At 39.0% G+C, this 72,089-nt stretch overlaps 1 protein-coding gene and 1 long non-coding RNA gene across 2 annotated transcripts in view; one reads left to right on the top strand and one right to left on the bottom strand.

Moving 5' to 3' along the window:
• LOC110208257 (uncharacterized) overlaps window positions 1-9,928 on the top strand; it is a 15,429-nt gene extending 5,501 nt beyond the window's left edge. The window contains exon 2 of the long non-coding RNA XR_002324442.2: window positions 9,636-9,928. This is a non-coding gene — a long non-coding RNA (uncharacterized LOC110208257). The remainder of the gene's footprint in view (window positions 1-9,635) is intronic.
• Window positions 9,929-23,530: 13,602 nt separating this feature from the next.
• RBP2 (retinol binding protein 2) lies at window positions 23,531-50,295 on the bottom strand. Its single transcript, XM_020986154.1, has 4 exons — window positions 50,223-50,295; window positions 35,319-35,497; window positions 28,178-28,279; window positions 23,531-23,750 (listed from the first exon to the last, which is right to left on the bottom strand). The coding sequence occupies exons 1-4, from the start codon at window positions 50,293-50,295 to the stop codon at window positions 23,700-23,702; spliced, it is 405 nt and encodes a 134-aa protein (XP_020841813.1). The 3' UTR covers window positions 23,531-23,699.
• Between the last annotated feature and the right edge of the window lie 21,794 nt (window positions 50,296-72,089).

Consider the following 72,089-nt stretch of genomic DNA (forward strand, 5'->3'; position numbering starts at 1 on the left):
CCAGCCCTTGCCAAGTCCCCAGACCCCATCTCCTCTGTGCACTTTCTAATTGGGGGTATCTGCTCAGCACGACCAAAGACCCTATGGCCCTCCCCACATGCGCCCTTCGGTAGAGGCAAGGACCCCTCCAGCACTTTGTTCTCTAGGACAGTTGAGGGGTGGGGTTGTAGATGAGGTGCAGGAAATAGGGTTGGTGGCTGAAAGCCTAGAAGTTTCCTTGGGGATGGAGATGGGAGCTGAGTGTCTATCAGTTTGTCCGGATCTTGCCATCTCAACACCTCTTCCAACCCCCTCCCCAATCTCAGTCACTCAGTCCTTGCCTCAGTATCTCTCCCTCCTCTCCTCCCAAACCCCGAAGACTGAACACTGCCCCCAGCCAACCACCTCCCCACCCATCCTTTGGGCAAGAAGCTTGATCTCTGAAGCATCTCTGAAGCATTTCTGACTCATCCACACCTTTAGGGTTTGGGTTATTTTAGGGAAATGACAAAGACACCAGGTCTTCCTGTGATGGGACTAGAGGTGGGGGCCTTCTTGGGATTCACCAGCAATAACAGGGAGGTTCAGCGTCCTCATCTCCCCCCATCCCAGAGCTGACCTGGGGGGAGCTGGTAAATCTTGTGCCCTCCCAACCCCACCCCTCCAAATCAATGGGCCCCCACAACTCCAAGCCCTGGCTGCCCTACCCCAACTAGGACTGTTCTTGAACAACCAAATTTAATTCTTTGGAGCCTTGAGACACCCCAGGAGCATGCATGATAGCCAGACTGACCCTCAAGGGTACAGATGGACAGCCTAGCCCCCTGGAAAAGAGCCAAGGAACAGATCAGGGGTGGGCTGGGAAAGCTAAGCCCAGGGGTGAGGGGCAGAGGGAGGCTGCACAGCCTTCAAAGGTAGCAGCACCCTCAGCCTTTGAGAAGAAGCAGGTCTTAAAAGAATACAACCCTTGTCTATCTGTTTATCCAACTGTGCAGGACTTTTGGGATTTTCACAAAGAAATAAAAAAGAGAAAGGCCAAAAAAAAAAAAGGAAAGTGTCTGAATTCCTTCCTCACCTCCCCAGCCTCTTTTCACAGAGTATCTCCAGCAGCGTGCTTCCCACATAGCAAGCTGAGAGCCTAGGGTTCTCAGAAACAGTCCCATGCTGAGGACTCTAGCCTTCCCAGCCTTCCACCTTCCATTGCAAGAGAACTGTCAAGGTGTTGGCTCTATTAATCAAGTGCTTGACTGGTCTAGTGACTTTTGTTGCTTGAGGGTTTTAGCATCTAGCAAGTAGCTGGCTCTGGGTTGTACATTTGCTTCCCTCCTCTTTGCAGGTGATTTGGCCTCTTCTCAGTTCCTAATGCCTATTCAAATCTGAATACCACAAAAGAGAATAAATTCTCAGCTTCACATTCCTCAGAGGGGTGGTTAGCATGCAGTTTGTACCTCCTGATCCTCTTTAATGGTGTCAGCCTGAGGAATCAGGCTCATTTCAGTCATTTAGTTCTCCACCTTCCCTAGTCCTGGTGCTCATGAGCTGAAATATATAATTCTCTGTCCAAGTTTCAGAATGCCTACATCCCCTGCTTTTAGTCTCTCCTTTAAAGTGAGTCTCATTATGAGACAGTTCTTAATTCCTGGGGGAATTTCTGGAAGAAATGGGCTTCTGCCCTTTCAAATGCCAAAGGGGTCTGCACTTTCTGAAATACATTAATGAGGACGGAAAATAACCTGAGGACCTCTGTCCCCTGCTCCCTCCTGCCATCATTCTAATGGAATATTCATAGAATTGAAAGTTTGGAGCCTTATTGGGCCTGATCCTGGAACCACTGGCCTTGGCTTTTGAGGGATTGAGAATAATAGTGGTACTGAAAGACTGGGGAAGGGCAAACATCCCAGTGTCCAAAAAAAGGGAAGAAGATGGATTTTGCAAGTAAAGGCCACTGAGCCTCCTATAGACACAGACAAAATTAAGGCACATATATTGAACCAATGGCCTGGGGGTCCTTGGGAATGGACTTGATGATCTATAGAAGCCAGCTTGGACTCACACACACACACACACACACACACACACACACACACACACACAAAGCTATGCCAGGATAACCCCATTTTATTTTTTTGAGACAGTTACTAGATCAAGAAAATCTTATAGTATATCTAGATGTCAGTCAGGTATTTCACAAAGTTCTCCCTCTCCCCCCTCCCCAATATTCTTATAGAAAAGATGGAGAGATATGGACTGGGTGATGCTACAGGTGAACTCATAACCACTTGAATAACCATACCCAGAGGATTTTGATTAATGGATCTACGTCATTCGTGGAGGAGGCCATGCCTGGTGTTACTCAGAACTCTGTCTTTAGAATTCCTCTTATATTTGTAGGCAGTATAAAACTGGGAGGGAGAATTCACACTATAGATGACACAACCAAGGATCAGAGAGTTCTAAACTGCCTGGAACAACTGGTCAAAAGAAGATGAAATTGGATAGGAATAAATGTTCTAGAGGTGGCTGGGTGGCACAGTGAATAGAGTTTGGCTCTCCTCTTCCTGACTCTTCTTCCTGAGTTCAAATCTAGCCTCATACACTTAGTAAATAGCTGTGTGACACTGGGCAAGTCATTTAACCCTGTTTGCCTAAGTTTCCTCATCTGTAAAATGAACTGGAGAACGTAATGGCAAACCACTCCAATATGTTTGCCAAGAAAACCCCAAATGGGGTAACAGAGAGTCAGACATGTTTGCAAAACAACTAAATAACAACAAAAAATGTTCTAGATCTTTGAAATCCCACAAGTAAAGGATGGAAAAGCTGTATCTTGACAGCAGTTTATGGGGGAATAGTCTTTATGATTTTATATGACTAAAAACAGTAGGAATCAACAATGCGATGGGATGCCGCAAATGCTAATTGTAGCTTATGTTTTATAAATAGAAGCATAGCATCCAGAATAGGTGAGGTGGCAGGGCTGTGCTGGAGGCAGCTGATGCCAGCAAACTGGCTCTTTAAGAGCTGATCATTAAATTTTCAGTGTGAGCATTTAAACTTCAGAAATCAGCATAATGCAACAAGTCAGGGCTTGGTTTATTATTTTGGTGCTTGGTTAGACTTAAGAAAGTGATGGAGAAAGTGTTAATGATGCAGATTCAACTTTGAAGTCTGTACATTATCCCACTCCCCAGAGACAGTTGTTAAATATTTCCCAGTGCACCCCTGGGTAATGATAGTTACTGTAGCTGGTACTGCTTGGATCATACCAGGGCTATTACATTCAGGACGCTACATTTTAAGGAACAAATGGGCAATGTTGAGTGTTTCCGAAGAGGGTGACTGGGAGGGTGAAGGGACATATAATCATTTTCTCCGAGAAAGGGCTGAAGCTATTGAGGATGCTTAACCTATTGAGGATGCTTAACCTGAGGAAGAAAAGAATTAGAGGAAACATGATACTTGATTTCAAATATTTGAAAAAGAGAGATTTAGAGTTATTTCTTGTGGCCTCACAGGGCCTAAGGGCAAGGGGTAGAAATTATAAGGAGATGAGTTTGAACCAATAATAAGGAAGACTTTCTTAATAATTAGATCCATCCTAGCTCTGAAGGGCTATCTCACCAGGTACTCACCCTATCATGGGTATTGTAGAAGGGATTCATGCTTCGGATAAGGTTGACCTCTGTGGTTTCTTTTAGCTCTATTCTAAATGCAGCTCTGCTATTGGGCAATCTCTTGACCTCTTTAGATGTTAGTTCCCTCACCTATCAACCAAGGATGCCATTTTCTTCCCTTTCTACATCACTGTATTGTTAACTCTTCTATCTGGCATATTGAGCCTTTCATAATCTGGCTGTGACCAATCTTACCAGACTGACTTCACATTACTCTCTTTCTTAAACTCTTGGTTTCAGCCTGATACACATGTTGTTCTCTATACATCACATTTCTTCTCTCGCCTGCATGCCTTTGCACCTGCTATCCCCCATGCCTGGAGTGTTCTCCCTATACACTCTTTGGAATTCCTCATTTCCTTCGAGGTTCAGCTTAGATGCCGCCTCTTCTTCCAAAAAAATTAAAGTCTGGACACCTAGTAGCTATGGTCATTTACTATCTGTGTGTCCTGGGCACCACTATTTAACCTCAGTATTATTATTTTTTTTTATCAAGCTTTGTTTATCCAAAGACCAACTGTCTTCTTTGATTTTTGCTTTCCCATTTGAATATAATATCACATGAGAATCCTGAAGGCAGCATAAGGTGGGACTTGGACAACCTGACCCTGAAAGAGTGGTCACTCAGTCTAGCTGGAATTAGCCTGGTCCCTAGAGTCAATTCTTTGAATTCCCAGTCACTGCTGGCCTAACCAGTTGTTTGAAACAGTGTGTATTTAAGAAGAGGCAGCTGATTTCTAATCAATGCTGCATAGTCTTCAGAACCTTGCCCTGATTAGAGAAAACAGCACCATTGTTTCTAATTACCCTGGCATTTCTGAAAAGGCCATTCTCTGTTAAAGCTGCAGGAGCTTTTGAAATGGCTTCAAGCTAGCACTGACTGAGTCACATGGCCCACACATTGACTTTCAATGTTCCTAGTGGAATTTGAAGTTGGAAGTACATTAACATTCACAAAAGGGCCATAACATCGATGGCATAGGGAGCCAAGGGAGAGGGCACTTTTGGGGGGCATCATCTCAAATATCAGTGGTGGGAAACTTCCACCTGTAATAAAACACCTCAATCACAAAATGCTAAGCTTTTGTTTTTGTTTTTCATGAGGAAGCATGTTGGGTTTAACAGTGGCATCCTATCTAAGAGAGCTAACCTGATGGATCATCTGTCAGGAAATGTGTAATGGGAACCCAATGGAAAACACACCCAACAGAAAGAAGCTGGAAACAAAGCATGTGTGTGACAATTGAGGAATGGCTAAACAGATTATGGCATGGCACACGGATGCAATGGAATAGTATTGTTCCATAGGGCATGACTTCTAGGAAGAAGCCAATGAACCACAGAAGATTTGTATCAAGTGACACAGAGTAAAGAAATCAGAGCCAAAAGAACAAGCTACACGATGGTGACAATAATATAAATAATGTCAGCCCTGAGAGGCAACAGAATTCAGGGCAAGTACAACAATTAATGGGGACAATGTTTCTATCTGTTAACAAGTAGTAAACTAGAAAGCGGAATGTGTAATGTGATTTCACCTGCAGTCAGGTGGTTTTCCTTAGCTGCCTTAAAGGAATATACTTTTGGGGGGTGGAGAAGGGAGAAAAGGAATAAGCATTTATTAAGCACTTCCTATGTCCCAGGTACTGGGCACATTCTTTACAAATATTATCTCAGTTGACCCTTACCACCAACCTGGGAGGTAGGTGCTATTATTGTCCCCTTTTTAGAGTGAGGGAACTGAAGCAAATAGAGTTTAAGAGACTTACCCAAGGTCATATAACTAGAATCAGAGGCAGATTTGAATTCAGGTCTTCCTGATTTAGGGCAGCTAGGTGGATAGAGCACGTGGCTTGGACTCAGGAAGAATCATCTTCATGAGCTCAAATCTAGCTTCAGACAGTTAACCAGTTGTGTGATATTGGACAAGTCTCTTAATCTTGCCTTACCTCAGTTCCTTACCTGTAAAATGAGCTGGAGAAGGATACGGCAAACCACTCCAATATGTTTGCCAAGAAAATCCCAAAATGGGTCCACGAAGAGTCAGACATGACAAAACGACCGAACAGCAACGAACTCCTCGATCCAGGCCTAGCATGCTATCGGGTATACCATCTAGCTGCCTCGTCTTTAAATGTCTGTTGAGAAGGGTCTGTTGTGTCTGAAACATCTTTTAAAAAAGAAATACATCCAACAATTGTTCTGATAAGGAAGAAATAAAAACTTAGTGTTATCCTCAGGTGTAAAGGGAAGAAATCCCAGATTTAGTCTAAATTGAAATAATGAAATATTCAGTGGGTATAAGGAGAGATTATTTTAAAACGTACCTCGATTCCCTGAGAGTTTCTTTCCATACCAAGGAAAATCTTGAGATTTTCAGTACTTGTCTAATAGTAGATGCTTAGGAATGATAAGCAAGGCTATAAGTAATGTAGGGTGACTGAAGTTTTGTCCTAGAGCACTAAATGAAAATGTATTAACAATATTTGCAGTTACTTAACGTCGTGGAATGAGCTTCTCCCTTACTCTACCTTACCTACACCACCGCTCTTCCGTCAGTGGCTTGAATTGATATCCTGGTCTATGTCTTCCCACTATAGGACATCATTGTATTCCCAGTGTTTTCCATATTGTTTTCCTGCTACAAAAATGTCAGGTTATGACTTGGTTCATAAGGTTTGTCTCATTCTCTTCATCAAACATTCCCCAAATATTTTACTCTAATTTCTCTAGGCTTAAATGTCCTTTAACACTTAGAGACTGTGCTCTCCATTCTGGGATTTAATTATATATACTGGCTGAATATACTGATTATATTCTGGTTAATTATTTACTGGCTAATGAGGAAGTAGATTCGTTGAAGACCCCTACTCTATTCCAATCAGTATCAATCAGTTTAATATGATTCTAAGTTCTGTACATTTGACCTCAGGGCTATGAGCTGCAGATGTAAGATCACTTGCATATTCATGGGAAGTTGGCTGGAGACTCTCCACCCTTGTTTTTCCTTGTGATGATGACCAAACCCAGTGTGGTGGAGGTGATTCAACTACATGGAAAGTCCCCCAAAATTATTTCTGTACCTTCAGTCCATTCCCTCTTGTCCAACATGAGCAGATGCCCATCTTGTAACCATCTTATGATCACCTAGTCAGTGGAGATATTCCTTTCTTTGTCCTATCATGACTCTGCTGATATACTGTTTTGCTCATTTTAGTCTATGCATCATATGTCAACCAGTGGAATTATTCTTTATCTGATATAGCTATTCTTGAATGTTTACATATCTAACCTTATAAAAATAGGGCATCTCAGATCATGAGGAAGATCTGAAGTCCACTTCATCATAGGGGACCATGGACCCTTTAAAGAAGTGCCAGTAGCTCAGAGCTCTACTTCAGTTTCTCTTATTGTAGGTTGGATAATTTTTATCCCCACACTTGTATTATTCTGAAAAGCTTTCATGCATGTAAGTTTTATCTCCTCAATCAGAGAGTAAGCTTCTTGATGACAAGGATGTCATCTTCTCTTGTATGTCCTATAACACCTAGTATAGAGCTAGGGCTAAGCACGTAGTTGGGTCTCAGTCCTTAAACCATAAAAGGTTAGAGTTGGAAGGAACTTTAGAAATCATTTAGTTAAACCCCCTCATTTTACAGAATAGAAACTGAAGACCAAGAGGGGTGTGAATTAGTTAAGGTCACATTTTTGTTCTTTGTCCAGAGTCATATAGCTACTAGTAAGTGTCTAAGGCCGGATTTGAACTCAGGTCTTCCTGACTCCAGGGCCAGCACTCCATTCACTGTGCCTCTTAGCTGCCCACAAGGTCACATAGCTAGTGTCAGTACCAAAACACAGGACTTGTGCCCTTTCCTCTACACCATACTACCATCTGATCTCTTCTATGCATAGTATTTTATAGTGTTTAACATTATTTAACTGTATAAATGTATGAAAATTATATTTCCTCAATTAGATGAGTGGCTAGGTAATACATTTGATAGACTGCTAAGCTTGATATCAGGAAGACCTGAATTCAACTGTGGCCTTTGACACTAGCTATACGACCTTGGGTAAGTCACTTAAGCTCTGTTTGTTTCAGTTTCCTCAACTATAAAAAAAGGGGTAATAATAGCACCTACCTAACAGTTTTATTGTCAGGGTCAAATGAAATAATATTTATAAAGAACTTAGCATAGAACCTGGCACATAGTAAGAAAGGGCTTAAATAAATGCTTATTCCTTTCCTCCCTTTCCCACCCCTAAAAAAAAGGGCATTACCTTTAAAACAACTAAGCAAAATAGCCTGATTAAAATTTTTTTTAAAATTTCCTGACTCTTTGTATAATGTGCTATTGGCATGGCCTCCAGCAAACTAATCATCAGAGCATTGTGCCAATGCGGCATTGGGTATTTGGAGCAGTAATCATGCAACATCTCTATCTTCCTAATTAATTTCAACAGTATCACTGAATGAATACCAAATGGTAAGATTAGATCCCCAGAAAAGGTGTCCTGGGCTCAGTTATAGCCTCTGTTAAAGTCCTGTGGGCCTCAATGCATGCAAAGTTTGAATGATGAGCAATTTTCATATGGAGCAAAGCTATAATGAGGAAAGAAGAAGCAGTGTTTCTTAAAGAAGGACATTTAACTGTTAGGCAATTCCTGTTAGAAAGAGACACTAAACAACAAATATTTGAGCACATTTTACTTTTATGGGTAAATTCATTCCATTTATGTTCCCAGTTATGAATGTGCATTTCCTCTATCCTGTCCTCTTATACTTTTCCCCTTCTCTTTCCCCTTCTCTCTTTATTTATAATGAAGAAGAAATTGTGACAGAAGAGTTTGCTTGACCTGACCCTTGTGATCTGTAAATGACATGATCTGTATCTTCTCTTTTCCCCTTATCCTATCCCCAATCACAGATTTTTGCTATTTATTTTTAATTCTCTCTTTTTACTTCACCTTCTAACATTAGAATTTATTTTGCTTATGACTACTGCCTCAATGATTTTGTTTTCTTTCTTAAATCCCACTGTCATCTGTCCCTATCCTATACTATTTCCTATTTGCATGCCATGCTGTATGTGTATTTTTATGTATATATTCTACCTTTCTTTTTACAGTTCAGATGACAATGAGATTCATGGGATATCAACTCCCCAACCCCTTTCTCTCTGTATTATGGTTCATCGCATGCACCCCTATTTGTAAGATAATGCATTTCACCTCCTTTCTCCTCCTTCACTCTCCAGTATAGTCCTCTAACCAGGCATGTGTTACAGCCAGATCTAACTTGCTTGTGAGAATCCATGGCTAAATTTTCAGTGTGAGCATTTACACTTCAGAAATCAGCAATTGCTACAAATCAAGGTTTGATTTATGGTTTTACTGATTGTCTAGATTTAAGAAAGTATTAATAATGAAGATTAACCTTAAAACTGTGTGTGCATACATTGTCCCATCCCTCCAGTGTAGCCATTAAACATTTCCCAGCACACCTCTGTGTTGCTCTATAAACATTGCTTGAGTTCAGCAGGAGTGCAATAGAAGGCTTAGGGAATGAAGTCATCACTAGACTGGAGGCTAATTATAATAAGAAGTGGCATTTACTGTAAGGTTCTCAATGTGCTTTACATTCCTTATCTCATTTGTGCCTCACTACTCCATCACCTCTAACAATCTTTTTTTCCTTCTGCTCTCAATACCATCAACAGAACAAAAGCACTCTCAGTCCTGAGAATGGTACCAGATAGAGAACTGGAATGGCCAGAGAAAGTTTCACAGAGATGAAATTTGATCTAAATTTTAAAAGATGATCAGAAATTATATAGGCAGAGAGGAAGAAATAGTGAATTTTGGATTTGGAGAACCAGCTGTCATCGTTTATCCTTCATTTTCAAAGAGGACCAGTGATGTCTTAAGTTGGTTAAGCAATGCAGAGCTGCTCAATGTTGTTGGCCTCTGTTTTTCTTTCAGTCATCAAAGTCTGGTGGAAGGACAAAAATCAAGGAGACTGGTGGTGACCCAGGATACAGTGGATGACCTTGAAGACTTTGGTGTCTGACCAGGCTCTAAGTGCTCTACAATACCTGCCTCAGCCACCTTCATGGCCATTGGGAAAAAAGTCTTCTAATTCACCCATTCTGCCAAAGGGAAGTCTTCACATGCTTGGGGTAGACACCTCCCCCACCCCAAATCACTGATGGGTTTGAAGTTCATTGGTTACCCCTGTGTGGGCTGCCACTCAAATTAAAGAACACATAGAGGTATCCAAGGAGAAACAGAAAGTTAATTTATTATTATTATTTCAAACCTTGAGATTTGGGTGTCCCTCCCCCCCAGAATTCTCTGATGAAAGGAGACACAGACAGAAGCAAAGGACCTGATTAAATAGCCCTGATGGGCAAATTCCCCCCTCACACCAACTGGCCAATATTTGGCTCACATTCTCAATGTACCATAGAAATTGAAAACAAAGCAATGCACACAACAAACATATCTATATTTCTTAGTTTGCTGAAGTAAAACCAAAGAAGCAATTAAAGATGTGCAGTCAAGCTAGACACTGTACTGTGTAGCCAGGTCACCATGACCGAAATATAGCAACAAGTGCATCAACAAAATACAGGGGGGCGGGGCTTCTTCAGCAGTTTCAGGCTTGGCAAACTTTAACTACTTAACAATCTCATGGGGGGGTATTTGGGGTTGAATTCCCATAAATCAGGTGATTTCTAGTAAACCAAAACTTAGGCCTGTCAGGCTGCTATGCCTTCCTTGAGTCTAATACAATTTGTATTTATTCTAAGAAGTTTTCACAGGACCCCTCATCTCACTCAGCTTTATCCGAAACCTTAATTACACTGAGGAGTCTTCACTGGGACATCCCATTCACCCCCCAACCTGGTTTAGCCCATTTGCCAAGATAGTTTACTAGAATGTGGCCACTGTACATGCTACAGTTTCTTGGAGCCACAGGTGAGAACTGGATGACAAGTGGACACCAAAGGTGAATAAGCAGCCCTGAAAAAGGCTTGGCAAGCCCTAACATCAGATGCACTAGTCCTCCCTGAACACCCATATACCCCAGAGAGAACTAGAGAACCAGTATGCACAAGGGCATAGAAGTGAAAATGTATAGGGCATATTTCTGCAAGACTCTAACTAGGGTGGGGTGACTGGGAGTGATAGGGTTGGGATCTGGGCCCCAGAAAGTAAAAACCCTGGACTTTTCACATGGCCAAAACTCTGGCATTTGCCTGAGGCTATAATCCCATCAACTGGCTTTTCATTGTGGCTACACCCAATCTCCCTTCCTTTGTTTTACCTCCCTATGTATGCCCGCCCCCCCCCCAGCCATTTCCCACCCTTAATCCTAGCTAGGCTCCATTCTCTCTTCCTGAAGAGGCCCAGGTCCCAGGAGTTCTGTTCACCCCAGTTTACTGGCCACTCCTGGGTCCCTCCCACCGGCTTTCTGTGTATAAGGTTCATCTTGTCTCCATCAAGATGCTTAGATTCTTAAAATCTAGCCACTGCTCAGATTCTTAAAACCTAGCCACTGCTGGGATTCTTAAAATCTAGCCACTGCTGGGATTCTTATAATCTAGCCACTGCTTACTCATGTTCAGACTCTTTAAGAGTCTGCCCAATATGGCAGATGTTCTAATAAACCTTGTATTTGGCTGAGAGAAGGCATGGGTCGAATTCTTTCAGGTAGGACCTGTGTATTGTGATATTGGGGTCCCAGCACTGGTGAACCCCTAACCTGCATTTGGAGTATGCCCCAAGGCAGAAATTTAAAGGGTGCTGACAATACTCACCATCTTTCAGTGGTATATGAAGAGGTTTAGGGGTTTTGGGGTGCTGCAAAATCCCCAAGATCGCGGTACCGGGCCCTGCTGAATGAATTCAACTCAAATCTTCTTCAGCCAGAGGAAAAGTTTATTAGCGATAAATCACATTGGCCAGGTGACTCCCGTAAAGACAGTGGGCATGAGGGATTCTCAGCCTTTTGAGTGTGAGATTCTCAGCCGGGTGACACCCATAATGATGAGCGGGCATGAGAGGTTCTCAGTCTTGTGGGCCTGAGATTCTCAGCATCTGAATGAGGGCCAAGGTGGATCTTAAATACTAAAGTAACTTTGGGTGGCCAGAGAAGGGGGTTGGGAAAAGGGTCTAGGTAAGAATTCTAATTGGGGAGGTCAGAGAGATTGAATAGACAATGGGAATAGCTAATGGAGGGAACAGGAAGGCAGAAGTTTGAAAGGCATCTGCACAAAATCAAGGTGGGGCTAGGACTTTCAAAAGGAGATAAAGGAAGGTCTTTCTGGGGCCTATAGACCAGAGTCTTTCAAAGGGAGATGAGGGGAGTCGATTAGGAAATTTGACGGTTTAAGGGTTTTTCTGGGTCCTGTAGACAAACAGGAGCCAGATTCTATTCTGGGCAAGGGTTGAAGGTGCATCTGAATAAGATCTAAAGGTAAGCTAGGGCTTTCAAGGGAGATGAGGGTCTGGGGCCTGTGAGTCAGATTCCCTTTGGGGCAAAGGGTGGAAGATCTTGGCTTGGGCCCGGGCCCCTATCAGTATAGACATAAAGTTTACACAAATTAGCAAGAATAATTTAAATACCAAATTGAAGGTTAGGAAGAATGTTCCTTCCCAGCCCCCACAACATCCCTTCTTCAAACCTGCTATAGCCTTCACAGTGATGACATCACACTAGTGTTCCAGGGTCTCTGTCAAACCCTGTATCTCTCCCTCTGCCTCCCTGAATTAACTATATAGTTCATGCCACTTGCTCCAAATATAGTTTGTGGTACTTGTCCTGATCATAAAACTTTTAAGTTACAACTCTGTATTTGAAAGACAGAAATTAAACCAGTGTGGTTGGAGCAAAGGTTTATATAGAGTACTGGGAGATGAGGGCAGAAAGGTAAATAGCTGTGGTCAGATTATAGAGAGTTTTGATAAAAAAAAAAATAAAAGAAGCTAACCACAATTCTTATAATCACTCATCTGGGGTGAAACCATTATCTTTAGTGTAAAGGACAACCATACAATAATGTCCAAGTGAGACTATTTGCCCAACTACTTCTGTCCAGCTGTCCCTCATTCATCAAGGGGACTTGCCAAAACCTCAGAGAAAATCTTAAAGAAAATTAAGTGGAGATCCCCATTGCTTCATTGCTTCTTAATCTTAAAACAATGAGGTTAATAAAAATAAAACACTCCTATTGAGTTCTTTGAAAGTAGTGTTAAAACAGGTCAATAAAGTAATCTGCTTTTTTCTTGCTCAATACTGTTTTATTAACTTCATTGTATTTTAAGCATTGAATCAAGAGCCTTTCTGCATTAGGGAAGGGCCGCATTTGTCAACACACAGATAGACTAATCAGATCATACAGTTGAGTAGATATCCTCACTTAGGTTATAATCTGGGCTTATATCTCTTTTCCAATTCTAATTCTGCAATTCTCTCTACCTCTGTCTGCTTATCTATCTTACACATGACTGCCATTTGTTATACTCTCACATCACTTAATCACAGCACACATTTTAATTAAAGTGAGTTACAAAGCTCAGAAAAGAAATTATGAAATCTTTTCAGCTCTTGAAATTTTTGCCTGATTCTATTTTTCCCCTGAATATCTCATTTTCATAAACCTAATCTTCTAATTGTATCCACCTACTTATCAAGTATAATCAGCAAACCAAAATTAAACTATTCTCCACCTCTGCCCTTCTAATCAATCACAAATTAAAAGGGAAAAGATCCAGTTCAAGTGGAGAAATCTGCATTAGGAGCTCAAATGCTTCTATCCATTATAGCAGACTCTCCTTGTGGAAGTTAAATGTATAGACACCAATTAGAGAGAATACAAACAAATGACTTTAAGTGGCTTTCTGTCTGAGGTGGAATTAGTTTTACAAATGCAAATATCGACTTAGAAAATGAAACTTGATTTAAAGGAGACCCAGAGGCAGAGATATTCCATACTAAGCCAAGGATTCAAAGGCTAGAGGGAGAGAGACTCTTTTATAAACCCTGTATCGCCTCCACATCTGGCAATATTCTACATATAGGAGGCAATCTGATAAATGCTTGTTAAATTGAACTTCCTTGAAACTTTCTCTTCCAGATGATAATATTCAGAGGGCTCAACCTGCTAAAAGCCATGAAAGGGTAGGGTAGATAGGTTGCACTTCATTCATTTTCTCCATTGTATTTAAAAAATTTTAACATTTGTATGGGACATAACATGTTGAAAAAGATCAGCAAAACTAAATGTGTGTGTGTGTGTGTGTGTGTGTGTGTGTGTGTGTGTGTGTGTGTGTGTGTGTGAATTCTTGGGAGTAAGGAACTCCCAGGAACAGGGCAGGGATAGTTTTCACTCAAAACAAGGTAGCAAGGGAAGAAAGACCAGGTCAGGGACAGGACCATTCCCAAGAAAAGGTTAGCAGAAAGTTGAAATCCTCACCCCCAGGAAAGATGGACTACATTCAATTGTGTGACTGGGAAAATGTGGGCTGTGTGGACAAGTATTTGTGAGAGCTTGATTGCTTTCACCCCATATTTTCGTCACAGATGCCCTCAGCATGAGTCAAGATAATTCACATAAAGACTAAAAATCTCTATAGAGCTATGAGAAAGTATGTATATCTTCTTGGTCACTTAAAAAAAATAATCAAATCTTCCATGAATATTTTTTCCCATTTTGGGGTGAATGCTTCCCTATTTGAAATCTCTTGATAACTGACCTCCGAGTGCCTTTAAAAGATTACCAAATGGGAACTGTGAACTGATCCAACCATTCTGGAGAGCAATTTGGAACTATGCCAATAAGGCTATGAATCTGTAGATATCCTTTGACCCAGCAATACCATTACTAGGTCCATATCCCAAAGAGATTAAAAAAAAAGGAAAAGGACCTATTTCTAGAAAAAAAATATTTTTAGCAGCTTTTTGTGATGGCAAAGAATTGGAAATTGAAGGAATACTTATCAATGAGGGAATGACTGAACAAGTTGTGGTATAGGATTGTAATGAAATAACATTGTGCTATAAGAAATGATGAGCAGAATGCTTTCAGAAAAACCTGAAAAGATTTACATAAACTGATGCAAAGTGAAGTGAGCAGAACCAGGAGACCATTGTACACAGGAACAGCAATATTATATGATTATCAACTGTGAGTGACTTAGCTATTTTCCACAAAATACAATGATCCATGACAATTCCAAAGGACTTGTGATGAAAATGCTATCCACCTCCAGAGAAAGAACTGATAGAGTCTGAATGCAGATCAAAGCATATTATTTTTCACTTTATTTTTTCATTGGTTTTTTTTTGTCTGTTTTCTTTCACAACATGACCTATATAAAAATATGTTTTGCACGACTGCACATGACTGCACTGCTGACCTCTAATCTTGCATCCCCAATTGCCTTTCAAACTGGATATCCAGTGGACATCTTACACTAAATATGTCAAAAACAGAACTCATTATCTTTTCACCTAAAGCCTACTCTCATCCTATTTTTCCTGCTACTATAGATGGCAATAACATCCTTCCATTCTCTTAGGCTTTCAACCTAGTAGTCATCCTCAACTCCTCACTATCTCTCATCCCTCATATCCAGTCTGTTGGTAAGGCCACATCTCTCCAATATTCCCCCTTCTCTCCTCTGACAGTGCTACCACTCTAGGGCAGGCCCTCATCACTTCATGTTTGGATTTTTGCAGTAGCCTGCTGGTAGGCTATCTGCCTCAATTCTCTCCCCACTCCAACCTATGTCCTATTCAGTTACCAAAGTGATTTTCCTAAAGCATAGGTCTGATCATGATGCCCCATTACTCAATAAACTCCAGTAGCTCCCTATTGCCTCCAGGATCAAATGCAAAATCCTTTGTTTGGCATTTGAAGCTCTTTATAACCTAATCCCCTCCTACCTTTTCAATCTTCTTACACCTTATTCCCCGAAATGTACTCCTTGATCCAGTGACCCGGCCACCTTGCCATTCCATGCACAAGACATTCAATTTCTCAGTTCCAGGCATTTTCTCTGGCTGCCTCCATGCCTGGGTTTTTCTCCTTACTGATTCAGCTCCCCAACTTCTGTGGTATCCTTTAAGTTCCAACTAAAAATCCCATCTTTTACAAGAAGCCTTTTCCAACTCCTCTTAATTCTAGTGCCTTCCTTCTGTAATTATTTCCTATTTATCCTATATATAGCTTGTTTGTATATTTTTAACATATTTCTACTGCAATAGATTATAAGCTCCTTGAGGGCAGGGACTGTCTTTTATCTTTTTTTGTGTATGTGTCCCCAGTGCTCAGCACCATGCTTGTATAGTAGGTGCTTAATAAATATTTATTGATTGAGTACAAACACTTTTTTTTTACTATCATTAATAGTGAGATTTAACAGAGAAATGCTTGCAAACATGTCCCTTTTTATGTCTATTCTTTGTCCTTCTAGCTCAATACATAAATATCCTTGGGATAACCTGAAATTTTTCTTTCTACAGACTCATGTTTTCCCCTACTACTTTCCCTATTTTATTAAATAGTACTACTCATAATTTTCCATCTTCCTACTCTGTTATATTTTGCAAATCAGCTTGTACTATGAAGCAGAGGTGTAAATTTGCTGTCCATCAGCAAGTTAAAAACTCCTACATGTGGCTAAAAGAATATTGGATATTCATTTTAAAAAGAAAGAGGGTCTTGCCTTAATTAACAGGTAATTTTAATTCATAGTTTTCTAAGTCAATGTATGGTGGGTAGTGATAAACTTCTATTTGAGTTTGACGTAACTTCTCTAAAGCAACATTGTCTTTGGTTGTCATGCCTCTGCATTGCTGGCAGATTGCTCTTTTGACTTCCTTATGGTACATTGGTTATACCTCTCAAAGAAATGCTGATCATCAGAGTCAATGTCTTTACTTTTATCCATTTTTCACTTTTAAGAGTTAAGTTATTTAGGGGCAGCTAGATGGCACAGTGGATGGAGCACCGGCCCTGGAGTCAGGAGGACCTGAGTTCAAATCTGGCCTCAGACACATAATGCTTCCTAGCTGTGTGACTCTGGGCAAGTCACTTAACCCCAATTGCCTCACTAAAAAAACCCAACTTATTTAAATAGGTCTAGTTGGAGCTAATATAGTTGGAAATAATACATTTTCCTCATCTTTAGCCTTTACTCTAATATGATATTGGTTTTGAGCTTCGTTCTAGTCAGTCCATTTGTTCTAACAAACCAATCTGATTATACAGATAGCTGATTATGATATTACTTCCCATTCAGGAACAAGTCATTTCTTGGCTGTTAAGATATAGCCAATATCACTTTAGGTTCTTTTGTTTGATGCTGTCATGTCCAAGGCCTTTGGACTTTATTACTTAAAGAAAGCAGTCTAGGCTTATGCCTAGATATCTAGGCGTAAGGCTTCTGAGTCACCTACAAACTGCCATTCTTTGATATATTAATTGCAAACCATATTTTTCCATCACATTTTTCGTCATCCTCCCCTGTTCCCAACTTCATACTGAAATCGCCAAGTATCAAAACATATTTTTATTTCCTTTGGAAGTTCTTGTCAAGCTCCTTATTGAATTTTTCTACTTTATATTTTGAGCCAACACTGGGGACATTATTTTCCTTGTGGTCCTGTTGCTTATGCTCATTGTGAACAATCTTAAGATAAAAAAAATGCCATGACATGATAGGATTTTGGAGGGTTGATGACTACATGATATTAGTTTTCTGCCAACCCCTTTATTTAGCCCTCTCAGGAGAAGTTAGAAGCTGGCCCTCTATTTAATTGCAATTTCTTTATGTATTCTAGTTTCCTCGGTAGCAAGAATATCAGTAGGAATGTGTTTCAATTCCTCTAAAAGTTCATCAACTCATTAACCTTGAGACTAGACTATATACCTTTTCACTGATCCCATGCTTGAAATGTTCTCTCTTCTCATGTGTCTCTTGACTATCTTAGCCTCCTCCAAACTCAGCTCAAATTCCACATTGTGCAGGAAGCCTTTCAAGTCCTACCTCCCCTCCCACTCCCCCAATGGCTAGCATTCTTCTCTCTGAGATTCCTCACATTTACACTATGTATGTACATAGTTATTTTATGTTTTTATTAGCATGTAAGTTCTATGAATGTAATGGAATACTATTGTGCTATAAGAAATGATGAGCAGGCAGACTTCAGAAAAACCTGGAAAGACTTGTATGGTCTGATGCTGAGTGAAGTGAGCAGAATCAGAAGAACGTCGCATACGGTAACAGCCAGGTTGTGTGATGACTAATATTGATAGACTTAACCCTTCTTAGCAGTACAAAGATCTAAGACATCTCCAAAGGCCTCATGATGGAAAGTGATATCCACATGCAAAGAAAGAACTATGGAGTTTGAATGCAGATCGAAGCCTACTATTATATTTTTTTCTTCTGTTGTGTTTTGTTTCTTCTTTCTGGTGGTTCTTCCTATTGGTTCTGATTCTTACTTACAACATCACTAATGCGAAAATATGTTTAATAGGAAAAAAAGAAAAAAAAGAAAACCACAAAAAAAAATGTAAGTTACTTGAGGGCAGGGACTATGTTTTAACCTTTCTTTAGATCCTCACCATTTAGTGCAATGCCTGCCAAATAGTAAGTGCTTAATAATTGCTTGTTGAATGACTAGGGTACTCAGGCTCTGCTCACACAGTTCTTGCAACATGAACTGAGAAATTTGCAACAGGGTTGAGGACTTTGGAGAGAGAAGTGACATGAACATGAAAGGGGTTGGAGAAATGACTATCAACTGGGCAATCTGCTATTCCTAGGACTTCAAAACCAGCCAACTAGGGGCGTGTTGGAGTCCGCTCATATCATGTCTCAAAAAGCAATTATTAGATTTTCTTTTTTTCCTAGAGATCATATGTGTATGTGTATATATAAACATATACATATGATAAGCTTAAATGTGGATATCTTGATTATATATTATTATGTATGTATCATACAGTGTTTTTTTTAATTTATGTAATAAAACAAGCATTAAAAAAAGATGAACAAAAAGTCAAGGATTTTAAAGGAACCAATTATTAGATTTTCAGGCAAACATTTATACCTCAGAAATTAGCAAATGCTACAAATTAGGGCTTGATTTATTGTTTCTGTTGATCGTCTAGACTTAAGAAAGTGATAGAAAAAGTGTTAATAATTCAGATTAAATTTAAAAATATTTACAGCACACTTTTTGTTTTTCTAGAGATCCATTGTTAAAATCTAACAGCACTCTCCCACTTATTATACACGTTGAGCCTTGAATGTTTTTCAAATATCCTATTATCTGCTTTATTTTCCCTTCCATCAAATAAGTTCTGGAGGACATAGGCCTATCAACTGATAGTTGAAGGAGGGAGGGAGAGAGAGAAAGAGAGAGAGAGAGAGAGAGAGAGAGAGAGAGAGAGAGAGAGAGAGAGAGAGAGAGAGAGAGAGAGAGAGAAGGAAATGGCATATGAGGTAGGACGACAAAACCATCTTTTTATTTAAAATAAATATCCAATCATTGATGTGGTGTGATTGCATAGACTTCAGGAAAGTTCTTTAACCCAATAAATTCTCTCCCATCTGTTTCCATTAAGGTTTTATGCTTCAGGGTTGACCATGTAGACCAAATATACAGGTCTGTTGCCCATGTGGAAGTGGGCCTGTCCTCATCTCCAGGACCTTGGCTTCCTGATTTTTAAACCAGAGGAGTTGGAACAGAAAATCTCTTTCCAGCTCTAAATCCTATGATTCTGAAGATGAAATCAATGGACCACATGATGCTAAGGAAATTAGAAAGTCTAGTTGATGAAGAAGGCTAAATTCTAGTATAGGTTATTTTATGTAAATTAAATTCTATAGGTTAAATTGTAATCACGGGTTACTCACTGACCAGAAGGGAAGACCTGATTGGAACACTATGGTTATGAGGCTCTGAGCTCCCAGGGAATAAGCTTGAGGGCATGGAGCATTGTTGGGGCAGAGTTGTGTTTGGGGGTTGGGAGAAGTTAGAATGGGGAAAGGAGTATAGGAAGGGGTGGTGGGAGAAAACTCAAGACAAATTTTACCTGTTTGTTGACAGCTTTTCATAGAATCATAGATTTGGAGCTGGAAGCCCATCTTAAACATTTACAGATGAAGAAGCTGAGGGCTTGAATAGTTGAATGCCTACGTATAGCTTGTTTCATTCTTTCTCATTCTATTTCCAGCATCTAGCCCAGTGACTGGCCCATAGCTTGCTTAAGAAATTCTTGTTGTTTGATCGATTGCTTATCCAAAGTCAGGCGGCTCTTAGGTAGCAGAGCTAGGATTCAAATCCAAATCTTCTTATACCAAATTAAGGGTTCTTTCCACTGTATTATTTTGCTTTCAGCAGGCCCTGAATCTATTCCACTGCTTTTCAGCTGAAGAGCTAGAAAGAACTGTGCCTGTGGATAAAGTACCCTACTGCCTGATTTTTTCACCAGAGCTGAAGCACTAACTTTCTCAGTCCCTGGTTTTCTGGCAAGTAGAAATACTATCTCCAGGACACTTGGAGATGTTTCCCAAATCTGAAGAGAGGCAATCAAACTCTTGCTTTTCTTCCAAGTAATCAGGAAGGGGCAGAAGCCAAGATTCATCCTCCCCCAAATTGTGAAATAGGTGGTTTGTCTCTGCACATCTTCTTGAGTTATTCCTTCCCTTCTTCTTCAGTCCTCAGGGGGCCATCTAATCTGATGAGCCAACACATAACTTAATTCAACTCCACATTTATTAAGCACCTACTGTGTGCAAACCATTGTACTTTTTGGGTTGTTTTTGTCCCAACTTGAACTATGATTTCATTGGTTTCAGGAGCCCTCAGTGAGGAGTCATCTACCAAGGCAGATCAGCAATTGTTTGGCAACACAGTTTTAAAGAATTCTTGTGGGGGGCACTAATAAATTAAGTGATTTACCCAGGTTCATACAGACAGGATGTCTGGACATGAATCCAGGTCGTCCTGACTCCAAGGCTGACTTTCACCAGCTTTGCAAGGTTGCTCTAAATCTCTTTATTATGCCATCAGGCTGAAATCAGGGTCTTACAGATTTTAGAGCTAGAATAGAATTTAGATGTTCTTTATTCCAAGTCCTCCCTTCTCCGTTTTACAGATTGAAAGTTGAGGCTTAGGGTTGCTATTGTGACCTGTGGGAAGCCATACAGTCAGCAGGTGGCAGAGATGGGATTCAAATACAGGTTTTCTGATTTCAAGGATCATTTTACTTCGCCATGCTACTTGTAGTACATGGAGCCAGCCTTGCTGGTAGCTACGTGCCCAGGGGCCTTTGCCAACCCCTATTCCAGCCCTTGGAGGTTTCTCTGGCCAGTTTTCCTTACCCAGCAGCTGAAATGGAAAACTGCTAGGATTAATTAACTGAATGCTTTAAAAGCAGCAGGAAGCCTAGCAAATATTAAGGCATTATTACTTAGTGACCACTCATCCGGACCCCTGGAATTGTAGACTTAGTGGCCTAGAACTAAATTAATTAGAAAATACAAGCAGCTGGGCAAGGGCTCAATTACTCCCCTGGGTGTGAAGGGACTCCAGAGTAGCTTAGATGCTTTACACTGGGAGAATTTTGGCCTCCCATTAGTAACTCTGTGTCAAGGGCCTGAGCTGAGGTGTTTCAGATATGGTGGAAATGTTCCCAAGGCCATCTGTCAGGCCATTCCAAAGTGTTCTATGTAGCTAATCCTCTAGGGGCCTCACACTGGACACACATTCACATCAGCAATTGTTATACCGAGAAATGAACGAGTTGACCACCCAAGCTAATTTTAATTTGTGGACTTTATTAGCGCGCGGCTGCCAGGGATATTCACATCCAAATCAAGCAGCCCCCATCAGGGGTTGAGCTAGGGTTTATATAGGGAGTATACAGGACAGGGAGGGGGATGGATCTTTGAAGTCTGGCTGGTCAAGGACATCCTTCTCCCTCTGTGTAGATATGATAATGCTCTGCAAACTTTCCTGAGCAGCCAGATAAGGGTCTTGCTAAGGAATTTGGAGTTTTCCAGAGAATTGATCTGAGGGCTAGGACCTGAGCAGCCAGATAAGGATCTTGCTGAGGCCCATGCATGAATACTGCTAGGCACAGTGTCCTTGGGCTGGGGAGTGGTTGTTAGAGATAGTGTTTCTGAGACTAGGGAGGCATTTTGGGGCAAAAGTATAAGCACAAGCACCCGAGCACCCCATCATTACAGGTCAGGGATCACACAAACCAGACCAGATGTCCTGGTTTCTGGTATAAACATAATTATCTAAAGCCATTGTATTGCAAGTTTTCTTATCCATTTGCTTTGGAGGTATGGGCTGTGCTTAAGCCATGCAGGAGTACATTTCCCTATTGTTTAGATTTAGGAGGAAAGAGGTCTGGGGCAAGATTAAGCAGCAACTTCTGCTTTCCATTGCCTAAAGGGCCCTACTACCTAAATGGTAAAATAATGTTCTGCATTACACAATCAGGAATTCTGAAAATCATCCTCACCAAGCAGGATCCTCCCCTTTCCCCCACTCTGCCTGTGTATCCAGTCACCCCAAGCATCAGCTCTTTCCCTGGAGTCCAGGACAATTCCTATTCTTCCCTTCTGCTGGTGACCAAAGGAATTTTATGCAGTATTTAGTGCTGGTTTCCAGATCAGAATGGACTATCATATTATCACAGATATAGAACTGAAAGAGGCATCAGAGACTATCTAGCATAATAGGATTATAGATTTTCAGCTTACTTGAGTCCAACACTCTCATTTTATAGATAAGAAAAATTGAGGCCCAGGAAGGTTAAAGGATTTGCCAATAGTCTCATGGCAAAATTAAGTAAGCCAAGCCTTCTTTGTTCTTTTTCTTCCTTCAAATTAGTGGCTAACACTTTCATGCTCCCCTCCCTTTCACCCCATCCCTTTAGGGAAGAAAGAGGTCTAGTAATTACTAATAAGCTCTAAAGATCTAGAATTTTAATAGGTTTCCCGTTTAGGTGGAGTCACATAAAAACACAATTGCCTGGAGATAATGCTCCCCTCAAAGGAATGAAACTCTAATGGTAGAGCATTAAGAATCAGTAAGATATGATTATAGTATAAAGTGGTGAGGTTAATGTAATCAAAACAACATTGGACTAAGAGTAAGGGGAAAAAAGATCAAAGAATCTAGAACTGGGCGGGAACTTAGTGGTCATCCAGTCCTACCCTTTTCATTTTAGAGACTCGAGTTCTAGCTTCGCATTTCTGTAGAGTAGCAGTATGATCTGGGGACTCTTTGGGATTCAGTTTCATGTGCAAAATGAGGAAGTCAGACTAGAAGATCTCTAAGGTCCCTACCAGCTCTTCAATTCTATAAGGTAGTTGGGAAGGATCTATTCAGGATCCTTCAGATTATTACATCTGGGCATCTGCTTATTTTACCAAAGAATCTGCTTTATTCTAGAAAAATAAAGCCCTAAAATCAGGGGTTCTTCACTGAGGTCCATGAAATTTCATGGGGTCTGTGAGCTTGGGTGGGGAAAAAGTACATTTTATTTCAATATAACTGCTTTCCTTGGTAATCTCCTGCATTTTATTTTATGTATTTTAAAAAACATTATTCTAAGAAGGAGTCCAGCTGGTCAAAAGAGTCCATGAAACACACACTCACTCACACACTCACACACACACACACACACACACACACACACACACATACACATGCACACATTAACTCTGATCTAGACATTTAATTCTAGACATGAATTATACAGGACTTCCAAGACAACTCATTGAGTTTTTAAAAAAACAAAACAAAACAAAATATTATTTTTAATTTAATGCCAGCTCACAAAGAGGAAATATTCGTTTGTCACACTCACACATTTGCCTTGCTTAAAACTTCACACAGAAGCATTCCCAAGGTGCTATCAAGAGTAGAAGAATGTTCTGAAGCTTTTTCACAAAACGTATGCAATAATTGCTAACTGGTAACTCAACAGTTTTCCTGGTCAACTCTTACTTCTTTTTAAATACTTGATGGCACACTTGGTCTTCGCACATCAGCTCCTACAAATGTGAAAAATGACCAGTTAATGGGGAGCAAGCAGACTTGATTCCCTTTTGGTGCCTTGGCCAGTCTGTGACCCTTGATTTCTCAGGGGGAGTTGAAGTGAGTGACCACGGGAAAAAGAAAGACTTTCAGAAGCTTTTGTTAATGTGTATTTCACAGATCCAGTGAACCAGCACACACTGCAGGGTTGTGGTGATTAGGTTCTGACTTGGGGATTGAGCTTTTACAACTCTAAAAATGAAAAATGTATTGAAATCAAGCTCTAATGGTGGGATTGCTGATACTCTATGATTAAAACAACATGGTGTAATTTATTAGAAGTAATGAAGCAACCAAGAAGGTAGGAAATAGAGCAGCAAAAGATTTTAAAAGTGAAGGGAGAGAGAGAAGCTGCTCAACAGAGTGATGTTCCTTCACTCCATTAGGTCTTGTGTTTGTAAGGGAGCTCAACCCAATGTGGGAGGTAGATAATTAGAACTTTGCCCGGAGGAACTATTGGCAAATTTTGGATTTATGTTGCAGAAAGGTATTAAAGCCCTGCCTGTCAGCTGACAAGGACATTGGGTTTGGTTTAGATAGAGGAAAATGGGCTTTATATTACTCGTAATGACCCTTTGAAAGCGTGAGGGATATGGAATCTTAGAATCCCTGCAAACATTGGAATTGAAGGAAAAATACAACCCCTTGGGGCAGAGTTGCTTTTGCAATGTTTTTAATATGCAGCATCCCAAAAAGAAGAGAAAAAGAGAAAGGAAAACCATTTTAGAAAACCAAAAAGGAGAAAAGAAAACCATTTTAGATTTATTCCTTACTCAGCAAGCTGTGTGATACAATGCAAAGCAAATGGTACTTCTAGACCAGGGGCTATGTAAGTCATACAAAAAATGAGGCAGCCAGGTGGTGCTGACATAGAACCAGGAAAGTTCTGAGTTCAGATCCCACCACAATGACTTACTAGCTGTTTAATCCTGGCAAGTTACTTTGCCTGTCTTAGCCTTAGTTTCCTTAGCTGTAAAATGGTACTAATAACAGCATACACCTCACAGAGTTGTTGTGAGGATCAAATGAGATACAGTGAATGTAAAGCACTTTGCCAAAACTAAAGCATTTATTAATAGTTCTTCCTTTAAGAAAATTGAACTCTGAAAGGTAACACTTCAAGATTGAAACAAGAAAAAACGTGTTTGGATCATACTAAACCCACTAGTTCCCTGACAGGTACAGAGAAGGCATTGTGGTACTGGCTAATTTTTGTTTATTCAATGCCTATTTCACAATTGACTTAATTTGCATCTTGTATATACTATGTGTACTGTATGTGTACATGTTCTCTCCCCTCCCCCCAAGTTCCTCGAGGACAGGGCCTGTTTTTGCTTTTTCTTTCTATCTCTAACATTTAGCACAGTGCCTGACATACACTAAGAACTGAATAAGTGTTTGTTTATTGGTTGAATGGCTGGAGGTTTCTTTTTGAAAATAGTGCAAAAGAATTTGCCTCAACTCTTCACATAGGAAAAACCAAGCGAAGAATGAAGAATGCCTACTGTCTAGACTCCAACATACAGCTGAATGGACAATGTGTGATGCACATCCATCTTGGTGAGACAATGGTAATGGATACTGAGGCAGGCTGGATTGTACAGGAGGATAAATAGCTTGAATGACCTTTGGGAGATCGCCAAATTCTTATGGTGATCCTAAGTTTTTTCCTGAAACAAAGACTCATCTTTTCAATACCAATATTCTTTAGATTACTGTGGAATAATATAGAAGGGAAGTTGAGTCACCCCAAAACCTCGATAAACAATGGAGCAGCACATGTAGAACATTACATGTAAAGAATTATACAGGAGAACTGATGTAATGGTTGTCACCAGAGAAATACATGACTGTAAAAAAAAAGATGGATTGATCACATAGTGAGAATGAGGGATGTCTGGATGGCCCAGGTACTCCTTTGGAAATCATAGCATGGTGTTGGATCAGAGAACTTTCCATGGAGCTTGGCCCCTTCTGAGCACACATCCTTTAAAAAGAGACCAGAGCTCATGTATCATCAAAAGGGTCCAACTCCAATCCAACACCCGTGCTACACAATGTTAACATGATTCAATGAAATGTTCCCTAGTATGTTGGGTTGACCTAGCTAAATCAAATGTATGGGAAGATACTGATGAGGACAATAGCGAGTATTCATTTAGCACTTTAAAGTTTGCTAAACACTTTGCATAGACTGTGTTGTTTTATCTTCACAACAACTCCGGAGAGTTTGTGTTATTATTTATCCCAATTTCAGTTGAAAAAACTGAGGCAGGCAGAAGTGACCTGCCCAGAGTTACAAAACTAGTGCCTGAGGCTGGATTTGAACTTAGGTCTTCATGACTCTAGATCTAGTACTCTCTCCCACTGAACCATCAACCTGGATAGATGCACACATGTAATGTGAATGTAATGTGTAATGTAATGTGAATCAATGGAGACAGACCAGTGCTTAACAAAGTGCTTTCCTCATAGTATGGGGCTTAATAAATAAATACTTGCAGGATTATATAAATTGCTGACGGTAGAAGCTGTTTATTGGCATCATATGTTTCAAGTTTTTGATATTTTAAAACTGTTATGATAGAATTTGGGAAGACCATTAATTGGGGGAAATTTGAATGAGGCATCAAAGAGAACCTGCAGGGCTGAGTAGAGTCATCATTCTGAGCCAAGGCTTAAGAACAGCAGGGCCCTGGTCGTATCGGTCATCTGCACTCCACAACAAAACTGAATGTTGAAAACAGTTCAAAGAGGAAAATAGGTAGAATGGAAGGTCCAAACCAATGCAAAGGCTTTCTAAAAGGAAATCCTTGGGCTTCTCCTATAATGGTGTCTACCCTCAAGGTCACACATCTACTAGTGAGGCTAGGCCCAAATGCTAGCCTAGACCCACAGGTAAGAAACAAAGTTTTCTGAAGAATATAGATGTTTGAGACAGGGAAGAGTAAGAAATTAGTAAAGGCTGAGTACCCCTTAAGTGGTGTCATCAGTGTCATTTTGTACCTAAGCTTAAGTCAAATTAGGATGTGAGATCTATACTTTTGTCAGTTTACATGCCATTTAAATTTAATTTGTCTTCCAAGAAAGTTCCTTTTGAGACATTCTGACATTTTCTCAGCTTAATGAAAAAAGAGAAGGCTTTGTCCATACCTAGGCCAAGAGAGCCAGGGAAGCATAGTAGCCTTGAAGATCAGGTCTGAGTGGTGGAAGCAGCTATACCAGTCCCTTGGATAAAATTATGGAAGTGGAGAGAACTTCAGAGAAGCAAAAGTGAATGGCATAGTGATGGTTGTGATTGTCACTACTTTTTCACTGTCACTCAGTCTATATCAAACTCATTCAGTCTATCACATTGAATTGGAAAGAAGGGACAATTGAATTAATCAACCAGATTCTGGATTCTCAGGATACTAGCAGCTATTTTCTACATTTTAATTTTTCCATTACTAAATTGACTAGATGCTTTATGATGTGTAGATATAGCTTCTCTCTGACCAAGAAAATTTCAAAATTCTTACTTACAGGGTACATTTATTTGTTTTTTCAGTTGTTTTCAATCCTGTCTGACTCTTTGTGACCCTATTTGGGGTTTACCTTGGCAAAGGTACTAGACTGGTTTGCCGTTTCTTTCTCCATCTCATTTTACAGATGAGGAAATTGAGGCAAATAAGGTGAAACAACTTGCCCAGGTCACACAGCTAGTAAGTATCAGAGGCCAGATTTGAACTTAGAAAGATGAGTCTTCCTGACTCTAGGCCTGGCACTCTATCCACTGTGCCATGTAGCTGCCCACTTATAGACCATACATCCTTCCATATCCTATGGTGATTTCCCAACTCTCTCCTTCTTTCTAGCTCTGTTTCTAATTTGTTGCATAACTTTACATAAGTCACTCTGCTTTTGAGCCTTAGTTTCCCTCATTTGTAAAATGAGGGGGGTGCATGTCTAAGATTCTTTGTCTAAATGTTGGTGACTCTGATTCTCTTTTCTCTTCCTGCTTTTGATCTCTCTTTTCCAGACAGCAGGATATTTCTGTCAGTTCTCCTCAGACTTGCCTTAGCTCCATATTCATTTCTCTCCCAGTTCCAGATGGTCTTTTGCAGGTTCCTTGCTCTTCTTCTTGAATCTTAGATTCCTAATTCAGCATTTAAGGCTTTAAAAAGAATGCAACAGTTCACAGAAGCTGCCATCGAGATTGTTTCCTTGATTCCCCTGGGCAAGGTGGAAATGGCTTTCTGGTCTGTGTGATGATGCACCTTTGGCTGCAACTCAAGACAGTAGAGTGGGGCTGTTTTTTTTCTTGTTGAGGAGTCTCGTCGGGTGAAACACTGTGGTTTATTTTTGAAAAAATAGGGGACAGTGAATGGAAACCAACTCTTACCGAGTGAAGTTTTCCTCCTTCAATCCACATCTTCCACCCTCGGTTTTTCTTCTCTCCCTTCTGCACACACACGAGTTTATCCCCATCCCAGGTCACCAGAGTCTGTAAGAGTCAGAGAGTCAGGATAAGAAGGCCTAGGAGGACAAACTAGGCAAGATGACTGCTAAAATTCTTCTAAGATATTTCAGTAATTCCTTCTTATCACTGTCTTCCTTGCCTGCTGGATAAAGTTTAGACTTTAGGTGCTTAAGACCCTGACATTCTAAACCTTCTTTCCTACTATCCTACTACACATACCCTAGTCAAATTGGTCTAAATACTGTCTCTCCTACTCCCTTCCACACATCAGGGATTTTATCAATTCTATCTAGTCTCTGTGATTTTGTTCAATATTCTCCCCATATTCAATCCCTTACCTTTCCTTTCTACCTATAATGAATGCAAAGGGTCATAGAGTTAGAGGTACAAGAGACCTTAGATGTCATCTTGCCCAACTTCATGTTACAGATGAATAAACTGAGGCCCATAGAGGTTAAATGACTTATCTAAGATCATAAAGGTAGTAAGCATCAAAATCAAGATTTGAATCCAGGTCAGCACTCTTTCTATTAGTTTGCTCCTTTAAATCCTATCTGACCTTCAAGGCTCAGCTGAAGGTCTACCTTCGCCATGAGAAACATCCTCAACCTTCCATCCACCATGATGTCTCCTTTCAGTAGATCAGTATCTGCTACAACCCTCATTGTCTGTACCTTATTGTCTATGAGAGGCAGTGTGGCATAGTGTGTAGATGACTATACCCAGAGTTGGGTTCAAATCCTTCTTCACACACTTATTAGCTGGGAGAACCTGTGTAAGTCATTTATATACTCTCTAACCTTAGTTTCCTCATCTATAAAATGTGGATAATGATAGCACCTACCTCATAGGCTTGTCGTTAGCATCAAATGAGATAATAAGTATAAAGCACTTAGCAGATGTTACTGTGCTATGTAATATAGATCTAGAGATGGAAGCAATCTCAGAGGATATTTAATCCAACACCTTCCTTTGACATAAAAGGAAACAGAGTCCCAGGGAGTCTCAGGCAATTGCCTAAGGTGACACAGGCAGTAAGTGTCAGGCAGGATTTGCATCCAGGATCTCTGATTCCAGAGTCATGAGGTACACCCGTGGGACAATCAAGATGTGAGGCATTGTTATTATTGCCACTTATATAGCATATATCATGAATCATATTATCTTTTCACATGTGGTTATTATCTAATGAGCTATATTGCAAGCTCCTTCAGGGAAAGAGTGCGTAATCAATTTTTTTTTCATCCTCAACCCACACTCAATTACAACCCAGACCTTACAAATGGTAGAATTTCTATATGTACTGGTGACTTTGTTGAAATGGTATTTTATATAAAAAATAGTCTATATTATTTGAACTTCTCCAATAATAATATTCAATAATGATAGTCATTTTCAATAAGGAGACTGCCATCACTTACTATTTCAAGAATCCAAACTAGAATGGTCAGTTTTGAAGTCATTCTAACCGGAAAGTAATTGGGTATCAATGAATCACAAGAGTAACTGCAACATTATTACCTTTCCTCTAATGTGAAACAGACAGCAGGAGGGAGGCTAAGAAACTCTTTTAATAACATTCAATATACCACCATTCAATTCATTTTTATATGGCACCCTTCATCTCCCATATCACAGAACACTTGAAAGAGACTCAATTATCTTCAAAAGAGCAGATGGGAAAGGAGGTTATAAACAGAGATGGAAGTCAGAATCTTGCAGGAAGAAGATAAAGGAAAATCATTCCAAATAGAGAGCACACAGGGAGCTGGCTTCACACGTAGTCAGAGTGGGTGACTGCCTACATATGCAATTTGAAGGGTTCCAGGAAAGGCATCCTTCCTCAAAATCTCTCTCCACTGTCCTGTTGGCGTGCCTAAAATCTCCACCACTAAATGTATTCATTTGTATTAAGGAAATGGAGAAAATGCACACCCACCTGGAAAGGGAACAGATGTCTAGCCATTATTTGACATTAACACATTAGGGAAAATTAGGTCACAAGATTATCAAGTCACTTAGCAAGGTCTTGAGGGAAAGGAATAAAGGAAAATGACTATATTTGGATGGAGAATAAGATAAAGTAAAGATCTGGGACACGGAAAATTGTTCGGAAGACAAGCATGAGTAGGGCACTGCCATTAGGTGCCCTGGGCAGCATGAAGGTAGGCACTGAATATCTGTGCAGAAGGAGGAAAATTGATATTAAAAAGAAATGGAAAAAGAGACACCGTAACCAAATTGTTTTACTTTTCAGTTTGTCCTGGGACTGATTTTAAAGTACTTAAAAAACTGGTACTATGGAGAATAGGGTAGAAATATATTACCAATTTGTGGTTGCTGTTAAGCCTATAAATGTGAATACTAGGCCCTATAACTGGCACCAAATACAAGGTCTCTAGTTTGCTCTGTGACTTCAACATATGCTGAATGACGAAAGGAATGAGGAGAATAGGGAGAAGATCATTACTGGAAGACTGGGCAGAACTGGAGGAGATGAAGTCATTCAAATCAAACCAAAAGGAGGCTGAGAGATACTGCTACTACAACTGCGAGTGAATTGTTTGAAAGAGAATCAGTGAAGGTGGAGAAGGGCCCAAGAAGGATGACATTAGGCAGTGTGCCGGAGAAGAAAGCTCTCTAGGTGGAAATCAGAAGACCTCCATTTGGATCCCATCTTTGCTCTTTATTATCTCTGGAAACTTGGCAAGTCACTTAAAGTCCATGGGTCTCAGTTTCCTCACATACAAAAAGAAAGGGCTGAATTGGAAGGTCTATAAGTTTCCTGTCAGCTCTCAATGATCCTATGACTTTAGAATGCAACAGAAGAACACTTAGGTTAGGGATAAAGAAACCCTTTCTAATAGTAAAGTTTCTCAAGCCTTAGAATAGGTTTAATAAGAAAAGCAATTAAAAAATTCACATCGATATAGCAATCTAAGGGTTATAAAGCATTTTCTTCACAACAGCCCTGTGAGGTAAGCTGTACAAGTTTCATCCCTGTTTTATAGATGAGGAAACTGAGGCTCAAAATAGCAAAATGACTTTGCCCAGGGTCACATGGCTAATAATAAGTGTTGGAAACAGGATTCAAACCCAGGTGTCCTGAGTGCAAGTGCAGTGTTCTTCCAATACACTATGCTCCCCCTACAAGGAAGATTCTGAAAAAAATATTTTTTTTTGAGAGAGAGAACCAAATGTCTCTCTGCAATGGTATAGCTCAGTGCTTCCCCAACATTTTCATTTTGTGACACCACTGCTCAAAGGGATGCTCTGATCTACTTCCCCCCAGGCTCCTTGTGTGTGTGTGTGTGTGTGTGTGTGCTGGGGTAAACAGATACATACACATACACACACACATACACATTCACACTTACAAAACACTTTAAGGTTGACAATGTACTTTCCTCACAGCAAACTCTGTGAGATAGTATGATTAAACCATGTTTTACAGATGAGGAAACTGAGGCTAAGGCATCTGTACTGATTTGCCCAGGGACATAAAGCTAGTAAATATTGAAACTAACATTCAACCCCAGTTCTCCTGACTCCAAACTTGATGTTAAGTTCCATTCTTTTATGCTTTCTATCATACAATGCACAAGACAAAGATATACACACCATTTAGGTAACCAGTCACTCAGACTCCAAATGTGTAAGGGCAGTCCTGTCAATACCATGTAAAACTCTATTTCTTCATTCTCTCCCTCCAATATTCTTTATGCCTAGATGCATGCATGCATTTTGTATGGCATGGTGGATAGAGTGCTGGGCTCATAAGCATGAAGACCTGGGTTCAAATCCCACTTCTGACACTTAAATCTCTATAGGATCATAGCTTTAGAGCTGGAATGGACCTCTGAGGGCATTTAGTCCAACTTCTTCATTTTGCGGATGAGGATACTAAGGCTTAGAGAGGTCACATGACTTGCCCATGGTCGCACAACTAATAGGCACCTTAGGTTAAATTTGATCCTAGGTCTTCCTACCACCAAGTCCAGTACTTTCTCCGCTACACCAAACAATATGATGCTACTGAGCAAGTCACTTAACATTTACGTGCCTCAGGCAACTCCCTAATACTTGTCTATTAATCATGTTCATATAATGTCTCCATCAGAAATGTATTTCAGTGGGTAGACAGATGGGCTCAGAATCAGGAAAATCTAGACTTGACCTCTCAGTGACCCCAAGCAAATCTCTTAGACATAAGTTGCAGAAGAATTGGTAGAGTTCCCTCACTGGCACTTTCCTACAATAAAATCATCAGTATGATTAAAAGTAATACATAATAATTCTGTGTTATATAAATATATACAATATAATTTTATATGTTATATTTAATGTGTATGGATTTATATATACATATACATGTATACTGGAGAAAGAAATGGCAAGCCACTCCAATATCTTTGACTGGGAAACCCCATGGACAGTAATCCATGGGGTTATGAAGAGTTGGACATGATTAAGAAACTAAACAACAAATGTGTATATACTCATAGATATACATACATGTGTATATATACATATGCATATATACGTATGTGTACACACAGATATACATAGAAGTATACCACTCTGCTCCCAAGTTTGAGAATCTGTTTTTGAAATAAAGAGGCTTATAACATCTTTGAGGATCCTTTCAGGTAGAGCACTCTGATAAAAAGTGGATAAAATTGGATGGGGAATGATGGTAGGAAGAATCCAGACCTTTGCCCAGGGGGCTCTTGTAGAATCCTACAAATCCCATCTTGTCTCTAACCTAGCTTCCCCTACCCCCACCCCCTTTTCTGGTTGTTGTAGCCAAAATTGAGGAGATACTGCAAAGGGAGTTTCATATGTTTGACAGGATTAGCAGCTGATATTAAGGGTGGACAAGATTTAAAGGGAAGAGAGTCTATTAAGGACTGAGGAAGAGGCAGGATGGCTATGAACAGATGGGATACTCTCACCATCAGCAAAAAATTGGGGAAAATTGATTATGCTGAGAGAAATGAAGAGTCTCTGTGCCATAAGAGGTCATAAAAGAATAAAGCTAGAGAACTATCCTGATTTCTAGTGAGGAGACAGCCAGATCTGAAGAGGAATGGAAGTGAATTAAATGATGTACAATATTCATTTTGAGCTGACATTAGAACAGAAGAATGGTGCAAATACGCTGGCAAATTTTGGCATTAGTTCTGATTTCTGATGAATTAGCTTTCAGTCTTTATAACACAGTAACTCCTCACCTATCCAACACCGTAGGAAAATAATGTGTCGTACAGAAAGGAATTTAAAAAAAAAAAAGAAAAAAAGGAAGCTTATGCTTTTTTATTTGTTTGTTTTAGCCTTCTTAAACAGAATCCACTAAACAAAATAGAGCTTTTCCTTGATGACTCAGGATCTCATCACTTGTGTTTTAGCAAAAGCAGACTCCCATGTTTGGCACATACTTCTTCCTCACCTACACCTGTTAGAAACATTAGGCTCCTTCAACTCTCAGCTTAGATGTTCCCTCCTAGTTGCGTACTCTCCCTCCTGGAATTACTTTGTGTTACTTTTTATCTCCTTTGTGCTTGTGTACATGTATATCCTCCTAATAATATAATATATTAACATCATAATAATAACATACTCCTGCAAGGGAGGGACTGTTTCATTTTTGTCTTTGAATCCTCTGGGCCTTGCATGCAGGAGGTACTTAACAAAGATTTGTTGAATTGACATGTTTGGTGAATCAAAATGGATCTCAGTCATTTCTCCATGATGTACATAATATTATATGATGCTTTCTGAGACTATTAAGATCCATAGAGACATTTACTCCTACAGCAAATGAATGGTCATAGACTGCTGTGTTTTTTATACTTCATTTCTGTCCCTTCCACATGCTGCACCATGTCGCTGCATACTTTATATGACCATGTTTTACACATGATCATATGGGTAAAGTCCTCTGCCTCACCTACAGTGAAAAGGGTAAGGATTTTATTACCATTATATGCCATTCTGAGACTTTCTTTGGTTATTTGAGTTATTTTGAGGGTCTCAGCTCTGATGGCAGAAAACAGTACTAATGTGCCCTTGGAATAAGTAGCTAATTTATTTATAGATATACACATATGCACATATGCATATTATGTATTAATACACACATATCCCCACATAATAATCCTAATAATATGAGAGCATATAATATACACATGTATATACATACATACACATATATGTGTGCATATATGTGTGTGTAAAGATGGATACATATTTCTTGTTGTCCTTGTTCAGTTGTGTCCCATTCTTCCTGATCCCATGTGATGTTTTCTTGACAAAGATACTGGAGTACTTTGCCATTTCCTTCTCCAGCTCATTTTACAGATGAGGAAACGGAGGCAAACAGGATTATGTGACTTGCCCAGGGTCATATAGCTAATAAGTGTCTGAGGTCAGATTTGAACCCAGGAAGATGAGTCTTTCTGATTCCAGGTTCACTGCCACCTGGCTACTTATTATATGCTGGACACTGTGCTAAGAGCTTTATAGTTTTGATTTCATTTGATTCTCATAAACCTGTGATGTAGGAACTGTCATTATCCCTATTTTACAGATGAGAAAACACTTGCCCAGCGTCACACAGTTAATAAATGCTTGAGGCTAGATTTGGACTCAGATCTTCCTGATTCCAGGCCCAGAACTCTACCTACTGCATCCCCTAGTTGTTTTTATATATATGTGCATTGTGTACACGTGCATGTATACGTTTATGTATATGCATAGATACACACACATATGTGTACACATGTATATACACACATGTACTTCTATAATCTAAAAATAATTTGAGAACTTAGAGCTTGCTTTTTAATATATGACCCACTTTTGCAAGGGCAACACAGTTCATTCATAGCAAAAAGGGAAAGCTTCATCTTCCCCTGTTCATTGCTAGCCAGCACCATAAAGCTCTGCTTTCTTCGCCCCCAGCTCTCCTAGTTGCTCATGTTATTTTTCCATCGTGTACCAGAATAGCTTGCCCTTGTATTAAATGCTGTATGAAATGCAAAATCAAAGCCCAGGCCAGTACCTTAACATGTCTATCATCCAGTCCTTTAGTGTGCTCATCAAATTCAACTCCAACAACGAAATCCGATTCATAGCTCCGGAATGAGCTACTTGTTTTTATCTTGAAGTCATCACCATCTTGAGTGATTATCTTTGTCTGACTTAGGAGCTTGGCAATCTTGCGGATAGCAAAATCAATATCTGTTGGCAAAGAGAGTCACTGAGTTTATGATGCTCTAAGTTAGACTCATTCATTTCTTTAACAAGACCAAACAGTCAACATCTATGAGATAAAGATCTTAGTCAGGCATCTTTCCATTATTTATATGTTAATTAAGAGCTGTGCTTTACATAAAGGGGTTGGGGGATGGTGGTAGTGGAGATAAACTCTACTTTCTCAGTGTCTAGAATGAGGAGTGAAGTTCCTGCAGCTGGGAACAAGATGTTCACCAGTTCTGTTTCTCTTAACACATCCATTCTGAAGCAAATTGGATGGGTTTTTTGTTTGTTTGTTTGTTTTTGTATTATTATTATTTTTTTAAAATTTTTAGGCAGTTGGGGTTAAGTGATTTGCCCAGGGTCACAGCTAGTGTCAAGGGTTTGGTCTGAGGCCGAATTTGAACTCAGGTCCTCCTGATTTCAGGGCCAGTGCTCTATCTACTGTACCACCTAGCTGCCCCCAAATTGGATGTTTTGCATAAAATAGTGAATAGAGGGAGCTCAGGGCCAGGAAGACCAAGATTCAAGCCTTATTTCTGACACATACTGGCTGTGTGACCCTGAGCAAGTACATGAACCTCTCAGTGCTCTAGGTAATTCTAAGATTTAGAGAAGGTGTCAACCTGCATTGGTAAAAGGAGTTTCCTCACCTGGGAGTTTCCAGTACCAATGAAATCAAAGGTCCCGTACTTCCTCAGAGTCTTGTACATAGTAAGCACTTAAATGTTTTACTGATCTCCTCTCTCTTCTCTCTGTCTCTTTGCCTCTCTTCTTTCTGTCTCTGTCACTGTCTTCTCTGTCTCCATCTCTCTTCTCTGATTCTGTTTGTCTCTCTATCTCTTTCCTCTCTGTCTCTGTCTCTCTCTGACTCTCCCTAACCAATTTAGTGAAGATGTTTTGCATTGTTTATTTGATTTTTAGGCAATTTGTGTTAAGTGACTTGCCCAGGGTCACACAGCTAGTAAGTGTCAAGTGTTTGGTCTGAGGCCAGATTTGAACTCAGGTCCTTTTGACTTCAGGGCCGGTGCTCTATCCATTACACCACCTAGCTGCCCCAATGTTCTGCATTGTTAATAGATCATTATGACAGTAGCATACATAGCAGGCACTGAATAATCAGTTTATTTATGTAGTGGTGATTCTTAGTAAATGAAAGTGTATTTGCATTTCCAAAAGTACATATAAAATCTACAAGTCTTGCAATTTTTACCAGGCAGTCAAGTTAACCCAGAACTTAGGCCAATATCCCTGGTCATAATAAGGTTTTAATCCCCCATCCCAGAGCTGCCATTAATTAGTCAATCACTCTATAAGTATTTATTAAACACCTGCTATATGTCAGACATTGTGCTAAGTACTGGAAATACAAAGAAAGGAAAAAGATAGTCCCTGCCCTCATGAGGTCGTAATTTAATGGAGGAGAGGACATGAAAAGAACTGTACAAACAAGTCATGCACAGGATAAGGAGGAAATAATCAACAGAAGAAAAGAAGACACTAGAATTAAGGCTTTTTATAGAAGGTAAGGTTTTAGCTGGAACTTCAAGGAAGCCAGGAAAGCCCAGGAAGCAGAGATGAAGAGGGAAAACATTCCAGGCATGAGGGACAACCAGGGAAAATGCTAGCAGCTGAGAGAGTGTCTTGTTTTAGGAACAGCAAGGTGGCCAATATTCCCATTAGAAATAGAGGATAGTTTATAAGTTGTTTATTGTTCTTCTCTTGCTGTAGATTTAGTTAGAATTTGGTCTCTAGCCAAATATAACTGTTTAGCCATATTTGCTATAGCAAATACTTATAAATATAGACTACATGAATGAATTGTTTAAGAATATTTAACTAACACATAAAACCTCCAAGCTTTCTTAAAAATAACTGCCTGACACTAGGAATATTGTTCATATAGTATGAACAATAATGATTATGATAAAAATAAGAAGAGTTTGGATTTTTAAAGTTATTTTTCTCTGAGACACTAGAATACTATATCAATACCCTCTTGTTATACATTACTATGTTTCGTCTGGTAATAGATAAAATATTATCATCCATTTTAGACATTGAGAAACTGAGGAAATAGTTTAACATCTGAAAACATTTCATGCAACCCTGTGTAGTTCTGACAAAATATTCCTCATCATCTTTCTTTGTCTCATCTTCCATTATTTCTTTACATCAAATTATTTACTCTTTTTCTTAATTTCAGAAGATCATAGAATTTTGAGCTGCAAGGAGCCTGAGAGATCATTGAGTCTAACCACTCAACAACAAAAAAATTCTTTTTTTTAAAAATATTCTTTAAGGTGAGGAAACTAAGATGAAATAACTTGGCTAAGTTCACACAAGTAGTGAGTAGAAGAAATTAATTTGATCCTAAGACCTCTGACACTATACCAATTGTGCTTTCTTTGATAACTTCAGTAAAGCTAGAAGAAACCTCAGATATCAGGCAGTCAATCTCTGCATTTTTTTTTGTTCAGTTATTTTCAGTCATGTCTGACTCTTCACAAGTCCATTTGGGGTTTTCTTGGCAGAAATACTGGAGTGGTTTGTCATTTCCTTCTCCAGCTCATTTTACAGATGAGGAAACGAAGGCAAGCAAAGCTAAGTGACTTGCCCAGGATCATACAGCTAGTGTCTAAGGACAGATATGAACTTAGGTCTTCTTGACTCCAGGCCCAGTACTCTATCGACCACGCTACCTAATTGCCCCCTCTTCATTTTATAGATGAGAAAATGGAGGCTCAGAGAGATTATTTCCCCAAAGTGGAAGACAAGATAGTAAGTGGTAGAGCTCAAATTAGAACCTAGTTCTTCCATCTTCAAGTCCAGGGTTGATTGCACTGAACCTCATTTCCTCATGTTGAGGGGTAATAACAGCAAAGAATAGAAAGGATAGGTCATACAAACAATTGTAAAGGTCTTGAATGCCAAGGTATTCTGTAGACAATGATGAGCTAGTGAAAATTTTAAGTAGGGGTATAACATGATGATAGTGCTACTGGAGGATGATTAATCTGGCCATGATATAGGATTGTAGAACAAGAAACTCAAAGTAGGGAGGAGACAAGTTAGAGGGTGAGCCTAATAGTCCAGACATGAAATAGATAAGAGTCTAAACTAGGTTGGTAGAAACAAGAATGGAAAGGGAATGATAGATTGAAGACATATGGCATCATGGAAAGCCATATCTCTAAAGCCTTCATTTTATGTATCTAAAAGCTGAAGATCAGGTAAACTAAGTAACCTGTTGAAGGTCAACCAGGAAGAATGGACAGGACTTGGGTAACTAGTTGGACAAAGCAGAAAAAGCCAAGGGTAAAAGATGACAAGTTTTATGCCTAGATTCTCTTACTTAGGAAAATGATAGAATAATTGACAGGACAGGGAAGTCAAAAGAGGGAATGGGCTTTGTATGGTATTAGATACATTAAGTTTTAGGAGATAGAGAAACATTTATTATAAAATACCTGGCAAACAGAGAAATGGAAGTAGAGCTCAGAGAATGACCAGGGCTGGGAGATGGAACTGGTGAGAAGAGCAGAACTGGAAAAACTTGTCATAATAAAAATTTGATGATTATTTATTAAGGAACTCTAGAAACATTTAAGGAAATGTCTCTGATTTTTGAGATTAATGTTAGAGAAAATTACTTTGTCCTTGGTGGTAGGAGCAATATATACATTTAGGCTAGGCGAGTTTTTCTGTAAGAGATATTGAAACTGTCATCAAGACTTATATGGTTTAGATTATCTTAGGAAAGAATAATTAGGTATACACAATTATACAGAAGTAAGCTAGAGAATAAGGTGAGACTTTTCCTCCAATCTACTGAATGTCATGCCTATCCTTATTGTCTGTTATCAAAATAAAAGCCATAAAATTATTGGTGGCTTATGGCATATATTCTCTGGTAGGCTCATATACCAACCAGCAACAATTGGGGCATCTTTATCTGAATAGTAATCAACCTTGGTGACATCTAAAAAAAAATGATCAGAAAAAAATACTGTGTGTGACAGTGGAGGGGTGAAGAGTAGTAATGAAACATCCTGGGAAGCATTTCAATAAACCCAAATGATTAATGTTGGATGGAGACGTTGGTAAGGAGTCTCTATTAGTAACACATGTCTATCTCTTTCCTCTCTATCTCTGTCTCTCTCTGTCTCTCCCTAATCAATTTAGTGAAGATGTTCAGGCTACCAATGCCAGCTGGGGCCATTGATATAGCTTCCTAGTAGTGTAAGTGCAAAAAGCCAGAACAAGAGGAGTCAGTAGCTCATCCCTCAGGCTGCTGACCAGCAGACCAAGATGGCTACGTGAAAGAACGGTGTATCCTTTTTGAATATCCTTTCTCTGCTGTGGCAAAGTAAACCTCCTCTTGTTAATGGTAAGGTGATCTACAAGTGAATAGAGCACCAGACCTGGAGTCAGGAGGACCCGAGTTCAAATCTTTCCTTAGACAGTTACTAGCTGTATAACTCTAGGCAAGTCACTTAACCCTGTTTGCCTCAGTTTCCACATCTGTAAAATGAACTGGAGAAGGAAATGGCAAACCACTCTAATACTTTTGCCAAGAAAACCCCAAGTGGGGTCACAAAGAGTTGGACATGATTGAAAAATGACTAAACAACAAGATCTACAAGTGTCTTATTTCATTCCAATTTTTAACCTGGAACACCAGACTAGCCTCCATCAGGCCTGACCTACAACATTTTCCCACAATAAGTATGTTGATTCTCCCATAAGAAACCATATCATAGACTGGCTGGACCATGGCTCTGATTCCATATAACATGTTGGATCTTCTAACACTACAGCTTTAGAATAGTTCTAGAGAAGTTTTGGAATTATTCTTGAACAGTAATTGGATTTGCTCTACTCTTAAATGTGTCGAAACTTAAAGATACACTGTCTCAGGTTATGTACCTCCTCTGTCTCGTTGAGATATGAGCATCTTTATTATCTGTCCCTCCCCCCATCGCCACAGGGACTTCTGTGACCTAGCTGAATTGCAATTCTACTTATTTGGACATTTACTCCTTACACAGATGGATGAAAGTTATCTTACTCTTGCCATCACATGCCATCCCTGCTCAACACCAATTGCTTCCCATGCCCAGGGCTCTTTCCAAAACCAGTCCCAGCTGGAGAAAACACACTTTAAACCCTTTCAATTCTCCATCTGCTCATTTAGACAACTTCCTGGTTCAAGGAATCTTACAGTAACACTTTGAAGTATCACAGCCTGCAGGGTCAAAAGAGAAATAGAGACACAGTCTCTGTGACTTCTTTGCACCTTTAATATTTCTGTCCCTGACAACATTTATGTAGCAGATTCTAAATCGTTCATTTGGGTTGTCTAACGATAGAATTATATAAATGTTTCCCCTTTCATCTCCACCCTTCCCCCAAACACACACACACACACACATACACACACACACACACACATACACACACACACACATACACACACACACACAAACACACTACACGCGCACACACACAGTTACATGGACACACACACACACACTACATGCATACACACACACTTACATGGACATACACACACACACACATACTACATGCATACACACACACTTGCATGGACATACACCTAAGATACCTGTTATTCTCTTTGGAGGAAAAAGCCTTTATTGAAGAAAGTGATCAAGTATTTTGGACTTTAAACTGATGCTTTCTTGAAAAATCCAGTGAAAAATAACCTCCAGATTCCAAGTATTTAAAAATCTACCTTTGTAAGAGACAGGAAGGATATTAAAAGGACAATATTTATATCCTCACCCCCAATATTCCTCTGCTCCTGTTCCTGAGCCAAAGAATAAAGAATAACAGTGTCTTTCTCCACCCTCTCTTATTTCCCATGACTCCACAAGGCAAACTTTCTGTTTTCGGTGGGTCAAATCCTCCTTATTCGCTACTTCAGGTCAGATCATTTCTGCCAACACCACTTCACTCACACTATTTTCCCTTGCCTTCGATCCTTTCTTTTGCCCTCATTCTGCAAGACCCAACTCTGTTTCTAGACCCTCTAGGAAACCTTCAACTATTTCTGTATACTTTGATCTCTTCTTCCACTGGCATTCCACAGAACCACCCAGTGATCATGTCATGCTGGAAGTGACATTAGAGGTAATTTAGTCCAACCCCCTCATTTTATAGTGGAGGAAAAGTGTTTTAGGTCAGGCCTGATGGTGGCTAGTCTGGTGTTTCCGGTTAAAAATGATTGCTTGATTTAAATGACTGGTCACTTTAGACGATCAAAGAAAAGTTGATACAATCACCTGTCCTTTTTTACAGCTGCTGTCAGTCTTTTGGCTATTTTGTTTACATGCCTCAAGTACCCAGTTTGGCTCAATGTTCCATCAAACTGACTGAATCATTTTGCCATGATATAGATACAGTTTCAGTTGCCTACCAGGCCCTATGAACTGAGGCCCAAGACCTGAGCAGAAACCAGTTTAGAAGTTGAGAAGGAGTGTCACTGCACTCAGGAGCCAGATGGAAGAAAGGGAAGAGGTCTGGCCGAAAATGAGAGGCAGTGGGGTATAGTGGAAAGAGTATGGGACTTAAAAGTGAGGAGATTTGAGCCTGTATCCTAGGTCCATCACTTAGGAAGATCATAAATCCATGCTGTTTGTCTTTCTCTCTTGGACTATGACATCAGGGAGGTGATACATGACATGCAAGTGAAGTGGATTTAAGTGAAGGAAGGCTGTGCAAAGTCACCAGCCTCACTTTCTCTTCCAAAGCCATCTGAGTCCAGTGGTCAGATGCGTATCAGGACATCTGGAGATGGCCCAGGATGCAGTGGGGGACCTTGGCCTTTTCAAGCTAAGATCTTTAACAGGTCTCAGTTTGTGAACCTGTTTCTCCATTTGTAAAGCTCCTGCACTGTCTTTATCATCTAGAGATCTCTCCCCTCTAGACCAAGAAGAGAACAATTTTTCATTACTATCCTCATAACAATATTGTTATGCAGCCCTTTAAGGTTTTTAAAGTGATTTCCCCCACAACACCATTGTTATGATGATAATAACAAAAGATTGTTCTCATTTTGGTCTAGAGGGGAGAGGCCTCAGGGAGAAAAGCATCATCAAGATCATCATTACTCATATAACTGTACTGAAATTTATGAGGAAGTTAAGCATTAAAAAACTGGACATAGCAGAGACCCAAATACCCAAGAGGAAAAGACCCCTGATGGCCTTGTCAAAATTGAGGTTCAGATTTTGTGCTGGCCTTTCTATACATTCTGCTTAGTAGGCATCTGAAAAAAAAAAGGCACATAATAAAAATTAGTCCTTGCCCCTGGGTACCCAGGAAGGAACCAAAATTATATACCTTTCTCCTATGACTCAGGCTGCCCTAGTCGTGCCAATATGCACTGCCAGCTACAATCAATATTTCAGACCAGCTCCTAGGGACTCTGAAAATGGAGCTCTATGCAAATGAAAACATAGTGCAGGCTTTAAGTTTGTTTTTTCTTTTCCTAGGGAATGAAAAATGGCTTGACCTGATAGTTACCCTTTAGCTTTTTTCACATGTGAGTTAATCATGTCACCTCCTACTTCCTCAGGAAAACGGCACCAAATTTTCTATTGGAAGCTACATGGTGCTGCTAATCAAAAGGAGAGGGAGTTTGATTGTAACAACTGATGCCCCACCTCAACCCCTCTCCACACACTTGAAAAGAATCATATTGTTTTTTTCACTTACCAGAGGGAATGGTTCTCTTATTTGGTATTTTAGTCCAATGGTTATCAAACATCTTTTATCTGCTTTTATGGATTAAAGATATCTCTGAGTCTGATTTATAGCCAGGTAAAGTGAATTTAGATCTCAGAGGAAAGAGTCTAAAGGCAAGCTATTTCTGAGTAATATATAATTCTTGTAGCTGCCACACACAGGCATCCCCTCCCCCCAAACCCAACCAGGAAAGACTTTATTGAAGCGTACTTTTCATAGCTGCATTTTTGAACAATACAAGTCATAAAGTTGATCTATTGGCTGGCCACCTAATATGAAAATGCTTTGTAATGTGCTGGTGGAAAAAGCTAAGGTTCGTGTTTTAAAGGGCAGCCTTCTTTGTAAATTAAAGAGCCCAGATCTCTGTGTAGTCATCTTAAGAGAAGAGCAAACACCCAGAAGCTCAGCTGGAATGGGCTTTGAACCTGAACCCCTTAATACTCAAAACATCAACCATCTTTAAACTCATGAGAAACAGAGTGGAAGAACAATCTTCTCCTTATTTTCATACCATTTCTTTTTGCTGCTAACACATTTAGAGAGGGGTTATATGTCTAGAATCTTGGACTGAGCATGCTCCTACTTTGCCATCATGCACACATTCACACACATGTAGACATACATTCACACACATACACACACACATGCACACATACACATATATTCCCACAACACGCAGTTTAAATAAAGTCCTAGGTCTCAAAGCTAGTAATTAATAAAGCAAAGATTCAAATCCAGATCTTGTGAGACCAAACCATAGGATGGCAGAGTTAGAGCTGGAGCCTAGAAAGCCCAACCCCCTCATTTTACAGATGAGAAACTGAGGTACATAGAAGTTAAATGACTTGCCTAGGGTCACATAGTAAGAATTTGAGGTAGGATTTTAACCTAGGTCTTTCTCATTCCAAATCCAGGACCCTATTCATTAAGTGATGTCTTTCACAGTTAAGTGTGACTCATGATCAGACTATTAGCAAGCTACAAAACAAAGTGTTTTATCAGATCTTAAGGGAAAGGTTATATAAAAGGAAGGAAGGTTTCCTTTATAAGGATGTACCCTTTTTCCTCTATCCCAGCTGCTACTCCTTAGGAAGGAAAGAAATAAGAATTAAGGGCCTACTATGTGTCACACACTTCACAGATATAATGTGATTCTCACAACAATCCAGGAGATAAGATGTTGTTACTATCCCTATTTTACAATTGAGGAAACTGAGGCAAACAGGCCAAGTGACTTGGCCAGGGTAAAACAACTAGCAAGTATCAGAGGCCATATTAGAACTCACCTGTTCTTGACTCCAGGCCCAGCTGCTCTGTCTACTGCATCATCCTAGCTAATACTCATCCTACCCTAAAGCAGAGAGAACTCCTGCTGTCCCAGTAGCTATCTATTTTTTAACTCCTTATGTCCCTGTAAACTCCAGGAGGGCAAGAACTATGTCCTATCTAAACTTCACATCTTTCTTAGCATCTAGGGAAGGGCTTCTCATGAGGTGAGGGCTTAATAAATGTTTAATGAATAAATAAACAACACTCACTTAAAGCTTCCACCATGATCACCAGCGAGGACTGGAAAAGCAGTTTGGGTGACTAGCACCAGGACTTTACTGGGCATCTGCAGCTCTCCCTGGTTTTAAGATACTTCTCCCAAGTGAAGCTCATTATGTCTAATCTCATCACCACCCAGCTAACTCAAACCTTGACTGACACCACCTCTCCTCTCCTAGTGGAGGGCTGGAGGGTAGAGCACCAAACTCTTCCCACTGTTTTCCTTCATAGAGGGCAGAAACTGGACTCAGCTCCCTCTACTTTGCATCTGCTGTTCCTTCGGTTTCAACTTCTTGGAACATCCCTGCACCTGGTGCCTCCAGGTCTGCCCCATCCCTACCCCACCCCTGCTTTCCTGCCTCCTTTTGTATGTTCTCTTCTTCCCCTCCCCCACTAGATTGTAAGATCTTTGAAGGCAGGGACTGTCTTTCTTTTTATTCATTGTACTCCCATTGTACCCTTATTACAGTGCCTGGCACATAATAAGCATTTAATAAATGTTTATTGGATTCATTGGAATTACGTTGCCCAGTTTGCACATATTTAACCACATACTTCTTCATTATGAAAAGGAAAGATGATTTTTACAGGCTAAAGTCTGCTGCCATTTTCACTTTTTTTTTTTGAATTAGGGAAAGGACTTGGTTTTACCCAAGCATTAACATTTGTGAGCTAAACTCTGTGCACCAAAAAGAAAGCATCTAAATTTATCTGACACTCCTGTTATTTACAAGCAGCTGTAGGACATACATACAAGTTCCAGCATATGTTTGTATCTTTGCTTCTTAGGATGCACCTGATGATTCGTATTTTAAAGATGATTATCTTCCTACAGGAAGGGCTGGGCTCACACACAGGGTACCTTTGATATGAAGAGAACTGGGAACCCTGCCCTTCCACCCAGTCCCTCCCAACACACACACACAAACCTCTGAAAATCTGTTCCTCACCAGAAAGCTATAAGGAACGAAATTCCTCTTTAAAATGTAAATCCCCTTTGTAGGGGGAACTAGTCAAGCTCCAAATGCCCATTTCAGATCTATCTACCTGTGTGACTACAGGGTCTGAGATTAGTATGAAGGCCCTGGTGTCCTGAGGAGGACCTAAAGAGACAGAAAGGGCCCCAGAGGAGGAGGTTGGGGCAACAAAGACAAACTTTACAGTCTTGGCTCTTCTATGACCAGTCAGGCTAGCCTACAGGCTTAGATTAGTGGGGTCTCATGCATTTGGGATTTAACTCATTTTTTTTTTAGGTTGGTTGCAAGAAAAGAAGAAGAAAAAGGACTGGAAAATAATAGATAACCCAACATATGACATTATTAAATTGTGAACAGCTTTACATACATTCTCTTATCTGATACTCTCCATGACCCTGTGAAGTTCTACCATATAGCTTATTTATAATCACAGTACACTGAGGAAGTCATCTTTGGGAAATAAAGAACAGGTTTGTAATTTCCTCTCTCGTTCACGAGATAAGAGAATAGATGTCTGTACTAAATAGTAAAGTATTATCCCCATTTTACAGATGAGGAAAATAAGGCCCAGAGAGGTGCTGTGATTTGTCCTGGCCCACACTTCTAATAAGTGCCTGAGGCAGGATCTGAACCTAGATTTTCCACATTGCAGAACCAGGACTCTGGCTATGCCACCATATTATCAGAACTGAGGGGAAGCCAAATGAAGGTGAAATGGAAAGATAGCAAAACTTGGCATCACAGGCCCTGAGTCTGTATACTGCTTCTACCACTTCCTACCTGTGTAACCTTGAGCAAGTCACTTGACCTTGCTGGATCTTAGTTTCCTCATGTATCAGATGAAGAGGTTGGACACAGAAGGCCTTAAAAGTCTCTTTTAGCTTTATGTCTGTGATCCTATGAAGATGTCATGTCTTTTGCCCTAACACCCTCCCCCAGCCGACATTGGTGAATCCATTTTCATATTATTCCTTTGGTGAATATAAGTTATTCTATCATTCTATGGTCCTTATTTCATTAAAAAAAAAGCAATTTTGATCAAGGCTAAGTCTCCACTGCACATAGGAAGTTGGGAGAAGAACAATTTACTGCATGGTACAGACGATGTAGCTGAGTAAACCAAGGCACCAAAATGAATTTGTGTTCATAAATTATCCACAGAAGCCATCTAGAATAGCTAAACTCACTGGCCAATGGCCAAGTCACCAATCTATTTTGTGGAGACTCAGGTGCATGAAAGTTAGACAATTTATTAATTATAGAGAAATGGAAACAGCCGTAATAAAAGCATTTCCCATTGTATAAGACTCGGTATTAAAACACACATAAATTTTCATAAATATTACCTCTGTGCTCACTGACTGACTGATCTTGACCATATGCCTATGAGGTAGACAGGGCAGTTATTATTCCTATTTGAAAAATTAGGAAATGGAGGCTGAGGGAGGTTAAATGCCCAGGATCAGAGTGATTTGATGAAAGAACCCTGAACTCAGGTTTCCTGATTTCCAGTCTAATTTTTACCCCACTATCCCACAATCTAATTCTTGCTCTGAGTCAATGGACTAGCAGAGAGAGAGCATAACCATGGGGAAAGTGGGACTATAACCCAGGACTCCTGGTTCCCAGATTCATGCTGTAAGTCCCTCTCCCCTCCCAATGGAATATGAAATTTCAGCAATATATATTACTTCCCTTTGAAAAGTTATGATTTCAGTAAGCATTCTGCTTCTGTACATTTTTAAATGCAGCTTATTATAGCATTACTCAGCCAAAAAATGATGGCCACTGGTGGTATATAATAAGTTGAAGGTGTCATTGATTTGCAATATAGAAGCCACAAAGAGAATTGCCAATGGCATTCTCCTATAATAGTCTCTGAGGTTAGGTACAGAATATAAAAGTTGGAAGGAACATTGGATATCATTCTGCTCCAATCCCTATCTGAACAGGAATTCCCTCTAGAATAGGGAGGGCAGCAAACTATAGAAGAAAAACTGCTGGATTTTAATTCAAAGCACCTGGGTCCCTGTTCAGCTAGCTGTGTGACTAGTCAAATCACTTAGCTTCTCTAAACCTTGGTTTTCTCATCGATAAAAATGAAGCAACTTGGGGTAGCTAGGTGGCACAGTGGATAGAGCACCGACCCTGGATTCAGGAGGACCTGAGTTGAAATCTGGCCTCAGACACACAACACTTACTAGCCGTGTGACCCTGGGGAAATAACTTAACCCCCACTGTCCAACAAAAACAAACAAAAAAACAAAAAAAAATGAGGCAACTGGACCAAATGATTTATAGGGTCTCTCCTAGCTCTAACAGCATATAATATCACCCAGGTCATAAGGACCAAAGGGATCATAGATCTAGAATGGAAAGGGCCATCCAAAGTCAACTAGTCCAACCTCATTTTTCAGTGAAGAAACTGAGATCCAGGGAAGTTAAGTAAATTGTTCAAGGTCATATAGGTAGCAAACATCAGAGGTGGAATTCATTTATTTCAATTCAGACCTACTCAGACTTTCATTTCCTTTTGTTGTTATAGGCATAATTTTTTAAAACTTTCATTCACTTTCATTTCATTTCTTTTGATCAGTCAAAACCTTACAAGGTAGTAATATCATGCTAAGGGCAACATAATATAGTTAACAGAGAGTTGACCTTGGGATCAAGAAAATCCGGGTTCAAGTCCTGTTGCTGACACATACACACATGTGACCCTTAAGAAGACATTAAGGTCTCCAGTGACAGCCTGAAAGTATCTTTTCTGTTGCTACGTAGTTCACAAGCTCCCACTAGTGCCTCCTGCCATGATTATAGTTACTATTTTTGTTTTTGTTCAGTCATATTTTAGTGTCTGGAGTGGTTTGCTGTTTCATTTTCTAGCTCATTTTACAGATGAGGAAACTGAGGCAAACAGGGTTAAGTGACTTGACCAAGGTCACACAGCTAGGAAGTGTCTGAGGCCAGATTCAAACTCCGGAGGATGAGTCTTCTGACTTTAGGCCCAGCACTCTATCCATTGTGCCACTTAGCTGCCTTTTAAAGATCAGGTAAAAACTATTTTCCTTATTGCCAACTTAACTGCCCTGTAGAGATGTCCCAGCATCTCTCCATAGAAATTCCATGATTAGTCTTTATAGTTAGTGTTTAGTCTTAAAATTCCAGAAGACAAATCATAGAACCACAAAATTATAGATACAGAGCTAGAAAGGACCTCAAAAGTCATCTTGTCAGACCCCCTCATTTTTCATATGAAGAAACGGAGGCTCAGTCATTCAGTTAATCAGAAAAGTCCATGAAAATGAAATGACTTATCTAATGGCAGGTATGTGGAAATCACCTTGAGTGGAGTCCTCCATCTCTACCAGCACTTTAATTTAAAATCTCTTAATAAACCAGCTCACTACAAGTTATTTTGGAGGATTTAGCGATTAAAGACACATAGTTCCTGACTTCAAAGAGTTTTCGATAAATAAAGGGAGATAAAATATAAGCACAAATAATTAAAATACAAAGTGCCTTGTCTCTTTGATTATTTCTAATTTATCCTGTATATCCTGTTTGTACTTAATGGTTTGTATGTTGTCATTTCCATTAAATTGCGAGCTCTTTAAGGGCAAAAAAAAGACATTAAAATTTTTGGTATTATTGCAAATTTGTAATGGTAGAGGGAAGTTCCTAATTTGGCATTCCCAATGACAATGAAATCACAGATCTAGATCTCCTCAAAATCTATTATAACATCTTTGCATTTAGAGGAATCATTAATGTTTAAAGGGTAGATGAAGTTGAAAAGAAACTTGGCTTTACCTAACGCCAACCCGCTAATTAGGAAGTTATCTTTATTTGTTGACTGCTCCACCTTGGCATCAGATTTGACCTTTGATTCTGCCAAGAGTCAGATGGAAAGTTTCAGAAGACCATTCTGTCTCTTAGAATTCTAAGCATGCTTCGCAATTCTGACAAGCAACCAGTCAGCTGGTCTACACCATTCCAAAGAATACACTTTGACTGATTTTTCCCCTCTATGAATTGAGCAATTGTTTCAATATATATCAGCCTTACTGTAACACCCTTAAGTTAACTGAGTTTATCAGTTGTTCTAGGCTCAGAAGAGGAATTTTACATCAACTTGAATGTAACAGACTCACATTATCAAAGGAATCTTTATGAAGAGCTATTCCAAAGCCCTCATTTTACAGATGAGGAAACTATAGGCCAGAGAAGGGAAATGACTTGTTAAAGGTCACACAGGAAATAAATGACATGCCCAGTAGCTGAATCCAAGTCCACCGATCCCCTAGTCCAGGGATCTTTCCATTATCCCAATACTTCTATTTTCCTTTACAATTTAGATAAGGCATTTCCTTTCCTGACAGCCCCTTTCCCCTTGGGGTATTCACATTTACCTAAGGCCTTCAAGAAATCTTCGAAGTTGTCATTGCTCTCCATTTCCCAGGTTCCAGTATAGTCGTTAGGCATTGTGGCTGGTTCAGATGCTGATTTGGGTTGGAACAGATGTCAAGCTGTAGAAACAAGAGCTGTAAGGAGAATGAGTTAGAATGTGCTATTTTATATCCTGTTAGAATACAGTTTATGGCTTTGGAAATAGATAAGAGAGTTCGAGGGTCAGAAGGATAATCTCCAAAGAACTTTACTTTTATTAGGAAAGTTCAGTGGGACTGCCCGTGAACGAAGAACAAAGTTGGGGAAAGTGTCACCGAGGGAAGGTCCTGGTTCATGCCATGACCCTTGAAGAGGGCTGCCATAACTCTTTTCACTATCTTTTGCTGTCTGTGTTCTCCTAAGGGACTCTTTTAAGGCATAACTTGGAACATTTTGTCTGGCACTTGAAGAAAAAAAGAGTTTAGAGTCTATATTGCGTGGTCATTAGGGCAAATGTTTTACTTTGGACTACCAGGCAATGACAACCCCCATGGGCATGAAATCATATATCAAGTGTTGAAGTACCCTAGTGAATCAACACCCAATTGGATAAACAGATATCTATAAAGCATTTAATGTGTGTATCTGAGGATATGGAGTTTAAGACACAATCTACACCCTCAAGGAGAATTCAGTCTGAGAAAACAAGACACAACACATACACACACACACAGAGAGAGAGAGAGAGAGAGAGAGAGAGAGAGAGAGATAATTCACAATAGGAATGTCAAATGAATAAATCAGTCATAAATGCTTTAAGACTCTCTCTCTGGAGAGAAGTCCCTGTGCACTGGTTAATCAAGAAAAGCTTTACAAAGGAGATGGGATTTCAACTGTTCCTTCTGCACCTAGTAGTTGCTTGTACATTTGTTAAATGAATGGAATGGAATGGAATGATAGATGAGGAAGGAGGGAGTCTAAGGAAGGTACACCAGTCAGGGGAAGTATAAATGAAGGTAGCAGGAATATACAAGTACATCCACAGGAGAATAGGCAGACATTTCTGGCTAGAAGGTAGAGTTCATGTAGGGGAGTCATGGAAGATGTTTAGAAGGACAGATGGGCTGCCTAGATAGCTAGGTAGTAGAGTGGATAGAGTACTAGACCTGAAGTCAGGAAGATCTGAGTTCAAATCTGTATTCAGATACTTACTAGCTGAGTAATCGTGGGCAAGTTGGCTAACCTCTGTCTGCCTGTTTCCTCAGCTGTAAAATGGTATTATAACAGCACTAATCTCGTAGAGTTGCTCTGAGGATCAAATGAGATGATTATCAGGATCAAATGAGGTAATATTTGTGAAGCTGTCTGTGTGCTGTCTGGCACATAGCAGGTACTTAATAATTGTTTATTTTCTTCCTTTCCAATGAATCAATGGCAGGCAAAGTAAGAATTTTTATTTAATCCTATAGGCAAAGGGGAGCCATTGAAGGTTTGACTACTGCAGTGACGTAATTAAAGCGATTTGTGAGCATTAATCTAATAGCTGTATGTAAGGAGGCTACTGACATGATCCAGGCAGGAGAACGAGAGTGACAATCAGAAAGATTTTTGTTAAGTTGTGTAATTCTCAATGCTAGATATTTCTGACCAAAATGTAGAATGTGTCTCATTAGAGCTATGATATTTAATTTTTTTTTTAGGAAAGTGGTGAACTAATTGTACCAGTAGCTGCTTCTATGAAAAACAGGACATGAACAGTATTGCAAGTCACCAATTCTTCTAAGCTTACTATAAGGGGAAGATGGATTGAATTTGAATAAACAAGATTTTCCGTAGCTGGGAACAAACTCAGTTACCACTTTGAATGGGCCTTATATTTCATATCTCTAAACATAGTGATCAAATATCCTAGCTCTAAGAAATCTATGGTAATACATGCTAATTGTTGGGAAACTGTACTGAGGGGAATGTAAAACAATGTATTCAATTTTTAGTAAACAGTTATTTGAGTGAGGTAAAAGCAGAGAAAAAAAATGCCCAGTTGTTCAGAAACAGAATCAAAATGTGGCTAAGAAAGTTAAGTGCAAGGGGCAGCTAGACTGAGCAGTGGATAGAGCACCAGCCTTGAAGTCAGGAGGACCTGAGTTCAAATTCGGCTTCAGACCAAACACTTGACACTTACTAGCTATGTGACAGTGGGCAAGTCACAACTTCAACTGCCTAAAAAAACAAAAAAAGTTAAGTACAAGCAGAGAAGATGATAAAGGCTTAGCCACAAACTGAAAAACAAGTGATGGAAGCAAAAATGGACAGGGAAACATGTTGTAGGAATTCACATTTGGGAATCTTCAAAGCCCAACACCAAACTGACTCAGAGAAAATTGACAATCTCTGTTATAGAAAATTTGAAAAGCTTCTACGTTACAAAATCAGTGCAGCCAGAACAAGGAGAAAAGTCATTAAATAGGGGGAAAAATCTTTGGAAGAAATATCTCTGAGTCAAGGAATTAAGAAGGACATAGAAAGGCAAAAGTTATTTCTCAATAGATAAATGTTGTTGGGAAAGAGTGAAGGCAAAAGAAGATAATTGCAGAGGATGAGATGGATAGATACTGTCATGGAAGCAATGCACGTCACCTTGGACAGACTTCAGGAGATGGTGAGGACAGAAGGGCCTAACATGCTGTGGTCCATTGGGTCATGAAGAGTTAGACGTGACTAAATAACTGAACAACAACAAAGCTGTCAAAGGATAGAACATTTTCAAAAGAAGAATTGCAGCCTATCAAAAATTATAAGAACAATGCTCCAAATTGTGAAAAAGATAAATGCAAATGAAACAAGTCTGAGGCATTACTTCCTACTTGTCAAAGTGGCAAAAATTACAAAATGTGGAAATAGTCAACATTAGTGGAATTATGGAAAGATGGGCATGTTAATAAATTATGGGTGTAAAATTAATTTAGAAAACAATTTGAAATAATGCTAAGAAAGTGACTAAAATGTTCATACTATTTAACTCAGAGATTCCATTACTGATACATACACCAAAGAGGTAAAAAATATGAAGAAAGGTCTTTTATACATCATGTATTTATAGCAGCACTTCTTAAAGTAGTAAAGAACTGGAATGAAAGCAAAAGCCTATTGGTGGGGAAATAGATTTAAAAAAATGTGATATGTGAATAGAATGGAATATTGTTGTAGACAGCTAAAGGTAGATAGAGCATTTATCAAATTCATAATATGCATCTCAACACTGTAACCAGCAAGAAAATGATTATGAAGACTACAGAGAAGCATGGGAAGACATATGAACTGATGCAAAGTTGAAGTAAGCAGAACCAGGAGAACAATACACATAATGACAATAGTAATGTAAATGGAAAGAATGACAGCAACAATGAACCAAAGAAACAGATAAATCCAAATTGAATCCTGTGTAATTATAATAACCAAGCTTGGCCCTGAAGAAGTGATATGAAAATATACATTCTTCCCTTCTCTGCCAAAGAGGGGAAGTGTGGGTGTGGAACAGTACATGTACTATTGGACTTTGTTGACATGTTCGTTAGCTTTGCTGAACTGCTTTTCCTTCTTTTTAAAAAGCATTTCTTATAAGGTATGATTTGATGGGTAAGGGAAAGTGGAGGGATATTTTGGTAAATAAAGATAATATAAAGTCAAAAGACAGGAACATTTAAAAATTATACTATTGGTAGAATTGTGAATTGGTCTATGCATTCTGAAATACAATGTGGATTTGTTCAATAAATGTCACTAAACTGTTCATTCTTTTTGACTCAGTGCTGCTATAATTAGGCTTATACCCCTGATTCTATATATACCAAACTATTACAACAGTTTTTTTTTTGCTAGAAAAAAAGGGAAATAGTGGACAAGTGGAAGGGGAGATAGCTGAAAATGATTGTGGCATTAAAAAATGGGATACTGATAAGATATATATATATATATATATATATATATATATATATATATATATATACACATACACACACACACATACACACACACACATACACACACACACACACACACACATATATGTATTTAAAAACTCAAGGCTAGCAACTAGGACCAGGGAGATGAGATATTAGGCATCCCAAGCACATGTGAGCAAAGATGATTGGGTCCCATAAAAGGAAGCACCTATAAAGAAGGGTCTAAACATATATTTGCACCCCTACATAGATGCAAGTAGGGATTGATAACTTTGGGTAGGGACACCTCTCAATATTACCAGTTTAATCCTCCAGGCTGATACAGACTCCCTAGCCTCCTCTTGGTGACAAGATACACCTAACAGTTACTGAGGGAAAGAAAAGGAATTAGAAGGTAAGCAAAGATAAGAATTAAGCTAACCAAGTCCTAGGGTTTCCTTGGTGGTTCAATGAAAGCAGAAGATCCCCAAAGCCATAAAATGGCTTATGAGCAAAGGAGAAGGGCAAATAGATAGTGTAGGAAAAAATTGAATAATGGCCTTTCCCAACCTCCCCATCTATTCAAATCTGTACCCATCAAGACTCAGCTGAAATACAACCTTTCTTCCCATGAAATCTCTTGATTGCTTCAGCCTTCAATGATCTCCCTCTTCTCTGAATTCCTATAGTATAGGACCTATAACATTTAATTTAACATTTGATACCATGTTTCTATATTACAGTGTTCATTCATTCTTTCACACTCTAGTCTTGTTTCTCCAGATCTATTTTAAGTTATTTGAAGGCAACAGTTAAAGACACATTGGGTTTTAAAGTTAGAAGAGACATTAGAAGTTATTTAGTCCAATTTAAGCAGAGCAATCCTTTTTAACAAAGGATGAAAGAAAAAGAGAGGGACATTGAGTGAATAAGAGACAGTAGTTCAGCAAATAACTTCCTGATTTTTAAGTGTTTCCATTTGTCTGTATATTCTATATGGCCTAGCGTAATGCTGAGCACATCACATGCTTTCAATAAATACTTGTTTATAGATTGACTGAATATATATCCAGTAAAGGTCAATATTTTCCCAAGTCATTAAGTAAGGTGAATCAGGATGAGGAATTACCCAGAACTAAGGAGGGTAGAGATTCCTTATGAGGAGGCTAACTTGGTAGTTATCATTACAATGTAATACACAAAAGTATTAAAAGGTTAGTACCTCAACCTTATGGGATCCCCAACGAAAATAACCCTGTGAAATCGTGGTGACCTAAACCCAATGCTAATAATGAATGACTTACGTCCACTAAGACCTCTCCCCCTTCCTTATAATAATCTATGGACCTCAGACATTCCACAAATGGGTTAACCTCACATTCCTTCCAGTCCCAGATTCTATCTCTGACAGAGCCATGGAGGATTATTTATAGATGAGTTAGCAGGCATGTTTGAGCACTAACATTTTCCTCCTTAATTTCTTGCCTTAGTCCCATTAGTAATTTATGTGGCTCAGTCATTTATTAATTTACCTCAGCCTTTCGGGTGGATATCACATCTGGAACGACCCACAGGTCTTAAATTTATTTAAGTCATAAGAGACTTTCTTTGGGACGCTTTTCATCAGTGGATCCAAGTTTGGACTCACTTAATAGAACATACCCAAACAAATGATGTCTAGAATAGTAAGAAGATCTGTTAGCTGCTTGGCGTTAATGAAAGAAAAAGTTTAAGAAAGATATCCAACTATTTTACCTCTAGTCCCAGGGAGAGTGGTTTTCCAGATGCTGGGTTCACTGCATTCTGTTGTGTTCCGTGAGGTATTCTTTTACTCAGCTCTGTCCACAACCACACTGTCACCCTACTCCTGCGCTTCTCCCTCCCTTTCTCCAAAGGCAAGGGAAGGATTCCTTTAGACTTATGAGGATGGGATGGTAAACACCACAACCCTAATGTGGGGCAATTCCTCTAAGATTAAATGATCAGGCAAAACTGGTTCACTTGTTAGTCAATCATAAGGCTCATGAATCAGTAATAGAAGAGCAAGATGACTCATCCTTCACTAAAACTTTAAATCCTAGGATCCTGTGGAGGAAATATATTTTGAAAAGTCCTTTTGTCCATCCCCCTACCTCCAAATAGGGTCCCACTTATTTAATTTTATCCAGCTGAAAACTGCATTGATTTTTCCTTCAATTAATTAATTAACCATCTAAAAATGTTAATTGGGCATCTGCAATGTGCCTAGCACCATATTAGTTCCTATGGTATATATAAGAAAAATACAAAACTTGGTCCTTTACACAGGAACTTAAAATTTAGTTCCAAAAAGAAAAATAACCTGCATGAAACAATGAATAAGACAGGAATATACATCACATCATATACTGATGTAATGAATAGCTTAATGATGCAAGACAGGAAATGAGATAATAGACTACCAGGATGTAATGCAGTGTTACTAGTTTCCTTACAATTCTGTTGATTGAGTGGTATGGGAAATCAGGGCAAAAACAGTTTAAAAAAAGAAGTCAGGAAAAGTACCCATAATGTAGTAGAACTCATAAAATGCTTTTTACCTTTCCCCACCCCCACATGTAAAAAAAATATATGATTTGAGATATCTTTGAAAGATAGGTAACACAGACAAAAGAGGAGAAGAGAAGAAATTCCAGGTATAAATAAAGTATCACTAATGGAGGGGGGCCAAAAATCATAGCATTGTACAGTGGAAAAAAAGCGGTAGATTTAAGAGTCAGATGACCTGAATTCAACTTGGATTTCCTTCACTTGCTGGTTGTGCAACTCTGGGCAAGTTATGCAATCACAGAATCTCAGAGTTGGAATGGACCGCCATGAGAATCCAGCTCCTCTGCATGAGTGTCTTCAAGAATATTTACAACAAATAATCGTTCAAAGTTCACCTGAAGATCCCTAGTTAGGGGGAACTCACTTTACTTTGGGGTAGGATCAGAGATCTTAATCTGGAAGAGAGTTCAGAGGCCACTGAGTCCAACCACACATACACAGACCATGTAATATAATATGTATGTGTATATGTGTACGTGAATACATATGGGCCATATAATATAACATTACTTACATGTATGTATATGTGTTGGCTCGGAAAAGGAAATTAGACAATAGGCTAGTATGTAATGCAATATATATAGACACACACATTCACACACATATGCATATAATTCATGTAATACGTATATACACACACATACATGCTATATAATGTGGCCTATGTGTATGTGTGTATGTATTCATTTTCTAGAGAAATTTTACAAGAGGATTCTTTGCAGGATTCCTCTTCAATAGCAAAGTTTAGACATATACCATAGTATTCAATGTATGAAGGTTCAATTTACACATTTTTCTATAACACATCCATTATATAAAATGGGATACAGGAGCATCATTCTATAAGACTAGTGTTAATGGGTTATTAGTGTTATATTAATTTCTCATACAATTTTCCATTTCTAGGAATATGATTTGGCCTATGTATATTATATATGACTTGTTATGTATATTATATGATTTAATAGAATAAAATATATGATGTATGACACATAATCACATATAAATATGTTATATATAATCATAATATATTCTATACATATATACAATATATTATATACACACAGTTACATAGGCCAAATCATATATAATCTATGTAATATATACATACATATATGTAGATGAAATCATATTCCTAGAAATAGAATAATTATATAGGAAGTTAATAATATAATATGTTATTATTAATATATCATCAATTAATATACAATATAATAATATTTATATAATGTATTATAGTATATATTACAATATATTATATATAACATATGATAATATATAATTATGTATAGCCACACATTTACACACATATACATAGGCCAAATTATATCCTTAGAAATAGAATAGGTAGAAATTAATTATACTTAAAACTATATCCACAAACACACATATAATATATGAGATTAATAATACATATAATTTTATATATATGAAAACACATATAATATATACACACATACCTCCAAATCATATCCCAGAAATAGAATAATAATATAAATGGAATAAAATATATGTAATTAATATAACACCAAAGCCCATTAACACTAGTGCAAGTGTGGCCCTTGGATTGAATCCATTTAATTAAACAAATCCTTTTAGTAAGGGGATTTGTTCTTTGAAGTTTAGATTCAGTCAAAGGACTACACTTGAGGACCTAGAGGACTACATGTGGCCTTGAGGGCGTAGATTTCCTACCCCTATTGAAGAGATAGTCCAAAAAGATTGAAAAAGAGGAAAATGACCCATATGTACAAAAATGTTTATAGTAGTTCTTTTTATAATGGCAAAAAATTGGAAGCTAAGGGGATGCCAATCAATTAGACAACAATAGTTAAACAAATTATGATCCATAATGTACTCTAAGAAATGATGAAACAGTTTCAGAAAAATCTGGGAAGATTTGTATAAACTGATTCAAGTGAAGTGGGCAGAACCTGGAAAACAATTTATGTGAGAATATTGTAAAAATGAAAAATTTGAAAGACTTAAGAAAATTTCTGATCAATTCAAGATCAACCATGATTCCAGAGGACTAATAATGAATGGTACCTACTGCCTAATGGATATATGATGACTAAATATGCAAAATGAGATATACATTTTTGGATATGGCTAACATAGGAATTTGTTTTGCTTGCCTATGTATATTTATTTGTGACAAGGTTTTTCTTTTTCTTTCCTTTTTTTTTTAGGAGGGAGAGAGGTTGGCAAGAGGGAGAGAAAATAAATGCTTGTTAATTGAAAAAATTAGAGAAAGTTTAGCTGAGAAAGGGGGGAGAGATATTGGGCTAGCAGGGACAATATATAGGACGAGATATAGGACAATAGCTAGCAGTATTTAGTGAAAAGGAATGGAAAGAAATAGACTTTTTTAGGCAGCAGAAAAGAAGCCAGTAGATAAGGAGAGATTAAAGATTTGAAGGGAGGATGATAGTGGGGACAACCTACCAGTGAAGATAAGAAGGGAGAAGATCAAGGGTACTATAAAGGAACTGGCTTGGCAAGGAGAAGGGCTACCTCTTTCTTCATCAGAAACTAGAGTGAAATAGGAGATAGTGGAGATTATGTCAGAGGGATGCAAAATGAGCAGAAACGGAGAAGAGGGAGCTCACAGAGAAGAGCTTCAATTTTTGGAGCAAGATATGATGTAAAGTCCTCAGCAGAGAAGGTTGCTCTGGGAAGCTTGAGGACAGAAGTTTGGAACAGTTGCTATGGTGAGTGTGATAGAGACTCAATCAGGGATTGAGGATAAAAGAATTGCCTTACTATAGAGAGAGCTCAGGTGAGATTAAATAATACCAAGGACCCCATCAGCACTCCTGGACTCTAGAAATGTTTCTGAAATTTAAGCAAGACCATGAGAACCAATATCCCTCTAATTCTGAAAACCAACTCAAAAGTAAGCCATGAGAATTAGTCAGATGTTTTCCCTCTTTCCTTTTCTCCCTTCTTTACCACCTCAATGAATTATAATGTTCAAAAACATTGAGGGCAGCTATGTGGATGGATAGAGTGCTGGGCCTGGAGTCAGGAAGACTCCTCTTCCTGAATTCAAATCTTGCCTCAGATATTTACTAGCTGTGTGACCCTGGGCAAGTCATTTAATCCTGTTTGCCTCCTTTTCCTTATTTGTGAAATGAGCTGGAGAAGGAAATGACAAATCACTCCAGGCTCTTTGCCAAGAAAACCCCAAATGGGGTCATGAAGAGTCTGACAGTCACTGGAGAGACCAAACCACAACAGTAAAAGATACCAAGGAGTATTTAAGGAGCAGAGATAAGAGATAATGTCTTTGCTTATCCACCAATCATTGCCCTAGAACCCTGGGGAATAGAGAGAAATCTGACCAGTACATGTCAAAAATTAGACTTACTTTACAAAAGCAGAAAGACTAAGACAGTTATATTGGCAACTGCTATTCACCCACAATTACACTTACCTTTTGAGCTAAATCTGATTCAGAGATTCGTAGCATCCTTCCTTTGTTAAGCCCTCCTGAATCCTCTGTGGTCTGTGATGAATATCCTTTAATAAATTCCATTCAGATAAGTATGATTTTATGAATGGTCTCTCTCTTTCCCCCTCCCTACTATGGATACTAATTCACTAGACAATCACCCATTGGGAAAAGCATTTGCTTCCAAATGATGAAATAAAAATGGGTAGGTGAATCTGAACCTTTTTTTTTCCATTTTTTTAAAGGAAAAAAAATCCTACAAACTCAAGAAAATAAAAGCAATTTTCCAGATATTTAAAATCAGAAGCTACCTTATGATTCAGTCCTCTTCTTCAGTTCACTCTCTTCTCCTGCCAGCCTGATAAAATGTCAAGATAGCTTGCGTTTGTGCTTCTAGATAGCTAGGGGGCACAAGGGATAAAGCCTGGGCCTGGAAGCAGGAAGACTTAACTTCAAATCCTGCCTCAGATATTTACTAGAGTTGTGATCCCGATTAAATTACTCTCTTTGTTTCAGTTTTCTTATCTGAAAAATGGGGATAATAATAGCATTGATCTCACAAGGTTGTTCTGAGGATCAAATGAGTTAATATTTGTAAGAGCTCTCAGTACAGTACCCGGAACATAATAGATATTTAATATTTTTTTATCTTTCTTTCCATCTTTCCCTTTATGATCATGTTATCTCTTCTTTGGGAGACTTTACCCTCTTCTTCCACTGCCTGGACCTATATACTTTCCACTGACCAAAACCTGTTCTCAGGACAAGTCACTTAAACATCAGTTTAGATATGGCACTATTTCCTCTTCTAGTGCAAGGCGGAGGGTAAATTTGCTTTTCTTTTACCTGTGTGACAGTCTGGAGGCTCTCTTCCATTTATGGTCTTCTCTCTATATGCAGAACAAAAGGCTTTGTTCTTTGGGAGAGGGACTTCAGTCAGATGTCAGTTAATAGGTAAGGGAAGTATCTGGAGGCAAAGGAGACTTTTTTTTTAGGGCCCCAGAAGTCACACCAACATTGTTATACGATGCATATGTGAAAGGCCAAGCCCTTTTCCCTGTTTTGTTCTCAGAGATTTTTGTAGGAGAATGGGAATGATACTCTAAGAGCAATGCTGCTCTTCAATTCTAAGTTGTAAGTTTTCCTAATGGTGGGAAATCCAACCCAGGAGTGGCCCCCAGTGATAGCTGTGGCCCAAATACAGGACAGGGAGTAGGGAATGGTGGTGAAGGAGGGAAAATAAGACCTATCTAGAAATGTTTGCAAACCTGAATGCTGATATTAAGGCCTATGAGACGAGAGGCTATAATTAACTAGTTTGTGGTCACTGAGATGTTGCATGGTTCACTCTAAATCCCGGTCTCCCTGACATTTAGAATACTTTTCTTTTACCTGTTTGGAAGCCTTGAGGCTCTGCTCCAAGCAGTCCCAGTACTAACTTTTGTAATACTGAGAAGTGAGTGAGAAGTGTTGTCCCTTCTTACCCTTCCTCCAGAGACTTTGAAAGCCTGGCATTTCCCAGAGAAGATAAGAGCATCCAGAGCCATGACTACAGACTCTCCTGTTGTGAGCCCAGAAGAGTAGACCAATCCCCCTGATGGACTAGGGATGGGAAACAATAGCCCTGTTGGATACCAGTCATGTTCTGAACTATTGAGTACATTTATGGAAACTACAAAAATTAAGCGGTCTGTGATTCAAACATATTTTTTGGTAAATTTATTTATAATGCAAATGTATTTATGATGTAAATGTATTTTGTAAAGTTATTTACAAATATAAATATATTAATATTTGTAAATCAAGTGTATTTAAAAATAGAAGTCAAATTAACAGAAAAATCAATAAGTTTATAAAGATTATTTAAGACTTTAAAAATGACATTTTAAGGCTATAGGCAATCATTGCTCTATATAAATTTACATTTTGCAAATTTGACTTTATGTAAAGAATTTTGAAAGACCAGTTGAAGATAATGTTGCTCTCTATCATCAGATACATGAGGAAAATTATAGCTTTATAAAGTTCGAATGGCCAACCACCAGCAATAAAGATTAAGTGCAATGGGTGGGTAAGGGACTTACTGCACGTCTATGCTAACTTTATGGTACTATTTGTCATTACCTTTGCCTTTCATTTCATAATTGTGTTTGTTATAATGGTTCAGTATTTAATATGTCCGCATTTTAGCACATTTTATGACTTGCATAAAGGTATTATTTTGTGTATACTTTTGTTATATAGGCTAAGTGAAGTAAGTGGGCGGAGGAAATTTTGCATTGCTTAAAAAAGTAGAGGTCTACAGAACAGCCCACTTACGGAAAGCAAGAACTGTTTGTAATTATGACTAAGTTATGAGATTTTGGATTGGAAGAGAGAACTTAGAGATCATCTTCCCCCTTCATTTTATGGATGATGAAAACTGAGGTTCTAAGTGATAAAATGATTTGCCTATGGCCACACTTGTTATTGTTGTTGAGTTGTTCAGTCTTGTCTTACTCTTCATGACCACAGATAGGGGTTTCTTGACAAAGATACTGGTGTGGTTTGCTATTTCCTTCTCCAGTTCATTTTACAAATGAGGAAATTGAGACAAATTGGGTTAACTGACTTGCTAAGGGTCACACAGCTAGGAAATGTCTGAGATCAGATTTGAACTCAAGAACAAGAGTCTTCCTGACTCCAGGCCTGGGGCTCTATCCACCACACCACCTAACTGCCCAGGGTCATAGAGGTAAGTCCCTAGCAGAGCAAAGATTCGGATCCCAGCCCTCCAATTCTAAATCCAGTGCTCTTTTCACTCTGTCAGCTTGCCTTAAAACTACTATAAACATTAAATTACATGCAGAATTTTCTTTTCATAAGCAAAATAGCTCCTGAGTCTAATGATTTTTGTAGATTTTTTCATTTACATTCCATAATATCATTCTGAAGAAAAGTTTTCCACATTGACTTACAAATACCAGTTCTGGAAACTAAATTTTCATCTTTTTCTTTTTTAAAATTAAAAAAAAACTTATTTCTAAACCACATACAGTTTAATATGAACATAGTTTAAAAAAATGAAATTTTATATAAACAATGTAGCATAGTGGATAAGGAACTAGCCTCTGAGCCAGGAAGACCGAGTTTCAACTCTCACCTCTGACACATAATGGCTGTAACCCAAAGCAAGTCATTTAACTACTCAGTGCTCTAGGCAAATATCTAAAGACAATAAATGTCAACAAAGGTACTGACCTTAATTGCTAGAGGGAGTTTCTTCATCTGAGAATGCCTTTTACCAATGTAATCAAAGGTCTAATCCCAATCTTTTTTATTTTACAATAAGCAGAGGGCCACTCAAACCTAGATCTTTTTTTATTTTTAAAGAAACTTTAAACAAACATTCCAAAAGATTGCAGATGCACTTCTAACAACATTTTCATGAAATATTGATGTGTAGTGTTTAGACTCTGTCAAATTTCATTGAAATACATTAGAAAGCACAGAAAATGTGCCCATTTAAAAACATTTGTTAGATGTCATTCAACTTCAAGATGGCAGGTATAGAATCATTTCCTTTTCTAGTGCATTAATATTAGGTTTAAGTCAGCCAACTCTTTCAGAATTTATCATGGAAAAGACAGAATGACAGAGGGTCAAGTGTGAAAGGTCAAGTGCTCAAATAGAAGCCTCACTTTCTTTGGCCAGTGAAAGCTGCCCCCTCCAAGTCTGCATGCTAGTCACAGTCCATACCATCTATCTAGCTCTGTGTTTGTACTATGGAGGATGGAAAGCAGTTAACACCATCTGTCTGTCCAACAATCTAGTTGGGAAGAGAAGGTTTATTTTCAGAAAGAATTTAAGAACAATTCTAAAGCCTAAAATTAAATTCTATATTGTGTGGTTCCTGAGAGGTTGGAACAATTTGAAGATATTTCACATAGTTGAACCATTGTGTTTGTGGGGAAGCGAATGAAGGGGGATATGAGATAGACCTCAAAGAATAAATGTGCCTGGGAGAGGCAGAAGGAAGGAGATTAAGAGCAGTTAAAGCTGGTCAGCTAGTTGCAGAGCTTCCCAAAGAGGGTGATACCTACCCCCTAGGGGTGCTGGAACAATCCATGGGGACAGTAGTAGCCTTGGGTGCAGTTAGGGGATGTTGAATAAAAAATAAGGGGGTTGTGGAAGCATAAGGAAAGAAGAGAAGAAAATTTTGAAAAACTGTCTATACATGTTTCATCTGTTGTGTAACAGAGTTAAAGTTGTAGTGATTACATTATTTTCCAAATAAACACATAAAATGCAAGTTATCAGTGATCAAGTCCACTGACAGGTCTTAACAAGCAAGTGTTGGCAGGTGAGCATGTGGTGCATTGCCAGAAAGTCCAGCATGCATCAGCAGGAATATGTGCATGTAATGATTTGTTTACAATGCAAAACTATATGGTTACATGATGCAATATTGAGTCATCAAAATTTCAGTGCAGGAAAAACCCCATACATTCACAATAAATTATTAAATTTAAAATACATCATTTAAAAAATTATATTTTTTTGAAATGATGCAAAATTTTTTAAAAAAAACAGTAAAAGGTTAAAGAAAGTAGATTTGCATGGGGTGCTGAGAATTTTTTTTTTAAAAGGGAGTGGTAGGCCAAATACATTTGGGAGCGTCTGGTCTATAGGCATTTTTTTCTTATCTGTTGACACTTCTTTGCTCTCCCTAAAATTTAACCAGAAGTTTGACAACCATTAATTGTAAGTATTAGATGAGTGACTAAATGCTGTAAAAAACAAGAAACTTGTGTTTCAGTTCCAGTTCTGCTCCTAATGGAACTGTGTGGCTTTAGGAGACGAACTTTGACTCTCTGGGACTCAGTTTGTTCGTCTGTAAAATGAGGAAATTGTACCAGATGGTCTCAGAGTTCCCTTTCAGCTCCAAAATTCTATGGATTTATGAAGCTGTAGGCTTCAGTCCTGATAGAAGGCATTAGTCCTTGGTTGCAAAGAAATCATAAGTACCACCTCCCTTGAACATTTTCCACATTGTTCATGGAACTTTGGGGAAACAATTGGAAAAATTGCCAGGTGATAGGAGAGGACAATTTCCCAGTCAGTAGGGCAGTTCATATAGTCTTGGCACTGCTCAATCAAAATAATGAAACAATAATACTTTTCCAAGGGACCATTTCACCTTCTTATTAAATGCAGGAAAAAAAAATTAGAAAACAAAAGCATACTGGCTGGTTTCTTCATAAGATGGCAGGTTGGTTTTGACTGACTCTTCTACACAGAAATTCCCATGAGGGCCAAATAAAAGAGGAAAGAGGGTAAGGGTTTTAGATATCTCAGTCTCTAATCAAGATTTTCCTTACTTTAACTGAAGTTCTGTGGGCCCTGAATACGAACAATATTATTAACAATAATAATGATAAATATTATAATCCCTTATACTTGCTGTCATTCAGTTGTTTTCAGTTGTGTCTTACTTCATGACCCCATTTGGGATTTTCTTGGCAGAGATACTGGAGTGTTTTGCTATTTCCTTCTCCAGCTCATTTTACAAAAGAGGAGACTGAGGCAAACAGGGTTAAATAACTTGCCCAGGGTCACACAACTACTAAGTGTTTGAGGCCAGGTTTGAACTTAGGAAAATGAGTCTTCCTTATTTTAGACCTGGCATTCTATCCACTGCCCACCTAGATGTATATTTATACTTATATGGTACTTTATACTCTTCAAAGTGCTTTTACAGCTCATTTGGCTTTATTTGAAACATAAAAAATCTTGTGAGGTAGAAATGGCAAAGATTATCAACACTGACAGATGGAAAAATATGAGACACAGAAGTTAAGGAACTTGCCCAAGGTCACCTGGCAAATCAGTCAGTGGTGGAGTTAAAGCTAAAACCCAGGCCTTTGGATTTCGATCTCAGGACTCTGTGGAACCTGACAGTCTCACAAATATACTCAACTCTCTGTTATTCAAGGATAAGTTTCCCTTATTTCTGCTTCCTTTGGGCCAAGGCTGCTAAAGCATGGAATTTGAAATGACAGGACCTAGGCTTAAAATCCCAGAGTCACTTCTACAGTGTGACTTAATTATTGTGTTAGAACTCAATTTCCATATATGATATAGCAGTATTCAAATATAAGGACAAAGTAAATTTGACTAAGTCAGCTACCAATAAAAACAAATTATTTGTTTTTTTGAAGGCTTCAAGGCTCATTTTATAGAGGAAGGAAGTGAAGCTATTCAGGGGAGGTTGCCTAACTTGCTCCAGAGAATAGCATGGTGCCCCTGGGAGGAGTGTTGGATGGAGTGTTAGTCACTTTCTTGATCTCCGGATCTATTTCCTTAGAAATGATAGTTTAGATTAGATTGTCTTTTAGGTTCCTTCTACCACTAAATGTATGCCCCCAAGGTGCTTGAGTCAGGATTTGAATTCAGATCTTCTGATCACAAATCCAGCAATGTTTCTACTGCACTGAGCAACTTTCCTTTACTAGCTCAAAATTACCCTTCTCCTAAGGGCTGGGATAAGGAGGACTTCATTAACCAGTGGCCTTAAATTCCAAACTGAGGAACTCTCATCTCCTAAAGATTAACACTTTAATCCCCCCAGTAAACAGTCAAGCTCAGTCTATTTGCCCCAAGTGTTAGGGTAATCTTCAGTGTGTACCATAAGGCAGAGATTCATTAAAGTGGGTCAGAATGAAAAAAAAAATGTATGTACACAAAAAGGGATTCAGACAGGTCTTCTGCCATAGTCAGCCTCCTCTTTGGTCCCCAGGATAAGCTATATCAAAATCTACAGGGAAAACTATCATTTCCAGATCAGCAACTCAAACAACCACAATGAAAACATCAGGCTCCTAGACTCCACTATGGCAGTACCTTTCCCTACCCTCCCGTGGGGGTGTCTTCCCGCTGTGGGAATTGCTGAGACTGGCAGCATGAATTACTTCAATGCCCTCGTTTTGTGAACCCTTACTAATGCTATTCTTTCTAGCTCCTGCATTCAGTGAAAAATTCCAGAATGTATCATTCTAATCTTGTGGCAGGTGCAGTGATCCTTACGACTAAATATTTCCTTTACAGATAACTGCCCATCTGGTAATATTTATGTTGACTGCTAACAACTAGCCATTAGAAAGTCATGAAAAGTGTCCTTAGATTCACTTTTCTTTGAGGTTTAAATAAAGAAAACAAGAATTAGAGTCAGAAGACCTTGGTTTGAACCCAGCTTGATATGGGCTGTGAGATCATAGTTAAGTCATTTAACCTCTTTGTTTCTTCTTGTGTAAAATGGTGATAACAACAACAATAATTATAGCTGACATTTTCCTAATGCTTTAGGGTTTGAAACACGTTTTTCACATGTAACAGTATGCAACTGCTACCTCGAGCATTTTCCCAGCTTTGGATTAAAACTATTTACAGCGATGCTCAAGAAACCTTACATACTGAATCTCTCCCTCTCCTTTTTTTAAAAATCAGTCTCCATATTTCAGATGACCTCATATAAGAACAAGAACAACTCCCCAAATATACTTAAAATTGAAAGCATTGTGTTGACAAGCAAATAGTTAGTAAGATATAGCTTAACATATATCAAACGCAATCACTGTCCCAAAGCACCCTTTCCCACACTCCTGACTCCCATCACTCAGGTAAGGAGGGTTATAAGACCTATACATCTGGTTAAGTAGCTGAATTAGAGCTACTATTCTTCTGCAGGGACAGACAGGGTATCATGCTTACCCATAAGAGGGACACAAATAGTTGTATTCTAATAACTGTGTGTCCTGCTACCATATAGTCACTCCTTGGTCCTGTAGCTACAGTGACCCATGCAAAGGACAGTCTCAAGTGCTATGTGGCCACATGCAGAACTCAGGTTTGCATGGGTGTATATGAAAATATTTCAACAATGACAACAGTCCCAGCATTCAATATATTTGTAAGTGTTCACAAATCTAAGGGCCTTGAAATAATTAATACTTCTAGTTTCAGCAGCTCCTCCAAAAGGGAAGGTGCCTCAATAGGGGGATGGGGGAAGATGCTGGCACATAGTAGGTGCTTAATAAATGCTTGCAGGCTGATTGATTGATCATCCATAGCAAGTGAAAGACATTCAGAGCAAGAAAAGGATGTTCTGCAAGGATACCACATGGATCCATCTGACTGTAGTTTCCTTGTGCTTGGGCTGGTCATGCTGGTCAATTGGTCAGAAACCTGAGGGAAGATTCAGATGATTTCTTGTGCCCTGGCTTCTTTATACCTAGGCTACTAGCAAGCTTTGTCAGTGGTCCAAAACATTAGTCCCTAAAACAATTATGTTTTGAAGATGGTTTCAATACCTTTTAAGGAAAAACCAGACTAGACTTCATGGATATTTTAGGAAATTCTCCTACCCCAAGGATTCATTATTAATATCGCCCTTCATTTCTATCAATCAGTTAACAAGCATTCATTAAGTACTTATATGCTAGCCATTGGTACATAATCCCCAAGCATTGGGAATGCAAAAAAAAGAACATACAAAAACTGCCTTTACTTTCAAGAAGATTTTGTACTAATGTAGGTGACAACATGTAAGAAAACAAGTTCATACATTATAAAAATTGAATAGAACTGAGGTAATCTTAGAGGGGGAGGCTCAAGTGACTGTGGAGATCAGTAGAGCTAGGTCTTGAAAGAAGCCAAGCACCTCAAGAAGCAGAGATGAGGAAAGAGAATATATGAGGCAAGGACAGCCAGTGCAGGGAAGGAGACTGGGTGCTAGAATGTCCTGTGTGTTGTTCAGTCATGTCTGACTCTTAATAACCCATTTGGGGTTTTCTTGGCAAAGATACTGGAGTGGTTTGCCATTTCCCTCTCCAGTTTATTTTACAGATGAGGAAACTGAAGTGAACAGAGTTAAGTGACTTACCCAGAGTCACACACAGCCAGTAAGTGTCTGAGGCCAAATTAGAACTCTAAGTCTTCCTGACTCCAGGCCTGGTGCTTTATCCACTGCACCGCCTAACTGCCTGCTATAACCTAGCTGACCAACCTTTGTAAGGAATAGCAATTATGCTGCTATTACTGGACCCTAGAGGGCACAGAGGGATATATTGTTATAAGAAGAGTACAAAGGTAGGAAGATGTCGGATTGTGAATAGCCTTAAAATACCAGAAGATTTTGTATTTGGTTCTGGAGGTAATGGGGAGCTCCCGGGGTTTTTTGAAAAGGGGTGTATGGTAAAAATCTATGCTTTAGGAAAATCATTTTGGCAGCTATAAAGACGAGCGGTTTCAGTGGGAAGAGACGAGGCAAGGACAACAAAGAGAAAGCAATTATAATAATCCAGGTGAAGAGTGATGGAGGGCTTCAATTAAGGTGGTAACTTTTGATTAAAAAGAAGGGAATAGGTCTGAGTGATATTATGAAGTAGAAATGATAGGATTTGGCAATGAATTGGATATGTGATGTGAGTGATAGTAGTGTGAAAGTTTGGAAGAGGAAAAGTTTTGAAGGAAAGAAGATGAGCCCACTTTTGGCCATGTTGAGTTTGAAATGCAGAACCTTCCCCTCTGAGGTTATCTCCATTCTCTGTTTCTACCTTGTATGGACCCATTTACCTACATGTTGTTTCCTCCATTAGTGTAGATAGGTTGTTGGGCACAGGCTGTTTTGTTTGTCTTTTCATCCCCAGCATCTAACGTGGTATCTGGCATATGGTAGCTGCTTAACAAATGCTTGATTGACCTATTGATGATCATCACCATAATTTTCATTCCTAACTTGAGCATCTTCTTTCTGACTCTGCCTTCTCTTTAGACTCTCGTATTTCAAACAGATACTACTTCCTTTTGAATCTGCATCCAGGGCCATCTCTAGTCATCTTGGTCTATACCTTGCCACTGGACCCAGATGGCTCTGGAGGAGAAAGTGAGGCTGGTGACTTTGCATAGCCCTCTCTCACTTAAATCCAATCAGAGGATGGGCCAAATCCACTTGCATGTCATGGCATGTCATCCCTGATGTCATGGTCTTCTTCAAGAACTAAGGGCAAACAATAACAACCTCTAGGGCACCTCTCACATTTGTTGCCTCTTCACTAGTCCCACTGCCACCAGACTAGTACAGGCTCACTACCTGCATTATTGCAATAGTCTCTTAGTAGGTCTTCTCACCTTCACTAAATCCCAGAATTTCAGAGTTGGAAGGGGCCTTCTCATCCATTAAGTCCAATTCATACTTGAAAAAGAATCCCTATTACAACATGTTCAACAAAATTTTTCTTGCAGTCCTCAAACAAGTGAGAACTCATTGCATATATATGTATGTATGTATACATATATATAATTTATCTTTTAACATTCTTTTCTTTTTAAATAGAGTTCCAAATTCTTTCTTTCCCTCTGATCCCACCCTTGCCACTGAGAAGGCAAGCAAAATTGTATCAGTTATACATATGAAATCATGTAAAACATCTCCATGTTAGCCATATCTCAAAAAAAGAGAAAAAAAAAGAAAGAAAATGAGAAAATTATACTTCAATTGTACTAAGAGTCCATCAGTTCTCACAGTGGAGGTGAGGAGTATTTTTTCATCATGAATCCTTTTAAATTGTCTTGGATAACTGATTGATCAGAGCAGCCAAGTCTTTCACAGTTGATCATTACTGTGCAGAATGAGTTCCTGAACCCATTGCTTTTTAAAGCAAGCCATTGCCCTTTTGGGTAACTCTTATTATTAGAGAGTTGTTTTTTCCTTCTTTTCCTCACACCAAGACTTCACAATCTATCCATGCATTCTGAACTTCACACACTGGCCAATACCAAACTGATCTTTCTTAAGTATAGACTTGGTTACTATTATTCTTCTGGAGTTACTGTGATTTCTCACTCTCTATAGGGTCCTAGTCTCATGGTGCTGGTTAATAAGAATCCCTAGTCCTCCTTTGAAGTCATAGTGTGCAGTGAAAGGGTAAAATGGGGAAAGGAGAAGAAAGGAAGATTTTATTTTTATCAGGAACTTAAACCAAAACTTCAATATGAATTGCAAAAAATCTTTTGCTTCATTCTTTCCCACTTATGCTGACCACTCTGGCTTGGCCATTTGCCAGCCTTAGATGGTCTAATGGATAAAGTGCTGGACTTGAAATCAGAAAGAACTGTATTCAAATCCTACCTCAGATACTTGCTAGCTGTTTGACCTCATATAGATTACTTAATCTATCTGTGCCTCAGTTTCCTCATCTGAAAATGAGGGAGTTGCATACTAGGGTCTCTAAGGTTTCTTTTATATCTAAATCTAGAAGCATACAATCCAGACCAATATTCTCATGAACATCTACGTTCCCATGAGCAAAGTTGGGTAAGAAACCTAAACTTCCCTTCCAAAGAATCAAACTAGTTTAAAAAAAGATGAACTATATATGCATGTTCTGTTTTCTTCAATAATCAAAGAATCCATGGTGTCATCATTGCGGGTTTCCTCCACCCATGTAAACAACAACCCTCTACAACTTGGTAGAATGTATCTGAGAATTGCTGCGGCCAAAATCTGACCACCCTGCAGCTAACTTGGTGATGAGCCAGAGGAAGCCAACTCTAGAAAAAAATTCCCTTAATATCAATCCATCAACAAGCATTCCCTAAGTGCCTACTGTGCAACTTTTGCTGTTCTAGACTTTAAGAAGGAAGAAGATACAATCCCTGCCCTCAAGAAGCTTATCATCTAGTTGGGGAGATAAGACAAACATGCGTGAAACAGATATAAAACAATGTAGGGATAAAAGGCTATATTGTATCATGCAGACGCTAAGTGCCAAAAAAATTCTGAGGGTTTTTCTTTTGCTATATTCATGCTGCCCCCAATGCCCCATAGAATATAAGCCCCCTGAGGGCAAGAGATGTTTTTCTTT

The sequence above is a fragment of the Phascolarctos cinereus genome, unplaced genomic scaffold (genome assembly GCF_003287225.1).
Source record: "Phascolarctos cinereus isolate Bilbo 61053 unplaced genomic scaffold, phaCin_HiC Scaffold_726;HRSCAF=1367, whole genome shotgun sequence".
NCBI classification, from domain to species: domain Eukaryota; kingdom Metazoa; phylum Chordata; class Mammalia; order Diprotodontia; family Phascolarctidae; genus Phascolarctos; species Phascolarctos cinereus.

What these genes read in the sequence shown, in the direction of transcription:
- RBP2 (XM_020986154.1), bottom strand. Translation starts at nt 50,295, where the DNA reads ATGCCTAACGACTATACTGGAACCTGGGAAATGGAGAGCAATGACAAC. An exon ending in AGATTTCTTGAAGGCCTTAG is followed by an intron (nt 35,498 to 50,222) that starts GTAAATGTGAAT and finishes CTTTGCCAACAG; the next exon opens with ATATTGATTTTGCTATCCGC. An exon ending in TGGATGATAGACATGTTAAG is followed by an intron (nt 28,280 to 35,318) that starts GTACTGGCCTGG and finishes TGACTCTTACAG; the next exon opens with ACTCTGGTGACCTGGGATGG.